Source organism: Homarus americanus, unplaced genomic scaffold (assembly GCF_018991925.1).
Source record: "Homarus americanus isolate GMGI-L3 unplaced genomic scaffold, GMGI_Hamer_2.0 scaffold22250, whole genome shotgun sequence".
In the NCBI taxonomy this organism is placed as follows: domain Eukaryota; kingdom Metazoa; phylum Arthropoda; class Malacostraca; order Decapoda; family Nephropidae; genus Homarus; species Homarus americanus.
In genome coordinates this window covers 12,616,190-12,688,278 of record NW_024741189.1, presented here as the reverse complement: position 1 = coordinate 12,688,278, position 72,089 = coordinate 12,616,190, and positions in this window count along the sequence as shown.

Below are 72,089 nucleotides of genomic sequence, written 5' to 3'. Positions count from 1 at the left end.
TCACCTTGTAAGATCTTCCTGAATAACTGTTGCCCTTATCTTGATAATTGTGTATTAAACAAATGATAGAAAGAAGAAATCAGATACGGTTAGTTTGTATCCATTTATTATCATTTTTATTTTGTCTTTAATGAAGTGAGATGTGAGATATCTAAATGGTTTTGTATGCATATGTTTATAATGTTAATCTGTGTTAAAGTTGGTGGTGGTGAGGGAATGATACTTGGGGCTGTTAAATGACATATAACTTATGTTAAAGGCTAGCTCAGCGGTGGTGTGTCGGGGTAAAGTCGGGGGTGGGTGTGTGTCAAAATGGGGTGGTGTGTCAGTGGGGGTAATGGGGTGTCAGTCGGGGTGTGGTGTGTGTCGGGGGGTGTTCCACTTACCTCTCACACCTGCCTTAAGGCCACCCTCCTGCACAAAGACTATAAAGCAAAAGGCAACATTTTTCGACAGCTTGCAAGTACACTTAACCATTTTACCTACTCAATGCAGAGGGTGTCACCATTGACTCTTGTGGTTTCAGTAAGTTCATCTAGCACCTAGTACAGTTATAATAGCAAGAACTTTTATGTAACATCTGTTTAGATAAACTCTAAGTTCAAAGAATGTGACGATGATATTAACAACACTCAACACTTAATGGTACTAACACAATTACACCTACAACAAGCATCAGCCATAGATGTTCCTCCTCCACTAACAAACTCAGACACTCCAGGCAGTAGTACAAATAGTCAGGATACTCTCGCTCACTGATTCATATACAACATTAGTCAATTTGTACAACTCCATGTTCAAAGGCACATCCATGTATCTAATGTAATGTAACAATGTTATGTAACTAATACAAATATAGTAGATTTATCTAAAGAGAAAGATACACGGGACAAAATATTCTGAGAATACAGACATTTAACCAACATATTTATCAAAATATCAATGATTCACCACTTACATCAGAGTGAGGAATAAATCTCAGCTGTAAGAAATATTAGATCTTCTCTCAAATTTCTAACTAAATTCCACCTTGTCCCTCACTTAACTTTTCATCAAACTCAAAACAGACAAAAACAGACAACTAACAGACACACGTACAGCCGTCAACAAACGCCCGAACACTACCAAGTAATTAACAATAAGTAACAAAATATTAGATTGTATAATTCCATACATGGTGAAAATGACTATTTCTCCCATTTAGCTTTAGTTGTTTTTGTATGTATTTTCTCATTAGTACAGTTGTTTCCAATACTACACAAAAAATCATGGCAGGAATCCATGTTTCATTCACCCCAGAGTGTGCTTGTCACTCATACCTCCTCGCCCGCCACCTACGTGTTCGTATGCTTTCATCCTGCCTGCTGCATATTCATTACCGACACACCCAGTGCTTCCTTGTGCTGCACTGTACGCATGTTCGCTCAGCTCACCGCGTCTACACCAAACACCACCAAAAGGATAATGACTACCTGCATTTATAGCTGTGTTTTGTTAAGATTGGGGTGCATCGTTATACAGGTACTTTGTGGGTTATCTGCCCGTACTGTTGTATTATATAATATTTACGTCGTCATGGTTATATTTTAGTGAACTACAACTGATAGATTTAAATATTCTTCTGCTGCATTTCGTATCTTGATGGTGTGTTGCCATAAACCAACATGGATGCGTTAGTGTATGGGATTAAAGTACTGTATAATGATGTTTGTGTTGCATATTGTTGTTTGTATTCGTATACTGTGTAATAAAAGCGTGTTGTAGCTTAAATATTTGTGTTCTGTTTCATTCTTATTTGGTGTCACGTTTTTCCATTTCTGTTTTAATTGATGAGTGTTGTGTTTGGTTGCTCTATGTTCTGTTATGTATATATTTTTACTATTTAATAAGACAAGACTTCATGTAATACTGTGCTTGAAAAGGTGTTATAATCACCCGGCTCATGGTGAAGAAGTAAGGGTCAATTGAAGATATAAATTCTCGCATAACAATTGATAGAATCCCTTAAGCAAAAGCCAAATAGGAATTATACATTAATATTCTCAGTGGTGGTCAACAAAAGTGGAGCCAAAACTAAAGAATCTGAGTTATGATACAGCTGAAGGACCCGCCATGTGTACACCAGGAACTTCGTCGAGTCTCTAAAAGTGATGACTCTAAATGACGACATGACAACCACTGGGCGGACGTAAGTTTTATTCACCTACAGTATATAGTCCTGGACATTTGTTATAAGGCAAACAGCACGCTTCTGTTAGTAACGAAAATTACATTATCAAAACATTGCAAATCATCGGTCTGTCTCGTAGTAATCTTCAACTATTCAGTAATATACTAAAGTTTCTTGTTGAAATTACTCAACATGGAAGACAATAATGTCAAAACAAAAAAAATTATTTTCTTCCATATTCCTGAAAACTGTTTTAAGATTAGTCCATTGAGTTGCTTATTTCACTCAACTTTCACGACTTTATCTTGAGAAACTTTGGTGAACAGACCTCGAGTACGAGTTGGTGGTGGTGCTGTGGCTTCTGTTAGTATTGTGAGAGATTGATAAGAAGAAACTTCGCTAACCCTATTGTGTGGTGCTCACCGTCTTCTCTCTCCACCCCAGTGGGCATATGTAGGTTCTGGCTCATCCTATTGAAAAGAAAAAAATTAACAAGAATATCACTTCCAAAAGATCACGTGTGTGGTGTGGTCTGGTGTGGTCTGATGTGGAACCATACGGAGAAACGGAGTAGGCAAATGTTATCCCAACGGCCTACTCTTCCTCGATATAGCTTGATTGCAGTTGTCAACTGTCACTAAGTTTAAAGTTTACCTCCCAATCGTAGTAAGAAGTGTAAGCAAGCTTTATGCTGTCTTAAATTTAAAGCAAATTATAGTGTGTGTGTGTGTGTGTGTGTGTGTGTGTGTGTGTGTGTGTGTGATTCTTATCAGAACATTGAAACATATAATGTATTTCGGCCTTTTATCCACCCTGAATTATATATATTTTCAAGAGTGAAAACTGAAACTTAGTCTTTTTAATACTGTTTTCTACTTTTTGTGGATATCATGAATATTAGGTCTACCTACCCGCTTACTTTTGATGTTTTTTTTTAACTTATATTTATCTACCACCTAAGTCCCTTATTTATGTTATTTCATGTAGTGTACAACATGGCATCATTACCTCTTCTTTTTATTTGAGGAACACCATTTTTCGTGAATAATTAAGTATATAAATATATAAGCAGACAATGGTCTTATTTCTGTCTTTGTATAAACCATAATCCGTAAATCATCGGTATGAGTTGGGCAAAAATACAATCATGTACAGTATATATATATGCAATGGATGCTAAGAATAAAAATGTATATGGCTTATGACAGGAGTCTACGCTAAAGAAAGGCTCGTTTTCTTGACAACAACACGTTTTCTATGATGACCTTAAATAGTTAGAATCAACGAGGTTTATTATTAGTTTAATATAAACCTCCTTGGTTAAAATGGTTATGGTAAAATTAAATTCGTTCTCTTAAAGCATGATGTACGATTTCTTTTAAAAAGAAACTTCTCAATAGATGGCGCAGTAATCAGTAACTGAACGTTAATTGAATTTAGTACAGGTTTCTCTATATATTCCTTCCTTGGTATTAACACATTATTGTGACGTCACCAGCAATCCATTTGCCTGAGTGACCCCGTGAAGGAAGGACGTGTCGTGACTGCCTGTTGTGTGGTGATTAATGTTTTAGTATTTTTATATTAAGTTATTTAAACACAAGCTTATGTCGCTACTGTTTTCTGTGGTGAGTAAATTGTTGGTATTTTTATTTTCATAATTAAGTTACATGTGTTGTTAGAGAGTTGGTCAACCACCGCTATGGTAGTTTGTCAACACAAGTGGATACTGAAAGTTTTATTCCGTCAAATGGAAATTTAGGTGAAGATGTATTATGAAAAGGTAAATACGAAGAAAAACTCCGTCACTGTATATATTATGTTGCCTTGGTATTAGTGCAGTTGTTTGATATGTTTATTGATAAAAAAAACGATACATCTCAAAGGGATGAAGTGACATAGTCATCCCCACCCCAGTCCAGGAATGTCCCTCTCAGGACTCACATAACTCCCTAATACAGATATCTTATATAATCAATTATAGTATGTAGTTATATTCTAGACGCAAAAATTCTATATTTCTTTAATATTTCATCTATTTTCCTATTTTTAAACATCCATTAAACATTATTTATCTGGGCATTTCTATATACATTAAGCAATGGGCATTCCAGTATATAATGTGGCAGGGTATGGGATCTGGATGTTCTACAAACTCTACATTCTTTATCCTGTTCACTTCTCTCAGCTCCAAGTTTCCAGTAATATTTATATCCTAATCTTAACCTCATATACTGTATAGTACACTCAATCTTTCCACCTACTCCCATCTTTCCCATATGTAAAATTTGTGTTCAAGAGAACATGATGGTAATGTGTCATTGTTTCACTTTTCTCATATATTTCATTCCTTTTTAAATTACCATCTATTGATTGTATTTTCCGCAATTTGCTCCTTAATTGTTTCAAAGTTTTAATATGTCGATCTCGGCCTTTTCCGCGGCTCTTTTTACTATTTATTATATACAGTATAGTGCTTCATTAAGACCAATCCCCACATGAGAAGGGACCCATACAAATCGAACACTATGATCTTTTTCCTTTATTGTATTTACTAATTTTCTATATGAACTAATAATGTGTTCAAAGACTGGACTCAAAGGGTAAAGTCATCATACTCAAGGTTTTAAATCATCATATTGAAAGGGATTAAGCTTTACTCGAGGGATTAGATGATCATACTCAAGGGATTAAATCATCATACTCAAAGGGTTAAATCATCATATTGAAAGGATTAAGTTATACTCGAGGGATTAAATCATCATACTCAAAGGGTTAAATCATCATATTGAAAGGATTAAGTTATACTCGAGGGATTAAATCATCATACTCAAAGGGTTAGATCATCATATTGAAAGGATTAAGTTATACTCGAGGGATTAAATCATCATACTCCCAGGGCTGTACTATAGTGGTGAACATTATACTGAAGGGTCATACTTACATCAACACAAAATAAGTAAACATAAGAACATATTTAAGTACAGTACATTATGTCTTTTATTTCAGCTATGGACTGTGGTATCCCTGATGAGGCTGAACGAGGGTCCCTTATGCTGTTGGGTGGGTGGATGGTAGGGAGAGTTGGGTCGGTTGGTGGGAGGGAGGGCTGGGTGGGATGCATTGTTGGGTGGGAGGAAGTGTGTATGGTTGGGAGGTAAGGTGTATTCATGGAAGTGAGTGTGTGTGTGTGTGTGGATGGGAAGTCCTCCTATCCACACACCCTTCCTCCCATCCACACACCCTTCCTCCCATCCACACACCCTTCCTCCCATCAACACACACTTCCTACCGTCAACACACACTTCCTCCCATCCACACACCCTTCCGCCCATCCACACACCCTTCCGCCCATCCACACACCCTTCGTCCCATCCACACACCCTTCGTCCCATCCACACACCACTTCCTACCGTCAACACACACAACCTCCCATCCACACACCCCTTCCTCCCCATCCACACACCACTTCCTACCGTCAACACACACTTCCCCCATCCAAACACCCCTTTCTTCCATCCACACACACCCTTTCTTCCATCCACACACACCCTCCTTCCATCCACACACCCCCTCCCTTCCATCCACACACACCCCTTCCTTCCATCCACACACAACCCCCTCCTTCATCCACACACACCCTTCCATCCACACACACACACCCTTCCTCCATTCACACACCCTTCCTCCCATCCACACACCACTTCCTACCGTCAACACACACCTCCGCCCATCCACACACACACCCCTTCCTCCCCATCCACACAGTACCACACCTACCGTCAACACACCACTTCCTACCTGTCGACACACCTCCATCCACACACCCTTTCTTCCATCCACACACACCCCCTTCCTTCCATCCACACACACCCCTCCCTTCCCTGCCACACACACCCTTCCTCATCCACATCCTTCCCACCCACACACTTCTTCCCATCCACACATCCCTCCTCGCATCCACACATCCTTCCCTCCCATCCACACACCCTTCCTCCCCGTCCTCACTAATTCCCTTCCTCCCATCCACACACCTCCCCTCCCCATCCACACACAATCTTCCTCCCATCCACATCCTTCTTCCTCCCATCCACACACCCTCTCCTCCCATCCAATATGTCTCTTCCCTCCCCACCCACACACACTTCCTCCCATCCACACACATCCTCCCCATCCACACACACCTCTCCCCATCCACACACATTCTTCCCCATCCACACAACCTTGCTCCCATACATGTACCCTACCTCCCACCCACACACCCAACCACCCACCCATACACCCAACCTCCCATCCACGCACCCTTCCTCCCATCCACACACCCTTCCGCCCATCCACACACCCTCCCCATCCACACACCCTTCCTCCCATCCACACACCCCCCGTCCATCCACACACACCATTCCTCCCATCCACACACCCTACCTCTTGTCCACACACCCTTCCTCCCATCCACACACCCTCCAGTCCATCCACACACCCTTCCTCTCATCCACACACCCTGAGGGTCTTTTTAAATCTTTCAGATTGTGTGGCTGTCTCAGGTGGGTAGCTGGCTGGCTCAGGTGGACAACTGACTGGCTCAGGTGAATGGTTGACTGGCTGAGGCGAACATGTGGCAGGACAAGAACCCCACCAAACAGGTAAAGTACTTGTGACAATATGTAATGTCTATATATCAGGTATTTATGAACATTGTCTAAAACTTTTTGTATTCCAGGTTTTTGTGACTGACTCTGAACCCACAACAAGGTGCTTCCTGGAGGTGGTAAAGGTAGTACAGGTAAAACTTATTTGTGTAATAGTTGTAGTAATGACCGCACCATAGTTAGAAGTAGATACACAGTAATAACTCCGCCTTGTTCAACCGAACATGCCGGTCCCCAGCCCGGATAAAGGAGGAGGGCTGCTGCAGTGTTGCATGATCACTTCATAAACTCTTCGTTTTCCGACCAATTTATTATACAAGGTACAGTAACTTATATTTTATCAAGACCATGTTTACTGTATTTTCCCAAAGACCACCAATGTAGTATTTTACCTTATTATAGATAGTTAGTATTGAAGAAATAAGATATTTACATAGATACTCACTTCCACTTAATATGATCATGTTTATATTGTAGATGGAATTCTCAAAAAATAAAAGGAATTGTATACTCAAAGTATTTTTTATTTTCATTTGTATTATGCACATTATATATACTATACATACACGTTACAGTATGAAATTTGATACAGGATTTACAAAAGTGGGTGGGTGAGGGAGGGAGTGGGGGTAGGTACGTGGGTGTGATATATTTGTTCGGTTTACACCGTCCAACACCCTTCTCACATCTGTCCCAGGCTAGAGTTTGGGCCCAGGACAGTGTTGAGAGACTCAGCCACTGTACTACCAACACCAACTACACTTTAGTGGGGGCAGGTAGGTAGGAGTGGGGGAAGTAGATTATCGACTTTTGGGGAAATATTACCTAATTTTGCGAAGTAGATTATCATAGAAAACGGGAAATTTGTATCATAAAAAATGGGAAATATCTACTTTCCGGGAAAGTAGATTATCGACTTTTCGGGGAAGTAGATTTTCGAATTTTGGGGGAAATATTACCGAATTTTGCCAAGTAGATTATCATAGAAAACGGGAAATTTGTATCATAAAAAATGGGAAATATCTACTTTCCGGGAAGGTTGGTTATCTACTTTCCCGAAAAGTAGATAGATTTTCTACTTTTCGGGAAAGTAGATTATCGACTTTTCGGGGGAGTAGATTTTCGAATTTTGGGGGAAATATTACCTAATTTTGCGAAGTAGATTATCATAGAAAACGGGAAATTTGTCTCATAAAAAATGGGAAATATCTACTTTCCGGGAAAGTTGGTTATCTACTTTCAGTAGATAGATTTTCTACTTTAAAATGAATTATCGACTTCGGAAATGGGTCACTACCAATTTAGAAATATTGCGAATTTTGCCAAGTAGATTATCACCAGAAAACGAAATTTGTGCTCATAAAAAAATGGGAAATATCTACTTTCCGGGAAAGTTGGTTCTTTCCCGAAAAGTAGATAGATTTTCTACTTTTAGAAAGTGATTATCGACTTTTGGGGAAGTAGATTTTCGGGTACGGAAATATTCCGAATTTTGCCAGTAGATTATCATAGAAACGGGAAATTTGTATCATAAAAAATGGAAATATCTACTTTCCGGGAAAGTTGGTTATCTACTTTCCCGAAAAGTAGATAGATTTTCTACTTTCGGGAAGTAGATTATCAACTTTTCGGGGAAGTAGATTTTTCCAGATTGGAAATATTACCGAATTTTGCCAAGTAGATTATCATAGAAAACGAAATTTGTATCCAAAGAAAATGGAAATATCTACTTTCCGGGAAAGTTGGTTATCTACTTTCGAAAAAGTAGATAATCTACTTTCGGGAAAGTAGATTATCAATTTTTGAGGAAGTAAATTATCGACTTTTGCGAAATATTTCCTAATTTTCCGAAGTAGATTATCATAGAAGACGAAATTTGTATCAGAAAATGGGAAATATCTACTTGCTGGGAAAGTTGGTTATCTACTTTCATAGAAAACGGGAAATTTGTATCAAAGAAAATGGGAAATATCTACTTTCCGGGAAAGTTGGTTATCTACTTTCCCAGTAGATAATCTACTTTTCAAAGTGATTATCGACTTTTGGGAAGTAGATTATCGACTTTTGGGCAAATATTACCTAATTTTGCGAAGTAGATTATCATAGAAGACGGAAATTTGTATCACGAAAATGAAATATCTACTTTCCGGAAAGTTGGTTATCTACTTTCGAAAGTAGATATTCCCATTTTCTGTTATACAAATTCCGTTTTCAATAATCTACTTCGAAAAATCAGATATTTCCCCAAAATCATCTACTTCCCGAAAAGTCGATAATCTACTTTCGAAGTGAAAATCTATCTACTTTTCGGGAAAGTAGATAACCAACTTTGAAGTGAATATTTCCATTTTTATAATACAAATTTCCTTTCTCGATAATCTACTTGGCAAAATTCATTAATATTTTCCCCCAAAATTCGAAAAATCACTTCCCCGAAAAGTCGATAATCTACTTTCCCGAAAGTAGAAAATCTATCTACTTTTCGGGAAAGTAGATAACAACTTTCCCGGAAGTAGATATTTCCCATTTTTATGATACAAATTTCCGGTTTTCTATGATAATCTACTTGGCAAATTCGGTAATATTTCCCAATCGAAAATCTACTTCCGAAAAGTCAATCTACTTTCCCGAAAAGGAAAATCATCTACTTTTCGGGAAAGTAGATAACAACTTTCGGAAAGTAAATATTCCCATTTTATGATACAAATTTCCCGTTTTCTATGATAATCTACTTGGCAAAATTCTAATATTTCTTTAAAGTTGAAAATCTACTTCCCGAAAAAGTAGATAACCAACTTTCCCGGAAAGTAGATATTTCCCATTTTTGATACAAATTTCCCGTTTTCTATGATAATCTACTCGCAAAATTCGGTAATATTTCAAAATTCGAAAATCTACTCTCGAAAGTCGATAATCTACTTTCCCGAAAAGTAGAAAATCTATCTACTTTCGGGAAAGTAGATAACCAACCTTTCGGAAAGTAGATAATTCCCATTTTATGACAAATTTCCCGTTTTCATGATAATCTACTTGCAAAATTTCCGGCTCCAGAAAATCTACTTCCCGAAAAGTCGATAATCTACTTTCGGAAAGTAAAATCTATTCACTTTTCGGAAAGTAGATAACCAACTTTCGGAAAGTAGATATTTCCCATTTTTTATGATACAAATTTCCGTTTGTGATAATCTACTTGGCAAAATTCGTATTTCCAAAATTCGAAAATCTACTTCCCGAAAAGTCGATAATCTACTTCGAAAGTAGAAACTATCTACTTTTCAAAGTAGATAACCAACTTTCGGAAAGTAGATATTTCCCATTTTTTTGATACAAATTTCCCGTTTCTATGATAATCTACTTGGCAAAATTCGTAATATTTCTGTGTTCGAAAAAATTCCCCGAAAAGTCGATAATCTACTTTCCCAAAAGTAGAATAATTATCTACTTTTCGAAAGTAGATAACCAACTTTCGGAAAGTAGATATTTCCCATTTTTATGATACAAATTTCCCGTTTTCTATGATTATCCACTTGGCAAAATTCGAATATTTCCAAAATTCGAAAATCTACTTCCCCGAAAAGTCGATAATCTACTTTAAGTAGAATCTATCTACTTTTTCGGGAAAGTAGATAACCAACTTTCCGGGTGAAGATATTTCCATTTTTTTATGAGATACAAATTTCTGTTTCTATGATAATTCATTTGGCAAAATTCGTAATATTTCCAAAATTCGAAAATCTACTTCCCCGAAAAGTCGATAATCTACTTTCCCGAAAAGTAGAAAATCTATCTACTTTTCGGGAAAGTAGAATCAACTTTCCCGGAAAGTAGATATTTCCCATTTTTATGATACAAATTTCCCGTTTTATGATAATCTACTTGGCAAAATTCAGTAATATTTCACCCAGAAAATCTACTCTCGAAAAGTCGATAATCTACTTTCCTTGGTAGAAAATCTATTTACTTTCGGGATAAACCAAACCTTCCGGAAAGTAGATATTTCCCATTTTTATGATACATCTTCGTTTTCTATGATAATCTACTTGGCAAAATTCGGTAATATTTCCCCTCAAAAATCTACTTCCCGAAAAAGTCGATAATCTACTTTCCCGAAAAGTAGAAAATCTATCTACTTTTCGGGAAAGTAGATAACCAACTTCCCGGAAAGATATTTCCCATTTTTTATGATACAAATTTCCGTTTTCTATGATAATCTACTTGGCAAAATTCGGTAATATTTCCCCAAAATTCGAAAATCTACTTCCCCGAAAAGTCGATAATCTACTTTCCAAGTGAAAAATCTATCTACTTTAGTAGATAACCAACTTTCGGAAAGTAGATATTTCCAATTTTTATGATACAAATTTCCCGTTTTGCGATAATCTACTTGGCAAAATTCGGTAATATTTCCCCAAAATTCGAAAATCTACTTCCCGAAAAGTCGATAATCTACTTCGAAATGAAAATCTCTGGGAAAGTAGTAACCAACTCGGAAAGTAGATATTTCCCTTTATGATACAAATTTCCCGTTTCTATGATAATCTACTTGGCAAAATTCAGGTATATTTAAAATTCGAAAATCTGCCCAAAAGTCGATAATCTACTTCCAAGTAGAAAATCTATCTACTTTTCGGGAAAGTAGATAACCAACTTTCGGAAAGTAGATATTTCCCATTTTATGATACAAATTTCCCGTTTTCTTGATAATCTACTTGGCAAAATTCAATATTTTCCCCAAATTCAATCTACTTCCCCGAAAAGTCGATAATCTACTTTCAGTAAATCTATCTACTTTTCGGAGAAATAGATAACAACTTCCGGAAAGTGATATTTCCCATTTTGTCAAAATTCGGTAATATTTCCCCAAATTCGAAAATCTACTTCCCCGAAAAGTCGATAATCTACTTTCCCAATAGAAAATATCTACTTTTCGGGAAGAATAGATAACTCAACTTTCGGAAAGTAGATATTTCCCATTTTTATGATACAAATTCCGTTTTCTATGATAATCTACTTCGCAAAATTCAGAATCCCCAAAACAACACCCCAAACAAACAATATTTCCCCAAAAGTCGATAATCTACTTCCCCCACTCCTACCTACCTGCCCCCACTAAAGTGTAGTTGGTGTTGGTAGTACAGTGGCTGAGTCTCTCAACACTGTCCTGGGCCCAAACTCTAGCCTGGGACAGATGTGAGAAGGGTGTTGGACGGTGTAAACCGAACAAATATATCACACCCACGTACCTACCCCCACTCCCTCCCTCACCCACCCACTTTTGTAAATCCTGTATCAAATTTCATACTGTAACGTGTATGTATAGTATATATAATGTGCATAATACAAATGAAAATAAAAAATACTTTGAGTATACAATTCCTTTTATTTTTTGAGAATTCCATCTACAATATAAACATGATCATATTAAGTGGAAGTGAGTATCTATGTAAATATCTTATTTCTTCAATACTAACTATCTATAATAAGGTAAAATACTACATTGGTGGTCTTTGGGAAAATACAGTAAACATGGTCTTGATAAAATATAAGTTACTGTACCTTGTATAATAAATTGGTCGGAAAACGAAGAGTTTATGAAGTGATCATGCAACACTGCAGCAGCCCTCCTCCTTTATCCGGGCTGGGGACCGGCATGTTCGGTTGAACAAGGCGGAGTTATTACTGTGTATCTACTTCTAACTATGGTGCGGTCATTACTACAACTATTACACAAATAAGTTTTACCTGTACTACCTTTACCACCTCCAGGAAGCACCTTGTTGTGGGTTCAGAGTCAGTCACAAAAACCTGGAATACAAAAAGTTTTAGACAATGTTCATAAATACCTGATATATAGACATTACATATTGTCACAAGTACTTTACCTGTTTGGTGGGGTTCTTGTCCTGCCACATGTTCGCCTCAGCCAGTCAACCATTCACCTGAGCCAGTCAGTTGTCCACCTGAGCCAGCCAGCTACCCACCTGAGACAGCCACACAATCTGAAAGATTTAAAAAGACCCTCAGGGTGTGTGGATGAGAGGAAGGGTGTGTGGATGGACTGGAGGGTGTGTGGATGGGAGGAAGGGTGTGTGGACAAGAGGTAGGGTGTGTGGATGGGAGGAATGGTGTGTGTGGATGGACGGGGGGTGTGTGGATGGGAGGAAGGGTGTGTGGATGGGGAGGGTGTGTGGATGGGCGGAAGGGTGTGTGGATGGGAGGAAGGGTGCGTGGATGGGAGGTTGGGTGTATGGGTGGGTGGTTGGGTGTGTGGGTGGGAGGTAGGGTACATGTATGGGAGCAGACAGATGGGAGGAAGAATGTGGGATGGAGGGGAAGAGGTGATAGGAGACGGTGTGGATGGGAGGAAGTGTGTGTGGGGTGGGAGGAAGGGTGTGTGGGATGGGGAGGAAGGGGTAGATGGAGGAAGGATGTGGATGGGAGGAAGGGTGTGGATGGGAGTGGAGGTGTAGATGGGAGGAAGGGTGGACGGGAGGAAGGGTGGTGGATGGGAGGAAGGATGTGGATGCGGAGGAAGGATGTGTGGATGGAAGAAGTGTGTGGTGGAAGAAGGACGTGTGATGAGGAAGGTGTGTGTGGCAGGAAGGAGGGGTGTGTGGATGGAAGGGTGTGTGGATGGAAGAAAGGGTGTGTGGATGGGAGGAAGTGTGTGTCACGACGGTGATGGTGTGTTGACGGTAGGAAGTGGTGGGGGATGGGGAGAAGGGTGTGATTAAGTGGAAGTAAAGGATTTGTAGGGAGTGGTGTGTGGAGATGAGTGAAGGTGTGAATGGAAGGAAGGGTGTGTGTGTGGATGGAAGAAAGTGGTGTGGGGATGGAAGGAGGTGTGTGGATGGAAGGAAGGTGTGTGGTGGATGGAAGGAGGGTGTGTGTGGATGGAAGGAAGGGTGTGTGTGGATGGAAGAAAGGGTGTGTGTGTGGATGGAAGAAAGGGTGTTTGGATGGGAGGAAGTGTGTGTTGACGGTAGGAAGTGGTGTGGATGGGAGGAAGGTGTGTGGATGGGAGGTTGTGTGTGTTGACGGTAGGAAGTGGTGTGTGGATGGGACGAAGGGTGTGTGGATGGGACGAAGGGTGTGTGGATGGGCGGAAGGGTGTGTGGATGGGCGGAAGGGTGTGTGGATGGGAGGAAGTGTGTGTTGACGGTAGGAAGTGTGTGTTGATGGGAGGAAGGGTGTGTGGATGGGAGGAAGGGTGTGTGGATGGGAGGAAGGGTGTGTGGATAGGAGGACTTCCCATCCACACACACACACACACTCACTTCCATGAATACACCTTACCTCCCAACCATACACACTTCCTCCCACCCAACAATGCATCCCACCCAGCCCTCCCTCCCACCAACCGACCCAACTCTCCCTACCATCCACCCACCCAACAGCATAAGGGACCCTCGTTCAGCCTCATCAGGGATACCACAGTCCATAGCTGAAATAAAAGACATAATGTACTGTACTTAAATATGTTCTTATGTTTACTTATTTTGTGTTGATGTAAGTATGACCCTTCAGTATAATGTTCACCACTATAGTACAGCCCTGGGAGTATGATGATTTAATCCCTCGAGTATAACTTAATCCTTTCAATATGATGATCTAACCCTTTGAGTATGATGATTTAATCCCTCGAGTATAACTTAATCCTTTCAATATGATGATTTAACCCTTTGAGTATGATGATTTAATCCCTCGAGTATAACTTAATCCTTTCAATATGATGATTTAACCCTTTGAGTATGATGATTTAATCCCTTGAGTATGATCATCTAATCCCTCGAGTAAAGCTTAATCCCTTTCAATATGATGATTTAAAACCTTGAGTATGATGACTTTACCCTTTGAGTCCAGTCTTTGAACACATTATTAGTTCATATAGAAAATTAGTAAATACAATAAAGGAAAAAGATCATAGTGTTCGATTTGTATGGGTCCCTTCTCATGTGGGGATTGGTCTTAATGAAGCACTATACTGTATATAATAAATAGTAAAAAGAGCCGCGGAAAAGGCCGAGATCGACATATTAAAACTTTGAAACAATTAAGGAGCAAATTGCGGAAAATACAATCAATAGATGGTAATTTAAAAAGGAATGAAATATATGAGAAAAGTGAAACAATGACACATTACCATCATGTTCTCTTGAACACAAATTTTACATATGGGAAAGATGGGAGTAGGTGGAAAGATTGAGTGTACTATACAGTATATGAGGTTAAGATTAGGATATAAATATTACTGGAAACTTGGAGCTGAGAGAAGTGAACAGGATAAAGAATGTAGAGTTTGTAGAACATCCAGATCCCATACCCTGCCACATTATATACTGGAATGCCCATTGCTTAATGTATATAGAAATGCCCAGATAAATAATGTTTAATGGATGTTTAAAAATAGGAAAATAGATGAAATATTAAAGAAATATAGAATTTTTGCGTCTAGAATATAACTACATACTATAATTGATTATATAAGATATCTGTATTAGGGAGTTATGTGAGTCCTGAGAGGGACATTCCTGGACTGGGGTGGGGATGACTATGTCACTTCATCCCTTTGAGATGTATCGTTTTTTTTATCAATAAACATATCAAACAACTGCACTAATACCAAGGCAACATAATATATACAGTGACGGAGTTTTTCTTCGTATTTACCTTTTCATAATACATCTTCACCTAAATTTCCATTTGACGGAATAAAACTTTCAGTATCCACTTGTGTTGACAAACTACCATAGCGGTGGTTGACCAACTCTCTAACAACACATGTAACTTAATTATGAAAATAAAAATACCAACAATTTACTCACCACAGAAAACAGTAGCGACATAAGCTTGTGTTTAAATAACTTAATATAAAAATACTAAAACATTAATCACCACACAACAGGCAGTCACGACACGTCCTTCCTTCACGGGGTCACTCAGGCAAATGGATTGCTGGTGACGTCACAATAATGTGTTAATACCAAGGAAGGAATATATAGAGAAACCTGTACTAAATTCAATTAACGTTCAGTTACTGATTACTGCGCCATCTATTGAGAAGTTTCTTTTTAAAAGAAATCGTACATCATGCTTTAAGAGAACGAATTTAATTTTACCATAACCATTTTAACCAAGGAGGTTTATATTAAACTAATAATAAACCTCGTTGATTCTAACTATTTAAGGTCATCATAGAAAACGTGTTGTTGTCAAGAAAACGAGCCTTTCTTTAGCGTAGACTCCTGTCATAAGCCATATACATTTTTATTCTTAGCATCCATTGCATATATATACTGTACATGATTGTATTTTTGCCCAACTCATACCGATGATTTACGGATTATGGTTTATACAAAGACAGAAATAAGACCATTGTCTGCTTATATATTTATATACTTAATTATTCACGAAAAATGGTGTTCCTCAAATAAAAAGAAGAGGTAATGATGCCATGTTGTACACTACATGAAATAACATAAATAAGGGACTTAGGTGGTAGATAAATATAAGTTAAAAAAACATCAAAAGTAAGCGGGTAGGTAGACCTAATATTCATGATATCCACAAAAAGTAGAAAACAGTATTAAAAAGACTAAGTTTCAGTTTTCACTCTTGAAAATATATATAATTCAGGGTGGATAAAAGGCCGAAATACATTATATGTTTCAATGTTCTGATAAGAATCACACACACACACACACACACACACACACACACACACACACACACTATAATTTGCTTTAAATTTAAGACAGCATAAAGCTTGCTTACACTTCTTACTACGATTGGGAGGTAAACTTTAAACTTAGTGACAGTTGACAACTGCAATCAAGCTATATCGAGGAAGAGTAGGCCGTTGGGATAACATTTGCCTACTCCGTTTCTCCGTATGGTTCCACATCAGACCACACCAGACCACACCAGACCACACCACACACGTGATCTTTTGGAAGTGATATTCTTGTTAATTTTTTCTTTTCAATAGGATGAGCCAGAACCTACATATGCCCACTGGGGTGGAGAGAGAAGACGGTGAGCACCACACAATAGGGTTAGCGAAGTTTCTTCTTATCAATCTCTCACAATACTAACAGAAGCCACAGCACCACCACCAACTCGTACTCGAGGTCTGTTCACCAAAGTTTCTCAAGATAAAGTCGTGAAAGTTGAGTGAAATAAGCAACTCAATGGACTAATCTTAAAACAGTTTTCAGGAATATGGAAGAAAATAATTTTTTTTGTTTTGACATTATTGTCTTCCATGTTGAGTAATTTCAACAAGAAACTTTAGTATATTACTGAATAGTTGAAGATTACTACGAGACAGACCGATGATTTGCAATGTTTTGATAATGTAATTTTCGTTACTAACAGAAGCGTGCTGTTTGCCTTATAACAAATGTCCAGGACTATATACTGTAGGTGAATAAAACTTACGTCCGCCCAGTGGTTGTCATGTCGTCATTTAGAGTCATCACTTTTAGAGACTCGACGAAGTTCCTGGTGTACACATGGCGGGTCCTTCAGCTGTATCATAACTCAGATTCTTTAGTTTTGGCTCCACTTTTGTTGACCACCACTGAGAATATTAATGTATAATTCCTATTTGGCTTTTGCTTAAGGGATTCTATCAATTGTTATGCGAGAATTTATATCTTCAATTGACCCTTACTTCTTCACCATGAGCCGGGTGATTATAACACCTTTTCAAGCACAGTATTACATGAAGTCTTGTCTTATTAAATAGTAAAAATATATACATAACAGAACATAGAGCAACCAAACACAACACTCATCAATTAAAACAGAAATGGAAAAACGTGACACCAAATAAGAATGAAACAGAACACAAATATTTAAGCTACAACACGCTTTTATTACACAGTATACGAATACAAACAACAATATGCAACACAAACATCATTATACAGTACTTTAATCCCATACACTAACGCATCCATGTTGGTTTATGGCAACACACCATCAAGATACGAAATGCAGCAGAAGAATATTTAAATCTATCAGTTGTAGTTCACTAAAATATAACCATGACGACGTAAATATTATATAATACAACAGTACGGGCAGATAACCCACAAAGTACCTGTATAACGATGCACCCCAATCTTAACAAAACACAGCTATAAATGCAGGTAGTCATTATCCAACACACAACAAAGACACTGTAACACAAACACAAGAAAACAATCACCAGTGCACAACATTGTAACATAAGAAAAACACTTAGTTAGACACGAACAGCAGAGCAACATGCAGTACAGTGCAGCACAAGGAAGCACCGGAGTGTGTCAGCTAATGCAATATGCAGCAGGCAGGATAAAGCATACAGAACACGTAGGTAGCGGGCGAGGAGCGGCGAGTGACAAGCACACTCTGGGGTGAATATGAAACATGGATTCCTGCCATGATTTTTGTGTAGCACTGAAACAACTGTACACAATAAGAAAATACACACAAAAAACAACTAAAAAGAAATGGGAGAAATAGTCATTTTTCACCATGTATGGAACTATTACTCTAATCTATTATTTTTGTTACTTTATTGTTAATTACTAGGTAGTGTACTGGGCATTTGTTGACGGCTGTACGTGTGTCTGTTAGTTTGTCTGTGTCTCTGCCTGTTTTAGACTTCAGTACAAAAGGTCCAAAGTGAGGGACAAGGTGGAATTTAGTTAGAAATTTGAGAGAAGATCTAATGACATAACTGTGGCTCGCCTACAGCACCGATATATTCCTCGCACTCCTGATGTACAGAATCTAGACCATTGATGTATTTTTGATAAATGAATGAAGTGATGAAATGTCTCAGAGTCTCAAGAATATTTTGTCCCGTGTATCTTCCTCTTTAGATAAATCACCACTATATTTTGTATTAGTTACATTACATTACATTACATTACATTAGATACACGGATATGCCTTCTGAACATGGAGTTGCACAAATTATTCATCACGCTAATATGTTGTATATGAATCTAGCAAGACGAGAGTATCCTGACTATTCGTACTCACTGCCTGGAGTGTCCGCCTGGCGTTAGTGGAGAGGAGATACTGCGCTTCACCTCTGAGACACGGCTGATGCTTGTTGTAGGTGTAATTGTGTTAAGTACCATTAAGTGTTGAGTGTTGTTAATATCATCGTCACATTCCTTGAGAACTTAGAAGTTTACCTAAAAGCAGATGTTACATAAAAGCCCTTGCTACTTATAACTGTACTAGGTGCTAGATGAACTTACAAACCACACAAGAGTCAATGGTGACACCCTCTGCATTGAGTAGGTAAAATGGTTAAGTGTACTTACAAAGCTGTCGAAAAATGTTGCCTTTTGCTTTATAGTCTTTGTGTGGGGAGGGTGAGAAGCGCTCTTAAGGTAAACATAGTAGCAGGTGTGAGGTAAGTGGAACACCCCCCCTGACACACACCACACCCCTGACACACCACACTTCGACACCCCCCTGACACACACACCACACCCCCCGACACACACCACCCTGACACACACCACCCCCCTGACACACACCACCCCCCCTGACACACACACCTCTGACACACACACACTGACACACTGACACACACCACACTGACACACACCACACCCCCTGACACACCTGACACACCCCCCCTGACACACACACCACACCCCCCTGACACACACCACCCCCCTGACACACACCCCTGACACACACCACACCCCCCTGACACACACCCCCTGACACACCACACCCCCCCTGACACACACCACCCCCTGACACACACCACCTCTGACACACACACACCACACCCCCCCCTGACACACACACACCCCCCTGACACACACCACTTCTGACACACACCACCCCCTGACACACACACCACCCTGACACACACCCCCCTGACACACACCACACCTGACACACACACTACACTTCTGACACACACACCGCTGAGCTAGCCTTTAACATAAGATTTACATATGTCATTGTGGCCCCAAGTATCATTCCCTCACCACCACCAACTTTAACACAGACTAACATTATAAACATATACCATACAAAACCATTTAAAGATATCATCCCACATCTCACTTCATTAAAGACAAAGTAAAAAATGAAATAATAAATGAGATAAAACTAACCGTATCTGATTTCTCGCGTTCTATCATTTTGTTTCTCCAATACTACACAATTATCAAGATAAGAACCCAACTTAGTTATTCAGAGGCGTTAGTACAGAGTCTTATAAGGTGGCAGTGAGAGGTGAGGTAGGGTGCAACTTGTCTTCTCCTCAGAGTGCTATTGCAGGAATAATTTAACATTCTACTCTATGAGCTCTTCTTAGTGCTTATATCGTCAGCATTTATCTTACGTGATACCTTCCCTTCTCCCTCTTATTGGACTAGCTGGCCAAGCCTTACAATCTAGCCGCCTAGTGTGTGTGTGTGTGTCTTTCCATATTTTTCACTCATTGTCTGTGTTTCTTCATCCAGGTCCCTTTCTCCTCTTATTTTTCATTTTGTATCTCTTTCTTTTATTTTTTTAATTCTCTCTCTCGTCTACCCTACACCCTTTCTCTCTATTCCTCTCTTGCTTATATCACTTTTCTCCCTCTGTTTCTCTTTCGTCTATATTTCTCTCTGTTTATCTCTTCACCCCCTCTCTCTCGTTCACTCCCCACCCCCTTTAACACTCACTCTGCTGTGGCTGTCATCACCCCCTTACCTCTGTCAACGAAACGAAACATGACCACCTGTCTCATACTAACAAGAGACACTGGCCTACTGTCTATTACTTGTCCAGCTCATCAACAAGGGGTGGGGAGGAGGTGTGGGGAGGGGGAGGGGGGTTGTTGAAGTCTGTTCGTCGCCTCGAGGAACTTGATTGACTTGCCAAACTTAGTGGGTTACGGCTTTAACTCCGTAAGCTTCAGTACACACCGGTAGGATAAAGCCAGCTCTGTGGAGAAGCCAGATACTCATAGATTAATCCAAGGGTGTAAATTCTGTCAGTTACTCGTAGGGAAACCAGTGGGATAAATTAAACTCTGCTTTTACGTGGATAAGCCAGTGACATTGTGATGAACCGTTTTAGTGATGTCATCGATGGCTATATTACGTCAAAACGGGCTATGATTTTTCGGGATTTACCTGACGTTTGAGTGCGTGTATGTCACCAGTTCTTATTATAGGAAGCATTTTATCAGTGATTGGTTATGAACCCAAAGAAATTTATATATGTGCCCTGATGAAGACTTACATCAAACCAGACACAGTTATATACAGACACGAATACACTGACACGTAGAAGAAAATAAGTGAAAAGAGTTGGAAAATATATAAAATGAATTAATTATAATGAAAAAAACTTAATATATGATTTCAATAATAGCGAGGAAGGAGATAAGGAAGCGGCAACTAGAAGGATGTGTAGTTGTAGGAGTTAATGAATGCAGTGATTAGTTCTTACGTTGTGTTCAGTAGCAGAGAAAAGACTAAGAGTACTGAAGTCTATTTACTCAAAGGATTGTTTAAAGTTAGAGATATCTGAATGAGAATGATGGACATAGGCAGATAAAAGTTTGAGAGGTTAATGAATCAAAGTGTGAGCCAGAACTTCCAAAAGAAGTTAGAGAAGTTAAGGAAGGGAGAAATGTTCCGGAGGCACTCAGAGAATACATTAGCAGAGGCGACCACAGTGAAATGGTCAAGAGAGGAGCAGAGGGTAGGCATAGCAGCGTACTTCAATAGCGACGAAAATAAACTGGTATGGAAACAAAACGAAATTAATGGAAAGAAAAACAACAAAATACTCAGGCACAACAGAACGATTTCAAAAGGAGAATAAATATTTATGTTAAGAATTATGTACATGTTGATAAATTAACAAACAACTTACAAATGAACAGGGAATCGGTTAAGATATTTTCAGGAGGTGACTGGAGTGGAGAAAAGTGAAGAAAAAAAGTTATATAAAGACAATGAAATGTAGGTTCTTGTTAATTAATTATGTTATTCGTCCTGGTTTAGTTTAAGTAGCTTCTCACGCCTCATATAAAAAAGGAGGTTAGGTCATTAACATTATCCAAACATCTAAAACTCTACAGAACTCCTATATTTCTGCTTGGTGTCGCGTTTCCTTTAACCTTACTGTATAAGTCACCCTGACCTCAACACACACATACACACACAGAGGAAAACTTTCACTTAAGAATTATTATAAGTGAAATATTTAGTGACTCGGCAGTGAGACTGAAGGGAGAGGACCCAGGAAATTAGCGAGGACAACTAAACTGATATTTGTTGTCTCCTGAAGGTAGAAAAATATTGAAGCTTGACCCTCAAATTGAAGGCATCAAATATTGGGAGAGACATCTTGGGCAGGAAGGAGGTAGGAAGTGTGGAGGTGTTATTTGGGTAATGGAGAGGAAGAAGGAGCGGGTAAAAGATGAAGTAGCAAATTATCGTCAATAAAAAGGAAAATAAAAGGAAAATGACTTGTGTAACTCTGCCACCACAACCACTACAACCACCACTACTACCACTACCACCACAACCACCATAACCACCACACCACCACACCACAACCACCACACACCACCACCACCTACCACCACAACCACCACAACCACCTACAACTACCACCACAACACACCATAACCACCACAACCACCACAACCACCACAACCACACCACTACCACCACAACCACCACAACCACCATAACCACCACAACCTTCTTCAACTATTTATCTTTTAATATCCTTGATGTTCTCCTCACACACACACACACACACCACTTTTGTTTTGTTTATATTTTCCCTCGTTTATCCTTTTACTTGATATATTAGGTATTTCTTTCTCCTATGCTATCTCTTCTTTACCACTAGTTATCTGATCGCCTGAAGAAAGATATGGGATGATGCATTTACTCGACTTGAAAACCAACAGTGTATATGCTAATGGATGTGTTACAGTCATGGAAATTTCAAGAGGTTGAATTTCCATAAGTAAGGCGAATGTTTCATCTCCAGGCAGGGAGTGGTGGGGGGTTGGTGTTGTGTTTTCGTCTTCTTTATGTTTCTCTCTCGTCATTATCTTACATTCCTCCTCCTCCTCTTCCTTCATCTGTTCTTAATTATTCCTTCTCCCTCCTCTTTTTCCTGCTTATCCTCGACTAGTCCACCCTTCTTCCCCTTCCTCCTCCTCTTTTTCCTCCTCGTCCTTCTTCATCTCCTTCTCCTCTTCCTCCTCCTACATCCCAGACTCGTTTCCCTGCCACTTCTCTACTTTTCTTTTCCATCTCCTTCTTATCATCCTCTCCTTGTTTATTCTTCTCCCCCTCCTCCTCGTCCTCCTTCCTCCTCCATCATCCCGGACACCTCTCTCTCTCTCCCTCTCTACTCCTCCTCCTCCTGCTTGACAAACACCTGGGTGGAAATAACACTAAGAAAGGCTTATGGAAGAGTCAGGATTATGTAAATGAATTAGGATATCACAAGTGTGGCCACGTCGTTACTTATCTGCTAGCGCCCACCCGTCCATTACACAACCTCTTATCATGCAGATTACACCCATTTTTTACCTTAATCTCCAAAAGTTACAGTTTGCCGACCCTAATTCTGCATTTTTTTCATTCATATTTGGGGGAAATTCCCTCTGTACCACATCGAGTAAGGTGATAAAACAAGAAAAAATTAAGAGTTCACGTAAATACTTGATTCATTTCTTTATGGTTCGTTTTTCCCGCTTCCTTCTTTTGAAGATTTGAGTGATGTAAGTGATAGAAGTGATAGAAGAATGAAGTGTTGTCATGGTTTGTTTGTACATTTTTTGTTGATAAAATTGTCTTTAGGAGGAAATAATCATTATGATTTGAGTGTTCATTTATGACTTTACGGAGATAGTGTACTGTATAGATGGAGCGATACAAGAATAGTGAACCGTTATCAGTATATGTATAGTGTTCCGTCATATCCAGGGAATAGCCTCGCGTCCCAGCAGGATTTTGCTGTTACGAAATCAAAACACGGATTTATGAGGTTACAGTATATATTGGTTTTTAATTCTTTCAAATCTTTTCCCGTTATGATCCATTTTTGTATGCAGTCACAACTAAAAACACACACACACACACACATACACACACACACACACACCTTAGCCTCCCTACTGTTTGATATCAATAGTTCCGGTACACGACATAACGAAACGGAAAGGTTATAACGAAGCTATCGAATGTTTTCCACGGGGAACTTGGTAAATCCCATAAGTTCTTCTGCTCTTTCGGTAAATATATTGAAATTTTGTGCGCCTCAAAACTTTATTAGTATTAGATATAGGAAATCATGCACTTTAATTTTCCTGGTGAAGAGAAACGTTCAGGACTCTCAGAGACAGATAAAAAAACGTATTTCATAATTTCACGAGTTTCCAATGATTTCAGAACTCGTACTTGAACTAGTTCTTGGTGTCGTCTACCACGTCCACAGTCACCTGATCAGTGGCATTATTGTCGTCTGTGTAGGTCTGTGGAGATGAACCAGGATCTCTTGTGTTTACATTACATATTTACACATCTCATATTTAAACACCTTTGACGAAAATAAATGATAAGGTTCTCAGGATTTTCTTCAGGTTTCCCCCACTGTCATCCCGGTCATCACCCCATGACCCTGACAGATAAGGTTTGACTCTCTGACATTGATCGCAATCCTGTACTAGACATTAATATCGTCGGCCAGAGTACAGCGGGTAGAGGAGGTAAATTTTCAGTGAGGTGTTGCCTCTCGTAAAGAAGAACCGTCTCCGGACTTGGTACTTAATGGCCAGAGTTTGTGAAAGGTAAGAGCCAGCAGACAAACATCCACGGGGCAATTCACTAAATCCCTTCAGTTTGGATTGACACAGCAAGTAAACAGCACAGTTAAAGAAGTGCGAATTCGATAAATAATACTTCATATAAAACTATTTTCTCCTGAAAATAGAAAAAATAAAAACGATCATTTGGTTTATGTGTTTGGAGAGAGATGAAGAAGGAAGAGGCGTTGAATATACAGTGTTTAGTAGGAAAAATGGAGGTAGTAATGCGTCAGGTTAGCCCTTCCTCTCCCTGTTAATGTCATTTAATTTGTCTCTCTCCTGCAGCCACTGTGGTGAGGTGTTGCTCTGGATGAAACCAACAGTTTACTAGTATATGGATTTATGTTTATCTGTCCGTCATTTGATAAGATTGTCTTGTAAATTTTTTTTTAGTTTTCTATTACACTCGTTTTCTTGGTCTTCCTCTTTTTCTCTTACATTCTCCCTTTTCTTCTTATTATGGTGGAATAACTGTCTGTCTGACTTTCTATCTCTCTCTTCGCTCTCTCTATATATAACTATCTATCTATTCCCAAGGGTTACAGTTCACCTTCTAGTTTCTACTGACCTGGAAATTTTCTTATTGTGTACGAAAAGGTAATTAAATAATGTACACGGAGGAAATAATCTTATTCTTCAATCAAAGGTCAACTCTTGTGTGATTAATGTACGCAGTAGCTTATAGAGAACCTTTTAGGGAACACTATTTGGGATTTTAAAGACTTAAATCATTACCAGATCCAAAGAAGTGAAAAGGTAGTGTAAACCATTCTATAATAAATACACAGTGGCAGCCGTCCAGGGAGATCCCGACTGGATTCCAAGTGATAAGAAAATACCCCAAGAATTTTCAAGTAAAACTGACTGGAAGGGTAGACGAGACGGGAGGAATTTCACAAGATTCGTTTTTCTTTTGGCCAAGACTTTCACGTTTAATAAAATGTTTCCTTTCCTTTCCTCGAGTCTTTTCCTTCCTTTCCTAGTATCTCTTCAGTTTCCCCCACAACATTTCTCCCTTCCCCTTTCTCATATAAACCTCATTTTTCCCTCAATATACTCGTCCTTCCCCATTTTCACAATACTCCCTATTTTTCCGAAGACCCTTTTCTTCTTTTCTCAATACACCCCTCCCTTCTCCTCCCCCCAATACCCCCCTTTTCTTCCCAATATACCTCTTTATTTCCCCTCGTACCCCCCCACCTTTCCCAAGACCTTTACTCCCTCCTCCCGCTCATCTTTAAAAGAACTTCGAAAATTTGCTCCAGTCTGTTTTTCTTCGGTGAAAGTTCGAACGAGAGTGGAAGAATTGTCCACAAATTTGGGGAGCTCTTCTTGGCATTTCCGAACACACAGGTTGTCACCACAAGACATTGAGGGAGAGAGAACGTGAGGGTAGAGAAGGAAGAGAGAGAGGATAAGATGGTAAAATATATGAATAAAGAAAGGAAAATCAAGCGATGAACAGAGAATAAAGAGATGTGGGCTGAAGAATGAGATGCTGGGAAGAGTGTAAAGAAGGAGGAGGAGGAGGAGGAGGAGGAGGAGGAGGAGGAGGGGGTGGACGAGGAGGTGGAAAAGTTAGGTAGAAAAAAAGAATGAAACATTGCGCTGGGAAGGCAGTTTAGTAGAGCTTGAACATACAGGTGATAAACAGGAGGAGGAGAGAGGAGGAGACTGGAAGACAGGGAATACAGGTGTGGAGGATCGTTCAAGGTGAGTGAGGGTGAGAGTGAGGTGAGGAAAATATGAGAGAGAGGGTGAAGGAGGGTGAGGGAATGTAACAAGCCAGGGTTGTGGGATAGGACAAGGGTAGGAGGTAGGGGCAGGCTTGGGTCAGGGGCTGCAAAGGGCAAGACTATAGAGGGCAAGGGTGTTGGGTAGGAATAAGACGGAGGCGGGGGGTAGGAGGGAGGATGCTACAAGGAGCAGGATAGAGGCAGGATATACGAGCCGTATTAACAGGATCGCCTGAGATTACGGCCAGGGAGCCTGCGCCAGCCGTCCTCGATAACATATCTACTGTACAGAAGCCGGTCTACAGCGCCCTAGACCTGCCCGTGTACTTGTTATCATGGTGATTCTGTTAGCCTTCTTATGGTGCTGTTGTGGTGTCAGTGTTATTGTTGTGGTGTTAGTGGTGTTGTGGTGTTAGTGCTGTTGTGGTGTTAGTGGTGCTGTGGTGATAGTGGTGTTGTGGTGTTAGTGGTGTTGTGGTGTTAGTGGTGTTGTGGTGTTAGTGGTGTTGTGGTGTTAGTGGTGGTGTTGTGGTGTTAGTGGTGTTGTGGTGTTAGTGGTGTTGTGGTGTTAGTGGTGTTGTGGTGTTAGTGGTGTTGTGGTGTTAGTGGTGCTGTGTTGGTGTAGTGGTGTTGTGGTGTTAGTGGTGCTGTGTGTGTTGGTGGTGTTGTGGTGTTAGTGGTGCTGTGGTGTTAGTGGTGCTGTGGTGTTAGTGGTGTTGTGGTGTTAGTGTTGTTGTGGTGTTAGTGGTGTTGTGGTGTTGAGTGCTGTGGTGTTAGTGGTGTTGTGGTGTTAGTGGTGCTGTGGTGTTAGTGGTGTTGTGGTGTTAGTGGTGTTGTGGTGTTAGTGGTGCTGTGGTGTTAGTGGTGTTGTGGTGTTAGTGGTGCTGTGGTGTTAGTGGTGTTGTGGTGTTAGTGGTGTTGTGGTGTTAGTGGTGCTGTGGTGTTAGTGGTGTTGTGGTGTTAGTGGTGCTGTGGTGTTAGTGGTGTTGTGGTGTTAGTGGTGCTGTGGTGTTAATGTTGGTGTTGTTAATTTGTTGAGTGTGAATCAAGGTGAGAAGGAGAGTTAGTGAGAGGGAGGGTGAGAGGGAGGGTGAGAGAGTGTGAGAGGAGGGTGAGAGGGAGGGTGAGAAGGAGTGTGAGAGGGAGTGTGAGAGGGACGGTGAGAGGAGTGTGAGAGGGAGGGTGAGAGGGAGCGTGAGAGGGACGGTGAGAGGGAGGGTGAGAGGGAGTGTGAGAGGGAGTGTGAGAGGGAGGGTGAGAGGGAGGGTGAGAGAGTGTGAGAGGGAGTGTGAGAGGGAGCGTGGGGATGGTGAGGGGTGTGAGAGGGAGGGTGAGAGGGAGGGTGAGAGGGAGTGTGAGAGGGAGCGTGAGGGGGAGGGTGAGAGGTAACGTGAGAGGGAGGGAGAACCGACACCACATTTGTTTATGCAGGAGATAATTGTTGACGCCGAGTTCGATCTTGTTTATGGACAAAGTTCCTTTATTTTACGACCAGTTTCTGACTTAGGGTAAAAGTTATCTATTTATAGTTAAAACTGTTTATTGAAGAGAAATGTCCGGGCGAACTTAATTCCTTCCTTGGAATAAAAGAAACAAAAGTATTTGGTTGTAGAGGAAACATTTGTTTACTTGTTTATTGTAGTTGTTAGTGTTTGATTGTCTTTGTAGTTTCTATTATTCGTTATTGGATTGCTTGCTCTTCCTCTCCCTCTACGTCTGTCTCTTTATTTATTCTCTCTCTATCTCTCTATCTCTCTGTATTGATAGGAAAGTGAATAGGAGAGAGAGAGGTGAGCAAATACAAGTGGTAGATTACAGTATATATTGTGTCCACTGTTCTCTCTCTCTCTCTCTCTCTCTCTCTCTCTCTCTCTCTCTCTCTCTCTCTCTCGTGATAGGTAAGGCCATCAAATGAAGAGTCGGAGAAAATAGGGAAATGACAGATGAAAACAAAAGAGGAGAGATATTGTAGGGGAAAATGAAGTATTATGGGGAAAAATTTACTGTATCGTGGGGAAAAATTAAGTTTTGTGAGGGAAAAATGATGTATTGTGGGGAAAAAGAGGAAGTGAAAGGAAAATGAGGAGAACATTTTAAGCAAAGGATGAAAGAGAGGGCGAGTGTTGATGTTCGGGTTAAGGAGGAATAAAAATTATCCAAGTGAGAGCTGGGTTAGGGTAGGTACGGTACCGGAGGTGGATGGGAATACCTCAGAAATGTTATGGAAAGCAAGTGAAAGAAAAGGTGAAATGATGGATGATGAGAATGGATAGGTAATGTACGAAAGAGAGAGAAGAATAGGTTGAGAAGAAGAGGGGGAGGACGAAGAGGGGAAGGTGGGAGGGAGAAGGGAGAGGAGAGGAGATGGAGGGGAGAAATCCATATAACATTCACTCATAATTGGCAACATTTATTAGCTATACAAATGTTTTTCTTCTGATTGAGTCGTGGTTGTTCATTAGTTTTATGAGTTGTGGTGACAATATGATCCTCGTTCTTGCGATAAATCACCTTTACTGCTCTTCTTAATCAACGTTCTTTGTGTGTGTGTGTGTGTGTGTGTGTGTGTGTGTGTGTGTGTGTGTGTGTGTAGATAATATTCAACAAGGGGATTCGTTACCTGTCTAATATCAGGTATCATTAGGTATTACTTTGGTGTTTTCTGGTATTAGATTGATGTTTGAGGCGATGATGGTGGGGTTATTGTCTCGTGGTCTATTAATCCTCCTTCACCATCCTCCTCATTAGGCGGAGGGAGAACTTTATTATGATGCCCTCTGCTGTTGACGAGTGAAATGAAATATATATGAAGTCTTATTAGATTTTCAAAGGTTTAGAAATCAACTGTTCCTATTATGTTGACTTTGTTGGTTTTCTCATAGCGTTTGTGTCTTGTCCTCCAGAGTCACAAACACGTACAGTATATAATGATTATATGGATGAATTTAATGGTAATATCATAGAACTAATGTTCACCACAATCACAAAGTCTTCCTCAATGAAGGACTCGAATGAATACCCAAAGGAAGGTTTTAAATATGAGTCTACAGGATAACTATGTGGTGTTGGTTAATTAAAATCAGTTTAGGGAAATCGAAGGAGGAGACAAAATGGGTTGGGGTGCCTTTTGGGAATTAAGTTTTATAGTCATTAGAATTGAGTTCCTTTGTTGAAACTTGACCGACCACTATACTGAGGTAAGCAATGAAGCAGCCTGGATGCATGATATGGAAATGTAGGGCAAAAAGAGACACACAAAAACACTAGACAGTAAAAAGAAGTTCGTAGAAAGATATATGGCAGGAATAACATGTGAAGAGAGTGAAATAAATGGATGGGTTAGGCCTGACACCAAAGTAAGAAGTAGCAGAGGACAGGAAATGGTAGTGGAAGGACCTTGTTACCGGAGGACAAGACCAACAGTGATCTTTGGATAACACGAGTTAACAATACACCTGGAAAGAGCTGACGGCAGGGTGGATGGCTGGATGGATAGCTGGATAACATTAAAAAACTATCTAATGGTTTAATGGGCAGGAAAAGTTCAAGATAGAAGATATAATATTGAGTTCAGATTTTGTTTCAGTATCGCCTCACCGTAAGCGATTCCCTTTAAAGCAAGCGCCGGTGTACTCGTCTCTTGGCTCGAGTTATGGAGAGGCGGGAGGTGCGTGTGGAAATATCGTCCCTCTCCCTACCAATGTAAAACTTTTTTCTCTTTTTGAAAGGAAATGGAAGATTTAATTACCTCCACACCCTAACATACAATGGTGCTCGGCTTATTGTTTTTTTATATTTTGCCTTTGTTCTTTTATATGTACCTTTATGTTCAACGGTAGATTTAATAATGTAAATATATATACTGTATATATATATATATATATATATATATATATATATATATATATATATATATATATATATATATATATATATATATATATATATAATGACCTGAAGAGTAACTATAAGATCGTATAGAACATTCAATCATAACGAGGATGTGTTAAATGCCTGAAGCAGATCGCTGTAAATCAACGAGGTGGTCCCGTGAACATCTTTTGCCTGGGTGTTATGGATGGGGATATTTTAAGTTATCATGAGAGACGGAACACGGGAGACGGAACACACGAGAGACGGACCTCACGAGAGACGGAACACACGAAGACAGACACGAGAACGACCCAGAAGACAGAACACGAGACGGAACACACGAGAGACGAACACGAAGACAGAACACGAAGACGAACACAAGAGAACACGAAACACACGAAGACAGAACACGGAGACAGAACACACGAAGACGGACCACGAAGACGGACCTCACGAGAGACGGAAGGACGAACACACGAGAGACGGACCTCACGAGACGGACCACACGAAGACGGAACACACGAGAGACGGAACACACGAGAAGAGAACGAAACAGACGGACCTCGAGAGACGAACACGAGACGGAACACACGAGAGACGGACCACACGAGAGACGGACCACACGAGAGACGGACCTCACGAGAGACGGACCACACGAGAGACACTTGTCAATTTAGGGTTCAAGTCTGTAGTTAAGTGAAGACAGTACTGGAGTCGTGCGTGGCGTACTGTCCTCTGTACACTACCAGGATGATCTAATTGCTGAACTTTGGGAACGAGAGCCAAGTACAACAACTTGGGAGAATCAGCATGCGTGTGTGTGTGTGTGTGTGTGTGTGGAGTTTGATAGCTTGTAGAACTGTATTCCGTATTAACAATCCACTGAGTCAACAGAACTGAAAGGGAATTATAAGAAGTTCTGATGATAGAAGACGTACAGTAACTCAACGGAAATATACAGAATATAACTCGTGGAGATCAAGGGAAGTAAGTTAAGTGTGAGACTCGTGTTAGCTTAACCAGAAGGAAGCTCAAAAGTTAGGTAAGATTTCTTGGATCGTAATGAGCCATCAAGTGAGTTTTTCTGGAAAGTCTAAAACGGTGACGTAAAGGGTTGGTGTCACTCAGAACGTGGTCAGGGACACGAGAAAGCTTGACTTGTGTGTGTGTGTGTGTGAAACCACTAACCTCTTCTTCATTTGTTTTCTCTCCCTCATTCCCTTCCTCCTCTTTCTCGCTGCCTCTCTCTCCTCCCAGTAAGAAAGGCACTGACAGTCGAGAAATCAATGAACGCAATCTCCTTTTTACGTTGTAGAAAGAGTGAAAAAACACAACTGGATGAGCTGCGTCCGTTCCCAGAAATAAATGAATTCGCTGTAAATTTTTTTTTTCAGAGAGAACTGCAAAACCGACACACAGGTGGGAATGGTTGTGGGTCCGTCACGGTCTGCTTGATGAACCGAGAAATATTTGGTGATAAAGCTTAATTCTGTTGTGTTTTGTGTTTACTGTATACCTTTGTAGATCATCCCACCGTATATAGACATAAGGTTTCAGCCATAGATGCTTACAGACCTCAGTAATACAGGCTTATAATACTCCATATTGTCACACTAACTTAAAGCTATCGACTGTATACATAATAAGAGTAAGGGATTTCTACAAAGAATTTCGCTGCAGATCAATAATAAGATTCCTTGTACACTAAAACACTAGTCTCTGTTATCACACTTTATTTCTCAAACCTTTGATACTTTCTGTAGAGTTTCTGGAATTTAAGGAGTTTTCCGTATTTATGTGTGACCGATAAACGTATTCTGTATGGTTTCTCTACTCCTGTCACTGTCATGTTGGGTGGATGACGAGTCAGACGAGACAAGATCATAACACTGTAATTAATGTAGTTTTTTATTGTATGAGTGAATAACAGAGCCGGAGTAATCGATAAATTGCATGTTTTTTTTTTAATGGTGTTCCAGCCTCGTATCTTTTGACTGTTTGGGTTTTTCAATAAACGTTTGCAGCTTCCGGGAGTCACGATATAATTTCAGTGACGTGTGTGTGGGAGTTTGAGTGTGTGTGTGTGTGTGTGTGTGTGTGTGTGTGTGTGTGTGTGTGTGTGTGTGTGTGTGTGTGTGTGTGTGTGTGTGTGTGTGTGTGTGTCTGTGATGTGTGTGTGTGTGTGTGTGTGTGTGTGTGTGTGTGTGTGTGTGTGATGTGTGTGTGTGTGTGTGTGTGTGTGTGTGTGTGTGTGTGTGTGTGTGTGTGTGTGTGTGTGTGTGTGTGTGATGTGTGTGTGTGTGTGTGTGTGTGTGTGTGTGTGTGTGTGTGTGTGTGTGTGTGTGTGTGTGATGTGATGTGTGATGTGTGATGTGTGTTGTGTGTGTGATGTGTGTGTGTGTGTGGAGCGTGTCCCAGCGTACATTTTGTTCCGACTGGAAAAATGCATACAATTAAATTTCCTTTCAGATATCAATTTCAACTGAAGTATTGTCCGTATAAATTAAAAGAGATTCAACAGGTATCCGCTCTTTTGTAATGAAGAAAAAATTAATTTATTTTTTATTTTGCTGAGACACCAAAAAAAAAAAAAAACATTCTGCAAACGAAAAATAACGAAAAAAATACACTGATGTTAATTGTCATGTTATTAATCTAGTTATTTAGAGTGATTTATGGGACAGGTGCCGCCTTAGTATTGTTGAATATCCCACCTGAGGTCCTGCGCTATTCTCACTGACAGGCAATATATATATATATATATATATATATATATATATATATATATATATATATATATATATATATATATATATATATATATATATATATATATATATATATATATATATATATATATACTGTATATTACTCTATTTATCATTATCCTTATATATTTTGTTTCATCTTCCTATTAAATATTCCCTTTGTCTTAACCTCGCATACCTGTATACTCCGCTCACCTGTTCAACACCTAATACCTGTCGCACCTGTACCCTTGACCCTGAATGCAGTAGGACGATGGTTACTCTTGCCTACGAGAAACTAATGGACCGCTTTTGTCATTAGTATGGGATCTAGCCATAGCGTGGGTCTTCCGAGTCTCTTTTACGTGTTGACATCATGGTAAGAAGTTATCCATCGGTATCTAGACACAGCCGCCACACAGCACGAAGCGGAGGAGGAGGAGGAGGTGAAGATGGTGGAAGAGGAGGAGGAGGAAGAGGTGGTGGAGGAAGAGGTGGAGGAAGAGGAGGAGGAAGAGAACACCTGGACGTCAGGACACCATTAGCCTCAGTAGTCAATGTTGCTGCCTCAATTGACTGATTAATCCCGCTCCAGACGTTGACTGCCCAGATCAGCAATATTCTCCGCGTGTTGCACTGTTGCTTACGCTCCTCCAAACTCCCGTTAACTTCATTAACTGACGCTCCGTGCACAGCTCTCTGACATTCGCCTCGAATATAATGACAACTGATAAAGAAAGCTGAACCCTTACCGGGATTCATGTCGGTGATAATCAAGAAGCAACAAGAATTATAAAATTTAAGAATGCCACGAGTTCTTACATACAGCAGGGTCTTAGAAGGAATGTTTATCTTAAAAAATATATAATAAAGCTACGTATATGTATGTTTTTCACGTAGAATGGAAACAGTGAAGCATTCAGTGGGCAAATGAATAAAGCCAAACTAACACAACACATGTGACTACTGTTGTAGTTCTGCTTTAACAGGAAGTATTACCACGCGCTGTATACAAGCTCGGCCAGCGTGTCGAGCACTAATCGAAGAATTCCCGAATTTTGGCTTCTACTGTTATGGTCAGGTCACCCGATGGTAGATGTACAGTACATTAATTACTGTAACCCATCACATTGTCTCATTTTTTTCTGTCTGGAAAGCTTGATAAACTTTAACCTTTTAATTTTTGATAAGACTTGAATATCACGTCAACAAAACCCCGGTAAAATCTGGAAGGATTGGCAAAAAAAAAAAAAGAGGGAACCCGATAACGTACCAAGTGAAGGGTCGTGGCCTCCAACACTCCCACTTAGGTTGATTGATTGAAACTCGGCACAACCACATGACCTCATCTTCTTTCACTGGCTAGACTTAACTATTTATATTTCTGATAGAATATGTAACAACTCCTTCACCATTTTATTGGCATTTACAAGTTATTATCGTTAGGGTCCCTCAGCCTTGTCGTTACTGGGAAAACAAAACTAGCCAAGCGTATATCATCTCTTTAACACAAACTTCTCCCCACTTCCCGATATTAACTTAACCCTCTCAACCATACAAACTCTCCTTCACTCCCTTACACAGACTGACACCTCAATGCCATACACACTCCTTCTCACTCCCTTACACCACCAAGCTACCTCCTCTCCTCCTTTTAAATCACTCCCCACCCTATCTCTCACACACCCCACTTAACCATACAAACTGTTCCCCATTCCCATAAACTAACTAATGCATTCAGCCACACGAAGTCCTCTCCCATTTCCTATATTCAGTCTTTCCTCTCTACCATACAGATTGCTGGCCACTTCATCATTCACACTACCTAATACTCAACCATCCTTATACCTCTCATCATTATCTCATTAACTGACCTTCTCCACCATACAAGCACCTCTCCACGCACTTACACCCATTCACCCATCTAGACACTACAGAAACTTCCCACTCAGATTCCCCCCACTCTATCACTACCAGGGACACCATCCCATACTCTTCTCTCACGACTAATTAATTCTCTTGATCTCATGGGAACTTTTCGCCTCACGTCTAATGTACATAGCATCGTCCCTCTCTCTTTCTAAATTTCCTCTTCTCCCATATACAGACATCTTTCTCCCTCTCATCCCTATTTCAGACTCCCACAGCCTCCATCAAGAGTTTTTTTTCCTCCCAGGCAATTGTGTCCCCCTTCTTCTCTGTAATAAACTGTTTTTTCCCCAATGCAAACGTATCTAGCCCCAATGTTATAAGTCTCTCTCTCTCTCTCTCCTCCCCACTTCGTCCCCATCTGAGCTCCCTTTCTCCCCATATAAGCTCCCCATTCCCTCATGATAACTCAGGCTCTCAGGTCGCTCTTTAAAGTGACAGCTGCCTTCCAGCCCTTCACCAAGCTACCATCCACCCCTACAACACCCCAATACCCCCATCCACCCCTACAACACCCCAATACCCCCATCCACCCCCTACAACACCCCAATACCCCCCCTTTCTCCCCTACCCTATTGCCCCTTTACCTCTACGGGTATTTGGTTTCTCTCTCACAAAATGGCTTTCCTAAATTCATGCAATATTCTCGACAAAAATGTTCATTCTCAAACCCACCGTCAGGAATTCTATTTGGGGGTTGCCTGGGGGACGTTGTGTATGAAGGCTTCTATAGTGAACAGTCCCTTCTGGGTGTTTGGAAGTCAGACTTTTACTCAGCACATCTGCTGCTGCCAGTGCTCAACATTATGGGAGTGAGATATCTTGCTTGAAACCTTGGCTGTCAGTATAGAAAACCCTTATTGTCATTGTTAAATATCTTAATTGTCTGTACTCCGTAATTTAGCTGTTGGTGATCAGTGCCTTAGCTGTCAAATTCTTAGGGGTTTGGCTACCACTACAGTGTATTTATTTATGTTTAAATTCCTCTGATTCGATAGTGTGTGTGTGTGTGTGTGTGTGTGTGTGTGTGTGTGTGTGTGTGTGTGGGCTGATATTAAGTACAAACACACTCACTCATCTCTCATACAGGCTTCATAGTCCAATAAATACCAAAAGGTTACGACCGGGTGGAATTGAACCCCCCAGAGCCCATCATCCAGGCGGCCACATAGTGTTGGATACCTCTCTCGACTGTAAACTTGTGAGATAGACATACTTAGACATAGATGCTAATAAACCATAACTTCCTTGCCATCAACCACTAGTAATTGTCTCTTTATAACGTATTTGACGACAAGACTTTAAATCTTTCTTGGATGATATATATAAGATTTTAAAACGATAACTGTAGTAATAAGTATACATAAAAAAGGATAGTATTAATAAATATATTAAAAGCCACGACAAACTATTACAGTGTTCTCCTAACACAGGGGTAAAATTGTTCTAACACACACACACACACACACACACACACACACACACACACACACACACACACACACACACTTGTGGATTGAGGAATGATGCAAATTTGGAGCTATAAATCCTCGTGTTCAGCCGTCATAAGATTAAAAATTTCACCGTTGCTGATGTTGTGTGGGTGTCTAACTCTCCGTTACCTTACTTCCATCTTCTCCTCCTCCCTCCACCTACACAGGAGGGAGGAGGGAGGGCGGGGCAAGGAGAGGTGGAGACTAGCTGACGGGCCAATATCTCCACCTAGTTCTTATCCTACTACAGGCCATTGAGTAGCGGTAATAGGAGTCTGCTTGAAGAATAGTGACGGCTGCGTTGGAGTAATTCTTATGGTAAAATGTAGTAGTTGAATAAGGGTGCGCCACGTCCGTAGACTTTCTATTGATGTAGCTATCGCGCGAGCCTGCTGTCCCTCCCCCTCTCTCCCTTTGTTTACTATTGGATCAGCTGACGCAATTTGTCCATGGCTTACCCGCGACCACCACTTAGTGTCACTGTGCTCACATGATTTTTTTTTATTGCTATTCATCTGTTAAGGTTCTTCGTGCTGTTTTTAGGTCACCAGTACGTAATACAGTCAACAGTAGAGGTAGTTGGGTTTCGTAACAATGCACGCACGCACGCACACGCACACGCAGACACATACACACACACACACACAAACACACACACACAGATACACACACACACACACACACACACAGACACACACACACACCAGCATGAAGAAAGAGAGAAAAGTTGTCCAGGAAAAAAAAAGTTCAGTAAACGATAAAGTTTCCTGTTTGTTGTAGGAGGAAAACTTTGTGAGGTGGACTTCATCCTCGATAGTAAAAAAAAGAGATGAAATAAAAATGCAATAAAAAAAAGAAAGGGACAGAAAATACTACTACTAATAAAAAATATACTACATGATTTATGCGGGAATTATAATAAGAATATAACAACCAGTAATAGAGAGAGAGAGAGAGAGAGAGAGAGAGAGAGGCATTCCGATAAATAAACTAGTACTAGAATGTAAACAAAACAAATATCTTCATCCAGTTCAAGCATAAATATTTCCTCTAAACGTCTCTGAGGATCTATGGAGTTTCTGACTTACTCTTAAGGCTGCTGGGGCCCCATACCCTTGAGTTTCTTGTGAGATGCTATAATTTGATTTCCAACGTAAGCCTCCAGTATTTTTATTATTTTTTTTTGTGTTGCCGTCGGGTAACAACGTCTAGTACTCTGGCCCCTGAATCCTTAAGGTTCTATTGTTGATGTACTTGTAGCGGAGGACATTAAAGTGGTTAATCTGCCCTGTACTCGTTAATGAGGACATGGAAGCAGTTTATCTGGACTGTACTCGTTAACTGAGGACGTGGGAGTGTTTTATCTGGCTTGTACTCGTTAACGGAGGACATGGAAGCAGTTTATCTGGCCTGTACTCGTTAACTGAAGACATGAGAGTGGTTTATTTGGCCTAAATAGCCTGCAACACCAATATGTGGATAAAAAATGATAAAACAAAAATGTACTAACGCTCTGTACCAGTTAGTGATGGGGGGAATATTTAACGGGTGAGCCTCTGAGGATTCATAGACCTGATATGCCATTCTTGATTACTTCCATTATCCCCAACACTGATAACCCCCACTGAAATGGATTCTATCATTAGTATATACAAACATCATTATCTATTATGACCACATTATGTATAGATTATGGCTGGAAATATACCATTGATATATTTTATCCCTTTATTATGCTCTACAGTGGTATTAGACCTAAAAACTATGAATAAACTAAATGTTGTATCATCATTTAGTTGTATAGTGATTCTATTTTTAACTACACCAGCAACTGTGTGTGTTATTAGCTATTAGTGAACGATTTTATGCTTGACGAAAGAGTTTGTCAGGTGACGGGCTGCATATAGCTAAATTATGCTGTGTCATCGTTTCCATAGACCTACGTGTATTTGTCATTGATGGAGAATGTGTTTTATTAATCTGTTTTATAAATACAGATTAAAAATGTTTTTCAAATCGATTCTCATTTTATAAGACATAATTTTGTTGATTCAGGTATACTATTTAGGTATTATTATACACCTGCTGACCGCCTTACCACACACATCATGCCATACAATTTACAAAAGAACGAGTTAAAACTGTCTCATTACCCTAGTGAGGAGGAGGCAGGAGGCCGCAGATTATTATCAAAGTTTCACGCGTTGAATTTCACCTCAAACTCCTACTAAACAAGATACTTGGACATCTCTACTTGACTCCATTAATTAATAACGCTATAATGAAGTAAACAGAGTCGAAATGTATTGATTCCGTAAAGTGAAGCTTTATTTTTTATGGTCATTTAAAAGTGTAATAATCTGAGGACCCTGGTAGAGGTAGTTTCCAAGCATCCTCTCTCAACGTTTCTCATTAACACTTCTCTATGTCAGTGGAATTCGTACTCAGATTGTGTATTTGTCAAGATGTCGTCATTCTCTCACTCTCTGATTCACGCTTCAGTTATATCGAGCTCACGTCTTACCTCTCTGCGCCTAAATCATTCTTCTTCCACTTTTCAGATCCATCTCAACCTAAGTTTCTCTGTCTTCTGTTTCTTTCACTACCAACCCGATATTCTGCAAGTCCTCCCCCACGCCACGCCACGCCACGCCACGCCACGCCGCGACACGCCACGCCACGCCACGCCACGCCACGCCACGCCACGCCACGTCACGCCACGCCACGCCACACCACGCCACGCCACGCCACGCCAACCCCATGCACGCCCAAGCATAGTCACTTCATCCCAACTTGTGTCTTCCGCATGATCTCTCCCTATTGGTCGACTCATTCCAGGTTCTTTTGATCGCCCTCCCCGTCTCTCGTCGCACAACACGGCCAAATCATTAAAGAAGCTCTAATACATACAAGAAGATTCCTACTTTTTAGATTCTTGTTTAATCCGTTTATAAGACTCAAGGAAATGCCGAATGCTATTACTGTTTTTATTATGTACTTATATAAAAATGTAACTTATTATTTCCAACTTGTAGTGTCTGTCTCTCGTTCTATTACTTAATGGGAGGCACTTATGTAACAATAGTGATATCAGTATATTAATGAAACACTTTTTTCCAAATGGTTACAAAACTGATGATATTTTAAAGGTTCCAGTTGAGATTTTTTAAGCATATTAAAAATATTCAATAAAAGAAAATTTATTTATAGTAACAGTTATGCTTGAATGTTATTTTCTCACATCTTGTTTTATTGTGAATCATCTTTCTCTTCTCTAAAGTAACCGTCATGTCTTAACCTCTAGAGCAGAGTCATTAAGATAAATAAGCAAATTTCGGACAATATCATCTATTGCCTTGTTCGTTTTATGTGTATGGTACGGTAACAGATTGATCGAGATGTCCTTTTGAACAACAATTACCGGGAGACACAATTACTAAATATTCTAAAAATTTCGTTATATAAATCAAATGCCAAAAAAAATTAAATCTTATGTTTCAAGCCAATAGGTATTGCCGTGGCGTAGGTGAAACGATCCACTAGATAGTTCCGCCTACAAAACCAACAGCCAACCACATCTCTTGATATTGACACACCTCCACGCTCCACCCACTAGTATTTAATCCAACTGCGACTCTTGTTGAGACGTTAATGAATTTAGTATTACTTCCCTTCTGTCAAAGCGTCAGTTTATAGTGTATAAATGATGCTGCACAGGTCGTGATATTTTTGTCTCTATTGTTGTCGAGATGGAATAAGCGATATAAAACTACGCGGTAACATTTGACCTGTAAAGCAAGAGGAGTGGTGTCATTCAGTCCATCAACACGGAGAGAGATGTGTTGTCATGGTGACGTGTGGTGCAAGGGGGTGGGTGGGGGAAGCGGGGGCGAAGTCAAGAGCACCTGAACTCTATGGCAACCAGGGAAGGTGTGCCAGGGCAGGTGACCTATCTTTAGTGTTGTAAAATAAATGACATTATGATGCAAGGAAATGGAGAGATTTTCTGAATATATGCAAACATACAGTACCATTATACTCACTGATCGTACACGGTATTGTTCACCACCCACAGCATTGTTCACCACCCACAGCATTGTTCACCACCCACAGCATTGTTCACCACCCACAGCACTGTTCATCACCCACGGTATTGTTCATCACTTTTGCTATAGAAATTATATAAACCTATTTGAAGCATTGTTCCTATTTTAACTATTTTAACTAGACAATTCAATGCAATTATCCCCTAATCAGTAAAATAACAATACGGTATATCCATTAATGTAAATTTAGTTATCAAAAGACAACAGTTGTCAGTGAGTCAGTTGACTTGGGCGGGTGAGTTTACTGAGTGTTTAATGATAGTCTGTTAAAGTACACACACACACACACACACACACACACACACACACACACACACACACACACACACACAAACATGCTCAGAAAAGCCTAACCGCATTACACATTCAGAAAAAAACAGACATTCCAATACACATTTACAAAAATACACACAACTATATAAAGCAAACACATACACACAGACTCTCTCTGTCTCTTACACATACAAACGCATCCACACAGACACAGACATATATATATACCTACACAGATCAAGAGCATCTCTGACTCAAAATTCCTTGGACACTGAATATCAAATTGAATTTAAAAATACTGCACAACCCATTTTTATCGGGGCTCCGTCGGATGGAAAAAAGACAGTTTTTTTTATATAGGAAAAAACTCCGTATTTTTTGGTTCTTTTTCACTGAAGCTGTTAGGAATATACACCTCCTAAAATGTTTTCTTGTTGTGTAGTCAATATTTTGCTCCGTACCACAACACGACCACAGTACGACCTCTAGAGGGCACCACCACGACACGACTTTCGGCGGTACTACCACAAAACAACCGATTGAGAACGACCACAACGCTTGTTACACATTGAGTAGTGATGTAAAGGCTATATTTTTCACATAAATGTAGTGTTGTAAAAATATAACTAGAAAAAATAATATGTAGACTGAAGAAAAAAACAAACAAAACACCAACAGGCAAGGTTATTATATATCACGCAAATATACACTTTCCAACACTTATTTGTATTTCAGATTCTTCTATTTCACCTGTAGATCAATTTCCGCGATATTCATTAATCAACAGAAAATGACATGCAGATTAAAACTGAATATCAATGTTACATAAAACTCAATATCCTGTAATTTGTTTCGATATAATATAGGAAACAAAAAAAAGGTTGTGAAATAGCTGAGTGGGTTGTAAAGTCTTGATATAAAGGTGATATGTTGATATATTTAAGGGTTAAGTCACTGTACTCAAAGGGTTAAGTCACTGTACTCAAGCGGTTAAGTCACTGTACTCAAAGGGTTAAGTCACTGTACTCAAGCGGTTAAGTCACTGTACTCAAAGGGTTAAGTCACTGTACTCAAGCGGTTAAGTCATCGTAATCAAGGGGTTAAGTCATCACAGTTATGGGTTTCAGTCATCATATTCAAGGGGTTAAGGCATCGTATACCAAGTGCACAAGCCCCCAAAGTCCTCCCAGCAGACAAGCACTTAGCCCTCAAAGCAGACAAGCATTCAAGCCCTCCCAGCAGACAAGCATTTAAGTTCTCAAAGCAGACAAGCCTTCAAGCCCACCCAGCAAACAGGCCCTTAAGCCCTCAAAGCAGACAAGCATTCAAGCCCTCCCAGCAGACAAGCATTTAAGTTCTCAAAGCAGACAAGCCCTTAAGCTCTCCCAGCAGACAAGCATTTAAGCCCTCCAAGCAACCAAATTATCTGGGAATTCGCATCTTCATCTCCTATTATTCACTCTCTCTCTCTCTCCTTATATGCAATTCTCTCGTTTTTCTTTATTTTCATCTCTCTTTAACTCTCTTCCCCTAATTCCCCTCAAGACGCTATCCATTCTCCTCCTTATTGCTTCCTACTCATCTCTCTCCATTCTTTCCGTAGTAGTTTGTTCTCTCTTATTCCCCCTTTACCATAATCATCACTCCCACTCACCCAGTTCCCTCCTTCCTGCACTCTCATCTTCCTCCTCCTCCTCCTCCTCCTCACATTCTGGTTTCTTTCTCTCTTCCTTAGGTAACCCTTCTTCCCGTTCATTCATATATTTCTCCTCCTTCCTGTTATCCAGCTGTTTTCTTCAATTTCATTCTCTCCAGTTCTGCTTCACACACACACACACACACACACACACACACACACACACACACACACAACTCTCACCGCACCAGCTCTCCCCACACACCCTTCCCACTCTCACACACTCTTCAAACAGCCTCTCCCAAGATGCTCTCATCCCTCTCCCTAGTTACACCTCCCTCTCAGCAAGACTAAATTAAATTTGTTATGTTGGCATTCGCTTCAAAACACATTTCTTTAGTTTCCCGACACATCTGTACATGGCATCAGCATAGAAAGGAATCGATTTTATTGTCTCTATTCATGGCTCCCAGAATGTCCGTAAATGTCGAGAGATATTATATTTTCTGGTGTTATTTAAGAGGTAAAAGACATTGTTGTTTCGGTTGGATCAGGATAGCAGCTCTTGTTACATGGTTACCGTCAAATTTAAATCCTTAGATAAATCCTGGTATTATGCATTTCCCTTTTGTTACTTGTCCTGCTATCTAACTACGAATGAAAATAAGTTGAAAAATAAAAATAAATAATCTCAAACAATGCAATTTTATGATTCATGATCAGCGTATCGGTCTTATCCTGACAAGTTACCCCCTGACACAAGGAAAGACCGAGATAAACAGTTGGACACAAACGCACACCTACATTACTAAGAATTGCGGTACGTTTAACACTGGGAGTCTGAAAATTGACATAACTTTGTGTGTACATACGTGAATACTGGCCATCAGTGTGTACGTGACTTGAAAATACTCGTATATAAAAGAGCGTGTGCACATATGGTAAAAAAATGTAACTGTTAGTACGTGACGTGATTATTAACGTAAATTTGTGTGCACGTTATTTGCAAAAGTGATATAAATTGTTATGACACTGCGTTCGTAAATTGCAACGAGAGATTACACTGTTTGTAACTCAACGAGACATTACACTGTGTTCGTAACTTGCAACGAGAGATTACACAGTGTTCGTAACTTACAGCGAAGAATAGCGGCGGCATGAACACAGCGAGGACTCCACCCTACCATCCACTAACACCCAGGCATCGTACTGTGAACATATTTGCTGTTTTTCATTGTTTTTTTTAACTGGAAGCGCATATACGTTTTACCATCACTCTGTCGATGTTCCTACAGTTAAAACAGAATGTGAGTGGAAATCAATGCCAAAAAAAGAATAAAAAATGAAAAGAATTGAACAAAAACCACACAAATCGTCGTCACTATATGATTTATTGACTTAATTGCAGCGAAAACGAGATGAATTAAAATTATCTGGAGTGCATTAAATTCAAAGTGGATTACACCCGTTTAGATGAAATGTAGGAAAAGTAATTAAGACATAATTAAGAGAAGAGAAAGATAGGAGGGGGAAGTCCAAATGAATGACGTAATGTTACAACCGATCACCTTCGTTCACCTCCCCACCAGGAACATTTCGTCAGTCATCTCTTACAGCCTTTGTTCCTCGCTTAAAATTTATGACAAAAGATAAAGTTATGATATCCAAATATTAACGACTTGCAGCTAGAGACTAAATTATGTTACTATTGGTATTTCAGCCTTATTGTCTTCAATTTCTGATATCGTTAACCAGTTTGTATAGCAGAGGTTAACGTTACGCCTGAATATTAACGACTTAGAGGATACCTAACCTAACCTAACCTATCCCAGCCTTTGCCTTCTCCTGCCCCCCCCTGCCTTTTATTTTTACCTTTAATGTATCTCTATAACTCCTCTGTAGTTGTTTTGTAGAAAAAAAAAAATCCTTCAGACACAAACTAAGTTCGTTACGTATAAGAGTGTATACTAATGACTCCCGAGATCCACTGCGTCACTTGAGGGGTGTCAGGGGTGCTCAGGTTCTCATCTGATACAACTGATGCAAGACAAGGCGGGCAGAGATGGCGCTACAGACTACACCTTCATCTTCAGTACACATCCCACTCCTGACCCTTCTCACAGTTCAACACATCCCTCTCCCCACTCCTTCTGACAGTCCAACACATCCCTCTTTCCGCTCTTTCTTAAAATATCTCTCCTACTCTTTCTCAAGGCTCTCTCACATTAAAGTTTTCTTCTCTCTCACATTCGTCTCTCTGTTTTCCCTCACGCTCATCTCCTCAGTAACTCAAATACGCGCCGTAATTACCAGGCCACATAGACAGTGATTTTCTTACCGAGTCATCCAAGACGGTGACACCATAACAACATGAACTAATGGACATCACCAGCAACATTCTCCAGGGTTATTGGTTTACACATTAAAACTAAATCTGAATTAAACACAAAACATTAAAAAACACTTAATACACATAATGCTACTATGAGTTATGTGTAGAGTGAGGTTGATGGTAAATCATTTTCAGTGCAACAGTTGGTTTAGATATCGTGTAGGATGGTCGGTGGCCCAGTGAGAGGATGAAGCTCTTCCGGTAGAGTCCCCAGGTGCTCCACGGTATGAAGAGCTACTACACTTGGCCCAGTGTTGACTCATAAAGGTTCTCATGATGTAGGAGTTAACTTCACGGAACAGTTTGAATAAAAAGTCAAAATTACAGTGATTCTAACGAGATATGTTAAGACTAGGTGATATTATGGTCCAGGTTGTTTGTCCAAAGATCCAGTAATTTAAGTCATTCCCATCCGTGCATTTTTACATTCTCACTTACGAGATATATTCCTCTCCTACGAGCCTTCGTGAATACAGACCCATAATGGTAAACTTCAAGTCTTAGCACCGCGTCCAGTTAACAGCACCTGTCGTCTCCCTCCACCCACCGCCACACTCTTATGGGACACACACACACACACACACACACACACACACACACACACACACACAAAACAGCATATCCTCCCACTATTCCTTCATCTCTCCCTCCCATTTACCTCTCCTCCACACATCTTAGAATAATAGCTCAGCAAACAAACGAAAGTGTAAAGATATCAAATTGTGTCCCGAGGCAGACGTGTGTGGTATTCCAACAAGTCACATGAAACTGATATAAAACTACACCAAGGCGGCTAGGTGGTGCGATACGTCCTCGTTAACAGAGGCAGAAAGCCCTGCCACCTACACCTTAACCCCCTCCAACTCCAACACAACTTCTCCACCCACCCCTCCTTCCCCTTGACTTGACTTGACGTCTGTAGATAAGGTAGAGCGCTATTGCTTGTAATGCTGAGTGGGAGAACTGGGATTAGGATTGGAAGTACTCCAAAACCCTCACCAACACACCTTCTCCACCCCACCACCCCCCCAAACTCCAACACCCTCACCAACACCTCCTCCACCCTCTCTCCCGACCCCTCCCTTTCTACCCCCTCAGCTAAAGTTACGGGAATAAATATAAAACAGAAATTTCTCCCACTAGTGTCGTTACATTCTGTGCAAAAATAATGGGCGGGGCGTTATGAATACAGAAGCAAGACTCAGGGAGGTTGGAGAGGCGGGGTGAGATGACGCCCTCGTGGTTTAATTGGGTCCATGGTCGCCTCTCTCTGGCCCGCCCCAGGTCTTCACCCTCCTCTGTTAATTTCAAGAATGAAAGACTTTAAGGCCAGACACGTATTCCACGACATGTGTATGACGAGGACGTATTTAATGTAACGTTTATATATATTTTTTTATGTCTATTTGTTCACAATTGTGATGGATATGCTTGTTAAGGGTAGTACAGATAATATAAGCAGATCGTGTGGTTTCAATGCATTCCACAGCCTTCACTTTCCTAAATTTAAAGTTAGGTGCTGTACCTATTTAACACTGGCTGGCAAAAGAATTTCTCGGGATCGAACGAGCGATCCTTAGGACAGGAGGTGAGCTTTTCAGCGTAAAACAAAGTATTGAACTCGAAGTGTTTAACAGTATCATAGGACGCTACTAAGCAAACTCCCGAGTATCCAGAATAAGGCGCCAACAACCCTTTATACTGTGTGGGAAATGTTCATAATCAAAACAAACAGACCAGGAGGAGGAGAGAACGAAAAAGTATCTTGGGATGAAAGAATGAGAACAAGTGGACCTCCCTGTTCTCAAGTCACTGCTAAAATTGAAAAACTTCTTAAAGTGAGATTTATGTATCCTAAAGAGGCTCAAATCTTCCCCGGGGATAGAGGGGGTCGGAACGTAAACTTGGTCGAATAATCCCTCCAGATACTAAGCGATTTCTGAAGACATGAGAATGTGTTCGCCTTGGTGTTTGCATAATTAGATTCTACACATCTGTATTTGGGGATTTTTTTTTGTAGTTTATTTGTCTCATAACATACACCAAAGATCTCGCTGACGCTCTATTAAAGGGCTCACGTCAGTACTTTAGTCCTTATACTAATCTCTTGTACTTTTAATTTGAGTAAGAAAATGAGTTGTTTCCTTCCTTGTCCATATGGGCTGCTCTTAACATAGTAAATTTTAATTCATTTTCGTAAAAGTTCCAATTCCCGTACAATTTTCATATAGAAATGATCCCGTTACATGAATCCACACTAGAATTCACATTGATTTGGAAGTAAAAAACATTGTGATTCCTCTTTTGTGAGCAACACCAGCAGCCTCCTACACATGTTCTACGCGATTCTCTCTCCCTTTTATTCTCTCACCTAAAATTAAGAAATTTGAAAGCGCTCAAACACAAGGGAATATTCACGACTGACAACAGTTAACCCATCTGAAAGTCAAAGTGAGGTTCGTAGACGTAATGGCCTATTAGGGACAGCTTGGATTAAACATCCTCAGCACTAAGCCACCAGTACACAAGGCACTCTACAGCCTCTTAGTCCCCCTTTGTACCTCTGGGTCGACCAAGGGAGCTCCACTTAGTACCTGGCAGCGGGATTCGAACTAATGATCATTAGTTCAGGAGGCGAGTTACGATATCGAATCATAAAAGACATAGAGGATGCATATACTAAGCAAATTAACCTAACGAAATCAAAATAAATCCACTTTAGAAATCCAACCTAAGCTAACCTGACCTTACGAGTACTTAACCTAACCTATATTAACCTTTCTTTACTTTAACCAACAGGACCAATACTCTCTGATTTCGTAACTAGTGATCGCCTTTCCTGGTATTTCATACAAAGATTATCCATTTATGCATAAATATAATACATGCAAATAACATTAGTCGTGGGATTTACATGAAATATTTTTGATGCTTGCTTTACGTGATATATTAAGTCTTACATTAGTTTTAGTTACACTGTCAGTTTTCCTTTGTTTTGGACTTTGTGAATAGCATCACAAAACAATCCAGAATGTAGAGTAAATTGCTTCTACACCTCTGGCCAACTACACTGCAGCTGTATAATAGTTAACACTTTAATTAAATTTGGGTTATGAACATATTTCAACGCAAATTAATTACCCGATGTCCTTCACTGTGACGGGCTGCGTGACGCTGCCCTCACTCAATGTAACGCTTATTGACTGTGTGTGCCGTGTGTGTTGCTCCCGCTACACTTCATGTGACTCACATGACGAGTTCTGTGTCGTGCATTATGTATTCCTTACGGTACACCGCGTCATTTCGTATATGGGAGCGACTCACAGTTGCAAATAATGACGTCATTAGTTTGGGAACTGTGGGCAACAAGTACGACCTAAACAAACAGCGGAACACCTGAGATTGTTTATTCTTGTTTACATCATCTGGTGTCTAGTAGTTCTCAGTGGGTGAAGCCTTCCTAATGACGAAGGGGTTTGGTCTACCATTTATTATGGTCTAAGCCCAGGGTTCTGACCCGGAGGTCCTGGGGCCACCGAGGAGGTACATGAAGCCTGATCAGGGGGAACAGGAGATACAGTTCGAGGAACCAAATGTATAATGAGCGTGTACAGATTATGCCATATGTACCATTTTTTATGATGTACGTAGATTAAATAAGTAAAAATAAAAATGATTGAGGCCAAAAGTACAATGACCAAAGATGGTTCTAAACTATCATTTGACACAAGGTGAGGATGATGTGTGTGACTCATGCGACACACTGTGAGGGTTATATGTCACTGTGTGATTCATGCGACACACTGTGAGGGTCATGTGGTACTGTGTGATTCATGTGTGACACTGTCAGTCTGGGTCACCCACGTTTTATAATTTACGCCTTTAGAAATATGGATGGCCGCCTCCAGCTGAGCACTGAACATGGCTGGACAATTTATTTATTCCATATTCCTGCAACGAAAACTAAAAAAACACACACACACACACACACACACACACACACACACACACACACACACACACACACACACACACACACACACACACACACACACACACACACACACACACACGGGAAGCCATTATGGTCACAACTGTCAATAATAAATAATATTTTTTGTCTGTGTCGCGGTGTCCGTGGAGGATACAGAATAAGACAATTCACACGTTAATGATTCTCATCTGCATATAAATATTCTCCAAGAGTCTCCTGTTGTGGCGCTCTATCACCTTATTATCTCACTTTAATTACCAAGGACAATACATACGTGAATTATATACATTAAGCAAGTGATATATACCGGGTAAGCTTGTGTGTGTTCATTCCAAAAACAAATTCGAGTTTTGGTTTGGAAATATTTCAGTTTTATGAATCCATCGTGGTGTATGGTACTCGCTGAAGTAAAAACTCCCTGTCAACTACGGTGAATTTTGCCAGGCGACCCACATTCAATATCTGTAACAAACGTACGAGTTTATTCAATTTGGAAGTGCCAATAAATGCTTTATAACTCCCCGAAATCGGCTGTGAATTGGTATTGGATAGTTCTTTAACTCGTAAAACTTAAATCTGGAATACCCGCCTTGCCTAGACACTGTGGGGTGATGGCCAATAAAAAGGAAATATCGGGGACCGGACAGGAAGGGCCGCTTAAATCTTCTCTATGTCGCTTTTGCTGAAGATTACCACCGGATGACGGCCTGTGGCCCTACATGGCCACCTGCCACCACTAGGCCAGGGATGGGGTGAACCCTGACTCAGGCTTGTGACAGCAATAAGCTAACATTTCATACATTCTACTTCGTAAATTATTGATATTTTGATTGAGAATTTGATTTTGAATATCAATTTGTGATTTTTGTTCAATACAACTTTGACGTGACAGGTGACGACTATCACTACGGCAGACTTGCTAAGATGTCTACCCCTTCTCCTTTTTTGTGGGTGAGGGGAGAGGGAGGCGAAGTTGCCATGGAATAATCTTGCTGGTGTAGGCACTGATGAAGCTCCAGCCATACTGAAATCTCGGTCTGGCTTTATAACACATCAGGCAAAAGAATCTTGATGTGGTTGGAAGCCATTGTGTTATTATCCAAAGAGAGGCCCAGAGCCACCATGGCCAGTAGGATCATTATCGTGAACCACGTCAAGAAGAAATTTTGGAGCTAACAAACGAACTCGACAGTGAAAAGTGAATCTCCCGGACTGAACCTTTCCGAGTTCTATAATACCCAAAGATCGGCCACTGTGCCTTTATATGTTAACATTTTCATCTCTGCTGGTAATGAAAACGAGAGAACGAAACAAATTGGAAACTGAAGTAGATTTCCGATGTACTCGTGAGTGTTCCAACGCCTTGCTACACCATCCAATCTGAATTGTAAATGATGATGGATGTAAATGGCCATAAACCACTTATACATCTTATTCATATTCAATTTGAGACGCTGGTGAAACAAAATTATCTGATTAAAAATGTTTTCCCCCTTAACTCGAGTCTATTTCTGTATTTAGTCTGGGTAGGTGTGATGGTACTGCTTCAGGTGGGTGTGAAAGTTGGTGGGGTGAGAATCCATCTAAACTAAAGGTAATGTCATACAGCTTACACCAGTCTCTCCAGTAAACAACTACCTCATAATTCTTTACTCAGCACGTTCCTCTCCTACTCATTCCTCCATTCATCTTTTCTAGGGAGAGTCATTGGTCATTCTCACTCTAGAATATATTTACGTCTTCTAATTCTTTTTATTCCCCTGAAGTGTTTTAGTTACCCGCCAGAGTAAGTGTTGTCCCCTCTCTTATTCCTCTTTCATTGACATCCACCACTTAACAAGGTCTTCTCATCTTCCTAAACACATTATCACATCCTCACCCATTCTTCTATTGTCTATAACATACAACTCGGGGGTTTTATCTATAAGAATATTGTGATTATAAACATTCCTCTAATTTCTTCCCCCCTGCCCCCCGTTTTCCTCTTACTTTCTTCTTACCTTCATCCTTTTCCCTCACCTCCTATTCCAATCCTCCTCGCGGTTTCTCTAATTACTTGAACCCCCGTTACTCGTTCAATTTAACTTCCTAGTCTTCTCACAGTTTTATCTATATATTCTTTTTCTCCCTGCTTGTTAGTATCACGTCTTAGCCTTTCCTTCTATGTTGTCCTGTTATATACATATAGTCCCCTTCACTAGTTCGTTTACAGGGGCTCGTCATATAAACATTCCAAAAGTCATTTATCTTTTAGACATTTGTTTTAATATTTTTTTAAGTTGATTCCATACTATGCTTACTATTGCGAGTTACCTTCTGTTGAATGTAAACAAACAAAGCGCTGCCACACTGGACAAAACCTGGAGAGCCCCTGTAAACGCACTAGTGAAGGGGACTGTACCTTACCTAAATCAATTACAACATCACTTTCGAAAAAAAGAGATCTCGTTTATGCAAGATTTAACTAACTGTGAAACTAATAATATGATCTTATTTTTTCCACGGTATCAATCCTATGACTTAACTTATTTTTTTCCTTTAATCTCGTTGTACTAGCAGTCGTTCTTATAATATTTTCCTATTAGTAAAGACCATAGTTTATCGTTTGGTATTTCATGATGGTGCCCACGTCGAAACACAATGAAAAATATGTTTGTTTTTCTTTTTTATTAATTTCGTTTGCATTTTGATTCATAAAGTCAATGTTTTTATTATACCAAAATGAAAAAAAACCTGCGAGAGATTTACGATTTACTTAAGTCTCTAAATTAGGAAAACAGTGCTATAGAGTTACCACATCAGCACCATAACAGCATTCTAGCGTCACAACAGTACCATAACAGCATAATACATCACAAACGCACCATAAATGCATCATAAATCACAAAGGTAAAATAATAGCACCATAGCGCCACCATACCGCCACCACAACAGCACCATAACAGCACTACATCAACACCACAAGAGTACAGTGACAGTATGGAACAACAACAGAGACGCCAGCACCATAATAGCACCATAACAGCACTGCAGCATCACCACAACAGCACCATAACAGCACTGCAGCATCACCACAACAGCACCATAACAGCACTGCAGCATCATCACAACAGCACCATAACAGCTCTATAGCATCACTACATCAGCACCATAACAGCACCATAGAGGCACCATAACAGTAGGGCAACAACGCCATGGAGACGTCTAGCAACAACGATTTCCAATACCATTTGAGATTTGAGGAAGAGTTGTCAGGCGACTTAACCTCAGCATAAATCCAGTGAAGTGTGGCAACTTGACCAGGCGTAGAGTGAACACGACACATAGCAGTGGACACATGGTAGTGGACACAGCAGCGAACACATGGTAGTGGACACGTGATAGTTGACACATGGTAGTGGACACATAGTTCTAGTAAATATACAAGACATGGATCTCACCTGACAAACTATCGCTATTTTCTTAAGTAAAAACAAAGGTAACACGAATAGGTAAGGCGAGAGATGATCGTCCTGTGGAACACCTTCGAGGAAGTTAAATAATACGTGTTTACCCAAGAAGGATTTAGCATCACCACTGAAACGATATCTGATGAATTGAAGGAAACGCGAGAAATAGCTGTATAATGTGTAAATACTTTCTTTGTCTTATCTAAATTACCCTTAATTAATTCCTCTTGTTATTAGAATTACATAAATAACTCATAAACGATCCTGCTATTACTGAAGAACACTGAAGGATCACGTTCTGAATACTTTCACAATATTCTCAGAACTCCTCCAGGTTCTCTCTTCTTGCTCTCTCTCTTGTTTCTCTTATCTCAAGTATTTTTTTTCTGATAAACGTAAATCACAAAAGTCTCACTAGAACCTACATCAGTTTTGTCTAATAATGTATTCAGTATTTCCACCAAATTTTCTAGATACTGTCAAGACGTCTCCTCTAACCTTATTTATGACCTCAATGTATACACTCGCTTCAGAAAGTATCTTGACGGAAGGGACCGATGAATTTCAAAATGAACACTGAGACTCCTGTTGTATCGGTAGGGTTGTCAAAATCCTTCATTCGTTGTGTCATATTGTCTCACACATAATCGTTTATGATGCTTTTTGTACACCTAAATAACACTAAACGATATATTAAATTTAGGCCACAAAAAACTTAAAAGAAAATTGCAAAATATTCAATCTGGTTTTATTTTTAACAACATTACACAAATTCATTTTACTGTTATATAATGTATAGTTTCGATGCTGTTAAGTGTCGACCTTTGTTTAATTGGATTTTAACGTGATATGTTATCTGTTGTAGAGTTCTTGGTTAAGTTCACATAATCAAACACACAACATTCACCCTCCCTCCCCACATTCACCCTCCCCAGATTCACCCTCCCTCCCCCCCACACACACACCCTCCCACACCCCCTCATCCTCCCTCCCCACATTCACCCTTCCTCCCCACACATACTCTCCCTCCCCCCCCCACACACACCCTTCCACACCCCCTCATCCTCCCTCCCCCACACACACCCTCCCTCCCTCTCTCTCCTCCAGTAGACTCACAACACCTAACATATGAAGGTTGTACACCCTGTGATTCATGTCCCTTCAGCCTCCCACCCTACTTACCATTGTTTAGTTCTTAACATGGCGCTCATATTCTCTCCCGGCGTCGTGGGTGCCATGGAGCGGGTGTTGTGTGGGTATCTGGGAGAGGATCAGGCAGCACACCGAGCTCAATGGGTCACAAATCTTCGCTATCGAGGTACGGACGAAGGCTTTATGCAAATTAGCCATCTCCATGTGCGTTTGATGTGTGGGTGTCGACGAGCGTTAAGGGATAATGAGATCACACCGGCTGATTGGTTGTCCTAATCGTCGATCCTCGTGGCACCAGTGTCATGTGGGCCGTGGCACCAGTGTCATATAGGCCTAGGCACCAGTGTCATGTAGGCCTTGGGACCAGCGTCAGGAGCTGTAATACTTGTGCCATCAGCTGAAGCACCTGTGTCGTCAACAAGTTTCATCATGCTGTAACTCACCTACACGCTGCCCTACATATTGTTACCTTGTTCAAACTTACCACCAATTCCATCGTCCTCCCCATAATATCTGTAAACACCCCATGTACTCTACCACCTTCCTTGCATACTGTGTAATGTACCTTACACACTGTACTACCTCAACCAAGCACTATGTGAAGAACCTTTACATCATATTATCATGTACACATACTGTACTGTATCTCCTCACCTACATACTGTGTAAACTATTCACAATCTCTATCATCTTAGTCATATTTTGTACCCATATAACCTCCTACAACCCTTCCTCACTCACCACTACACCTCATAACACTATGTGACCTCCACACACCTCGACTACCACGGTGCAAGGGTTAGTATGCATGGAGGTGGTGGGCAGGGCCGGAGGATGAACCCAACCCCAGGCCTTAGCGTGACCTCGACCGGCACACCCACACAACCACGATTTATGGCCGATATATACCACTTTCACCCAGATAATACCCTGATATGTTTCATTCCTACCGTCCAGGGTGTCGTCGAGGGCTTGAGCATACTCGGAATATGCGCCGCTACACCCACTGCTGGCATGGATGCAAGAGAATTATTTATCGCCGTACTTTGTTTATGTTAAAATTTCACGTTCATGACAGTCTTGCACTCCGCACTACATAATAAACTACTAAATATCTTGAATTTTATATTAACCTATCACTAATATATATATATATTGTAACTCCTCCCCAGAATTGCCATTATGCGTAAATTATCTATGATCACATTACAAATGATTTTCGTGAATGTAATCCCAGTCTAGGATTAACCAGAGTCGCCATTAGTTTACCCGAGGACGGAGTTCAGAGATTAAGTGAGAAGAGATAAATGCTTGGCTGGAGGAGGAAGGAGGAGGAGAAGAGGAGAGGGTAAGAGGAGGAGGACGGGAAGAGAGAGAGAGAAGAAAAGGCGGTGAAGAAGGGGAGATGGAGGGAAACTGTGGCAAATAAGAGGAAAGTTTGGGAGGAGAAAAGGGGCCGACAGGTGAGGTATAAAGACAGACAGACAGACAGACGAAGGGCTCTCCTGTCTAAGCTACAGTTCGGCTACTCTTACCCGCATCACTTAGCTAACTTTTTAAAAGCTACAAAAAGTCTGGTGTGTGGATTCCGAGATTTTTTTTTCCTGTTGCTTACCATTTCTTTTTTCTCTACCCTTTCACTTTCTCCTTTTTCTTATCTCTAATACATGCTTACTCTTACACACGTCATCTACTCTCCTTTCTCCCCTTTCTCCTTTTTTTTCGCTATTATCAACTCTTCACTATTCTCACGTTCTTATTTTAATGACTGACCCAAATAACACTAAAATACAAAGGAAAAATTGTACAAGACCTATTGCTGAGTCACATTACACAATACACAATACACAACACATTTACACAGCGGAAACTCATTACATCACTCGTCACTCAATATTCTACTCAAAGCTCAGGTATTTGGGTAATTAACTAAGGTGTTATGAGGATTAATTACAGGTAAATAGGACAAAAATCGTCACGAATTTAGATAATTAATTTGTAGACATGAAAAAATATCAGAAAATATTCATCATCTTATGTAACTTATTAAAATAAATCGTGATATATAAATTATATTAGAAACTGTTCATCTAATTATGTAAGTAAATACTGATTACGTTATGAAAATAATCAAAAATCGATATATCAATGTTACGAAAATCAATAAAGGCTTCTTAATCCCATATGTTATCAATGACCAAGAGGTTATTTATCAAACCATATAAATGACAACAATAACATCATGAAAACAAAAAAATTAATGTTGTATAAATTGTTTGTTTTGTTGGCGATCAGACCGAGACCTCAAAGGTATTGTTGCATTTGTAGTGAAGTGATACTCGCAGGGTTGGCTATGTATGTGTGGTCACAATAAAGGGGTAATGGAGCTTTGATGGGTGTAATGATAGTGTATTGGCTTGTAATTATTAGTATAGTGGCCGTGGTGTAAATACCAGGTGTGGAATTACAATAGTCTGATGGTTGCATTAATAGCTTGTAAGTTTGTAATCATCTGTACTAGTAGACTGGTTGTATCATGTAATTCAGATAACGACAAGATTCTTCCTCACCTCTTATACTCAGAATACCATAATTTCTCCTAATTTCTCACTTTCCTACTCAGTTTTCTTCAGACTCCTTCCACCTGGAGTAAATTAAATGTAAAGTCTAGTCTATAAGTTCCTGACACTGGTATTAGTTCTATATAATTCTTGATAAATCTGAAGCAACTCAACCAAATGCTTCTCTTGGCGAAACACCATCGACCACACCCTCTCTGACCACATCCATATTGACCACACCTACATAGAGCAAGATGCCACTTAACCACACCCCTACAGTCACATCTACAGTATCTCTACTACACCTACTTTAGTCAGACGCCCCTCGACCACCAGGTGATCCTCCAGCACGTACGTACGGGGACTCCTGGCCACACATGCCATTGTAGACGTGATGGTCTCTGAGGAACATCTCTAATTAGTATTATCCTAATGTTAAAAAGAGCAAGAGAGGGGGACGAATTTTCTTCCTTTCAAAAGTGGTGTAAAAGAACTTGTGTTTTTTATTATCTACAGTCGTTGGTTTCTTTCATTATTTTCTTCTTCAAAACTAGATATTATGTTGAAGAAAAATGAAGGATGTGTGTGTGTGTGTGTGTGTGTGTGTGTGTGTGTGTTTAGGAGACGATGCAGGGGGGCAAACTATCTACTGACCCATGTGTAAGGTGTTGTCCTCGATGATGTGGGGTAACCCGGTAGTGAGTGTGACAATCAGGCAACAAATTGGCCGGGATGTACAGTATTTACCAAAGCACTTGAAACACCATTCCAACATCTTCTCTCGGTTCTCATAATGCAGGGGGAAGAATCGGCTCCCCGTAATTATTAATATCCGATCGGCGTCTCTCATGATAGCGGCCATAAGCGGGATAAATGTCTTTGCTCAGGATTCATGTCTTTAGCAATAACACCGCCGCCACCCTCCACCAGGAACACCATCCACACTCCTCTCCTCTCTTCTCCCGTTGTCCTTCTCCTCTCCCTTCCGTCTCTTCTCCCCCTCTCTCTCCTCTCCTATCCCCTTTCGTCTCCTCTCCCCCTTCCCTCTCCTCTCCCCCTTCCCTTTCCTCCTCCTTCCTTCTCTTCTCCCTCTCTCTCTCTCTCCCCTCTCTCTCCTCTCTTCTCCCCTCTCTCTCCTCTCCTCTCCCCCTCTCTCTCTCCCCCAACACACATAATTCTTCATCTTGTGTCGTCGATAAATTATTGAAATATGGAATTTTCACCTTCATATTGCTAGTCTGAAATATTGTCCTTTACTGAATAGTTTCCTGTCATGTTATAAACTGTATAGTCTTTTGGTAATCTGAAATATACAGTATTTACACGAGGTAACTTTAGTATTATCTTTACACTGTCAGGGAATACATACTTTTTGCCTATTATTATAGTGTTAATGTTTGTATTTAATATATTATATAGTACGACTTGTCACTAAAATCTACAGAGCTTGGTACTTGGTCACTCTACGATCATATCACTTTGTGTGGACCAGTTTGTCCACCTAGACAAGATCTTACTACTTGGTGAGGTTTATTATGAGTAAGACAAAAATGATTCTCAACCCAAAGAATACAAAGACGCCATTTGTGTATTATCTACTTTCATACATGTTTATTATTACTATTTATTTATTGTTAATTCGTACTCGTATTTATTATGTTATATTTTATCTTTCGGTACATAGTAAGTGCTAGTTGAATTACCCAGGTAGAGGGACAGGCGATAGGGCACAACAATCCCAGAGGCCATCCGGACCTCCCTACCATATTTCAGTTCTATCTTCAAGCTTGGGGAAATGCTTGAGGAACAGAGAGACAGACAGACTGACAGACAGACAGGCAGACAGACGGACAGACAAATGTATTTTATATACGTATATATAATTCAACTAATGTATAACTCTGACAGGCATGACAGCTGCCCGTTGACATCAGCACCGAAATTAAAAGTATCCAGACACCGAGGTATTTTCCCCGCTGGTAATAGCGGCTCTCAAGTTCTCGACACGAGCAAATACTTCAGACAATAAAATCTGGAGAGCCGCTTCAGTGAGCTGGAGCTGCACCACCCACCTAATTTACTACTTACTTATACTTATGTTACTTACGAAGGTGTTGGCTCTGTGTGTCTAGATGTATAAGCCTTGTGGGTTAAGTCATATAATCTATTGACAATACTCGTACAAATTATGGCTATTCCTATATCTCATAAGTCATAATAAATAAATAGATAAATTAATAATTACATAGATAAATACATTCGTCAGTATATGTTATCAACAACATTGAAGCCTATTTAATTAAACTAAGTCAGTTTATTCAAGCAAAACTTCACGAGTTGAATTGTGTGGAGGAGAGTTGCCATTGTTCAGAGGCGGAACATATGAAAAATGTAGCAGGAGACGCGCGAGTTGTTCTGCCTGGCGTGATTTATGAGGGTCCGGCTTGGGGAAGTCTTAAGATGAAAGATTCAGGCACACGAAGAAAGGCTGAGGCTGCTGGTGAAAGAAATGGAATAATAACTTGTCGTCGATTCTTTAATAAACGGCCACTTTAAGTTTTGGTAATGAGGAAGACTTTTGTTTTGTTTTGGGAGTCTTTATGGGTATACACACCTGCTATCCTGCCACTCACACACACACACACACACACACACACACATGCTATCCTGCCACACACACTCACACACACACACACCTGCTATCCCGCCACACACACACACACACACAGCTCCAATCCTGCCACACACACTCACACACACACACATGGTATCCCGCCACACACACACACACACACACCTCCAATCCTGCCACACACACAAAAAAAAGAAGAAAAAAAAAGAAGTAAAGTTAAAAAGCTTTTGCCTGACATTTGAGGAACAAATTCTGACCTTTCAAACTTTCTGTGAATATTTTAAAGAATTAAATGTCTGAGAAATGTTTCCTTTCTTTTTTGCAGTTAAATTAATTATCTTTTTTTCGCAGACAATGAGACGTTTTTATTTGTTAAGACCAAATAACGGCTGCACAGTACAATGTTTCACCCAGGCCAACTTGTTTACAAACTACAAACACTGACAAGCAAAATGAGAGTACTAGTGATAATCGCTTGGTTAGGTTAGGTTAGGTTGAGGCAGATTAAAACTGGGGTCTATTAAGAATATGGCTATTGAGACTAAGATTAGGAACCAATTCTGAGCTATTCATTGTTGTATTTGATTCTCCTATTGATCCTGATTCTCGGGTCTTCGTGAGACTACCAAGCTGGACTAGTCTTCTCTTACACCATATCCGACTTTGGTATGGAATTACCCGGGTTTGCCTGGGTGGAGGGGGAGGGGGGAGAGGATAGTGCACGACCTTACCCAGGGCCACCCGCACATCCCTACCAAATCTCAACTATCTCAACTCAAAGTATATATATGTAGTAAACTGAACGAGTCTATGTTGATCTATCTATTATCTCTTAACACACGGAGTTGATTCTTGACGTGTTATAGGGAGGACGGAGGAACATGACAGAGCCAGATCTGAGAAGTCAACCCCCTTGCCCTTATGAAGGACTAGAGGAAAGAAAAGTTCCGCGGGAAAAAATATTTAAATCGAATCATGTAAAACGATCATCTTATTTCTTGTGTGAGGAGTTTATGATTTTATTTTAATATTCTCTATTAATTTCGTGTTAGTTTCTGTTATTTTCGTGTTATTCTTATTTTTACTGTCACTAAAAAAAATATCCATCAAGAGTGAATAAAAACTGTTGTCAATTATCCCAGGTATTACGATGTTAAATCCTATCAACAGTCTTTCCAGATTTTTCAACATAATGTCTACACTGAATCCTGAGGTGAAATGCTCGAGTCCTCCAGCCCACAGCTTGGCACTAATCCCGTCGTCCTCGCGAGACCAGGTCCTGACGGCAGGTTTACTGACGATCTCTCACTAATTATTGCTGCTCTTGTACCCGACCCTCCACAAGTCCTGTATTATGGGAAGTTCCTCGTCTTGTGTGCATGTGTTTACTCGAATGCATTAAGTGTCTGATCTTGCTCGTCTACTTATTAAAGTGTTTGACCTCGTTCTTTTTACTTAAACTTATACTTATACGCTTGATCTTGCTCTGCTCCACACGTATAGGCCTCAGTCGTTTGCTTCTACACACTTAATGGTATGACTGAGTACGTGTATATGCTTTGCTTTGCTTTCAAGTGTATGGATAAGTTTCTGTATATTATTTCCCATTCTCAGTATTGCAGCACTTAGCCCTTCGTTAAGCTAATTTCCTTCCTTGAGTTTAAAATTATTTCTTTGTGTCCTGATACTTAGCGTGTTGGCCGTGCACTCTCTGTCCCACTAGAGCTTGAGCGTCTCTTTGCGTTAGTCACTTTCTTCATTACCAATATTAAGGCCTTTTCCCCCCAAATCTGTAGGATAATCACTGCTAAAAATTTCCCCAGCCACCTGCACTTCTTCACACTCTCTATCGTTAGTATTCGTGCACCAGCTTGATGTTATCCGTAGGCGAACACTTACGGTGGCAATCACTTGGCTGGGAATGTTTATTACTGGTGGAGCAGCCGGTGGTGTCCCCCAGCTTCCTGCCTGATGCTCGCAGCTGCCGCCACCCTCGTCAAATTACAGAGCTTAATCATTACAAAACGGATTATTTTATTATGTTAATTTTTAGTTGATAATAATCCACTACCACTAATACATAGCATAATAACCACTACCACTATTACTACACCTAGCATGGTCTAATGACAGCAAAGAACGAAGTTCATTAATACGGCAGAGTAAGTGAAACATGGGTAGCAAACACCGGAGACTTCTTCACCAAAGGTGACAGCAACAGTTGTTAGTGGTGCGGGTTACAACAGTGTAATGAATTCGTAGCGTGTGGTAGGATGTGGTAGGCCCTGTTAGTGTGTGATGTAGGAGCTGGTTAGTGTACCCTATTACCCCAACACTCCCTGACTTAAGTTGAGCCATAATCACGAGACACATTAATCGGTTAATTAAATGACTTTAAGTTCAAAGTTTGGCGAGGATCTTGGTGGTGTATATAACCAACTCGTAGGATAATTATACATACCAATATCTGTTACTTGGTGTGTTCCTGTTACTTCCTCCCTGTGTAAGCTAAGACTATCTCACATTGACTGCGTATTCCATCTGTGACCCAATATACTACGTACTGTAGAATGGTTTAAACAATATATTTCTGTTTAGAGAGAGAGAGAGAGAGAGAGAGAGAGAGAGAGAGAGAGAGAGAGAGAGTGTGTGTGTGTGTGTGAGTGTGAAAACTAATCATGTTAACCTTGAAAATTAATTGCTTTGATCTTGATAATTAAGGCCACTATTAATCTTTAGAATATTGTGTACCAGGAGAAAAAAATCCTTTGTAGGTGTTATATAAAGAGCAACTTATATTGACTTTTACCTGATATTTTGCAAGGGTCTTATTCCTCGCCTCATTTCTTATGCATTGCTAACTAAGTAATTTTTACGTGTTGGGTATTTGGTTAGTGGCGGAGGGTAAAAAGTCGAGAGATATATATAATTATTATTATTTTTTTAATACTCTGCCATGAACACAGAATTATACGTGAGAATTTAGTTTATTTTTTTTATAAGGTAGAGACAGACATCAGAGAGTAATGCTTTTAAGTTCTCAACACACCTATAGCTAGTCACTGTAGACCTCGCACTAACTCATCCACAGCAAACCAACAGAATCTGGATATTTAACGCCCACCTCCCAGTAGTGTTCTGAATTATTTTTTTTTTACCCCAATGGCTTCACCCTACACTCTCATATAACAAAATCACGTCATCAATACAAGAGTTTTACATCATTCAGTACAGGTAGAAGGAACAACAGGTCATCATGATCGTGGTAATAAAGTGCAATACGCCTGCAAATAAATCTTAGTGGGAACGAGAGAAGAAAATGTATTTAGATTGTGAACTGAACTGAATAGTAAAGTGTAGCAGCGAGGAATTCTTCCGCCTGATTGATTGTTCCTCCCTGAAACGTGAAACTCACGATCTGATAATATGTAAATGCTCCCCTTCACTAAAATGACTTACGTTTTATATATTTTCCTTATACTGTACCTTTATATGTATCGTGTGTGTGTGTGTGTGTGTGTGTGTGTGTGTGTGTGTGTGTGTGTGTGTGTGTGTGTGTGTGTTGGGGTTCAGCTGACAGACAAGGATCGAGATGCTGGCAGGATGTGGGGCAAACAAAGTGAGCGCTTGATACTGCAGTTTCACAACGAGGGATTTAAGATGACAGAGTCTTGAGAACATCGTCCTCCCGCTCCGGCCGGGCTGGGAATGAGAAAGGCGATAAAGTGTAGCTAAGGAAAGAGACGGCGCTGGTCTGTCTCTCTCTCTTCCCTGTATGGCCAGCACTAGTCAAAACCACCTCACACTCCAGCCTGCAGCGAAACGTTTAGGAATTCAGGTAAACTACTGACGACGAGCGTCTACAGTGGTGCTCCTTTACTGTACTCACAAAATTATCTTGATTAATTTGATATGAAGCCCCAATGACAAACCTGGGAAGGCCGTCATGGCGTCACTACTGGTATGAGAAGCCTTGACGTAATAATGTGCGGGTTATCTGATGCCTGGGTGACGATTAAGAATTATAATGAGTCTTAACCTAACCTAACCTAAAATAACCTAACATAATGTAACCTCACTCAAGCTTTAAGTTGTACACACACACGTCATCAATTCAACACAAACAACATCCTTGAGGAAGATGAAGCTAAACAAGATACAACTCCAAAGAAGAGATGAATAATTCCTACACTCTTCAATACCTCCTTTATGCTTACGTCACTCACCCACACACTCACTCATTCTATCCCCTTCACCTTCCTCTTCAGCCTCACGTTCCTCCTCTTCCCTTCTTATCTCACCACACCCACGTTCTCTTTCTCACCGTTCCCACATTCACCATCTCAAAAACTTCCTCCTCTTTTCAGATCAATTTTCGTGTTTTTTCTTCACTTTATTGTCGTTATTTCTCTCCCTTTTTTGTGCAGGTCATTTCTAGGTGTGTGTGTGTGTGTGTGTGTGTGTGTGTGTGTGTGTGTGTGTGTGTGTGTGTGTGTGTGTGTGTGTGTGTGTGTGTGTGTGTACGTGTGTGTGTGTGTGCGTAAGAATAACTAAATTCTACGTCTGTATCGGGGAATAATTTACGGCTAAGGCATTCAGAAGGTCAGGTCCTGCCATCTCGCTGTACCTAACTTGGTCATCACCTCACCCGATTCGCCTCTGACCTTACCATGATAAATGAGTTAATGCTACAATTTATGTGTTGACTAGTACGCTCGCCATAATGGAGAAGGACTTAAGATGCGAGGGCGTGTTAGCATAATGGACTCAAACGTTTCCACACCTTATTTCCCTCCTGAGTTCAATACGATATTCAAATATGAGATTATGCCCCGCCAGACATGATGGAGCTTAACAAGGCCCCACATTTCCTACATTGTTAGCATAAGATTATCATTTTCCACTCTATACTGTTGAGGGGTCTGGGATTTAAACAAGAGACTCTGCTGGAAAGTTGACTGTTTAATTACGAGCTTGTTTGGGTGGCCGCTAAGGTGTTTTTCTCCCATAAAGATTCACATTTAAGTTAAGAAAGGTCATTGGAAAGAAGAGCAGTGACAAGGAGCGTGAGTGAGAGTGAAATGTTCCAATAATATTTAGGTCTCAGAGGCTGATTGATAGACAAATGCAGAAGGATAGAAAGATAGATGATGATAAAGAAAGAATGAGAGAGTGATTGCTAGTAGACGTATAAAATCCACAAAGAAAGCAACACTAAACTGGACTAATTCATGTGATTTTGGTTCCCTCAATGATGTGTTGTATAGACGACTGGAGGGAAGTGGCAAAACGTTATTAGATTACCTTGTTGGTTGAGAGAAGCCCTAACCTAACCTAACCTAACCACATATCTGTCATCTGAGTTCAAGAGGCTGTGATAAACAAACATCTCTCAGACCGTAAGAAATTGATCTGACTATCGCGGTGTTGTATCTGATCTATGGAGACAGTTTTACATTTCGTCTCCTCATACTGTGGCTTTGTCATATTGCTCATATTGTGTTCGTGTTCACGCTCTTCATAAGTGCGTGTCCGTTCTCCCCGTGACCGTGTAAATGTTCCTCTTACTGTGAGAATACCATAGTGTGTCTGAGTCCATTCTTCTTGCCGGTATATACAATCCACGCGAATTTTTGCCCCAGGAAATGATTTCTGAACTCAATTTTCACACACTTGCCCGCCGCCAAGGATGCGCCAGGTCTCGACTAAGATGTGTGGCTAAAAATGATTTAATGTATTTATCTATGTATCAAACTCTCGGACATAATTCGTAATTGCATATTGCAGAACAGATTTTTAATAGTCGGGTGAAAGAGGTGGAAGACATATATTTTATTTTATTTTTATTTTTTCGTTTTGCTTCGCTTGAATTCAGACGTCTTCCCCTTCTCTCCTGGTAGAGCCAAATCCTCTTTTTCTCGGTGCGAGCCATGACATTAAGCTGAACAAGGGACCCCGGATTTTGAAATTTCTTCCCTGTGACGAGATTTTATTTTATTTTTATTTTTTCGTTTTGCTTCGCTTGAATTCAGACGTCTTCCCCTTCTCTCCTGGTAGAGCCAAATCCTCTTTTTCTCGGTGCGAGCCATGACATTAAGCTCAACAAGGGACCCCGGATTTTGAAATTTCTTCCCTGTGACGAGATAAAGGTAAACATTTCATTGATAGGAGAAGCACGAAGAGCTTCTTGGAACTGTATTTATCGTGATACAAAATAGTGTCATTGTGTCTTTTAAATACACACACACACACACACACACACACACATACACACACACACAGCCCTTAATTAGCATGTAAACCACATCGCCGGTGACCAGACTGTTTTGCCACCCCTTCAAAACTTTTCGGCTCAAGAAAAACACTTCAGAACCAAACTTAACTAAAATTTTACCTTCCGTGTTAGTAGCTCACCCAACCTTGTCTCACCAGCATTTTGACAGACCTTTAAATTTTCCGAATCACCTGATGATTAGCCCCCCCCCCTTTGAAAATTGTCACTGGTGATTTTATTAAAGTACCACTTAAGTTAACCGCTAAATAGTTGTAACCTGTAAAAAAGTTGTGAGACAGTTTAATGAAAGAAAATCCGAATAATTGAAAACTAGGCAGGAAACAGCTTTTGAAAGTATTATAAATTGTAACCGTGGAGACTAGGTTTAATTGATCATACTGGAGGGGAACCATTACACTCAGATCTCCTTGACCTCACTTATGTCGATGGATTTTTATGTCATTCAGTAAAGATATTGTTCGATAGTTGCTAGCTCACGGATCTTTGAATACGTTTCCTATTGGATATAATCATGTGAATGACCAATTTTCTCCTTTTAACGACCGGTAACACTTCCAAAATAATTCGTCAGTTATTGTAGTCCCAAACGCCAACATATGACTGAGTAAACTATGGAACTACCACAAAAATAATGACAATGAAATACAACTGAAGATAAAACATATGACAAACGAAAGTACTGAATATTTTGACCGTAACTTACTGTTGAAGAAGGCGATAAGTTACGGTCCAAATATACAGTGCAGTACCTTGGTTTTTGTGCGTTTTAGCTTCACAACCAAATATAACATTCATGTACAAAACTGCACCATCTCGAAGTCTGCATTTGATTGATACGCTCAAAACTAACGAAATTTGTCAGTTTATAATAAAAGTGTATCAAAAACTTTTACTTATCGTGGATTTTTTTATTATTACTCACCTTAAACGTCGTATCTCTGCACACGGGACAGTTCTGTATCTTTACTCTTCCCAAGACACCAGCCTCCGTCCGCTGTGAGATAGACGGAAGGATGTACTCTCAATATTGTCATGCAAACTTACAATAATTCAACACGTATGTACACAATGACAGTATTCAAGAAACATAGTGCAGGTATACAGTCAATGTGCGCACTTTAGACCATGAGAGTTCTTGTACAGTGTCACTCACAGACCTCTAGCACACACTGGCCTCACCTCGTCAAATTGAAGTGTGTTTTCCTCGGCCCAGTTGGACAGCCAAACTACAACAGTCCGGTTATTCAAACACTAATAGACGATACGCCTTCTAACATAGTTTGAGATGTTCAGTTTATTGATTAGGATCTCTTATACATCATTTAGAGATCAATATTATATTTATACCAGTTTCATTGGTGAATTATGACACGTATAAAAGAAATTAATTTATCATTCAATATTTAGTAACTGCTGTTAGGTTAGGTTAGGTATTCGCCAACTCGTAATTAGTTGCTGTAAATTTCTCTTTACATTGGACAGGTATATTGGATGTATTATGTCATTTTATGTTTGTTGGGATTATTATAAATTTATATTCAAAAGACATACAAATTCATACCTGTTTACATAAAGTGAGAAGACGATCATAGAACAGAGAGACAGAAACAGCAACATGACGCAACGTGGATAACCATCAGCGCAGAAGAGAGAGAGAGTATGGCAGGGAGGTGAGAGTAAGAGTGGCCCAGGATGAGGAGGAGGAGGAGGAGATGGGGGGTCACAGTAGAGGGATCTCAAGAGAGGATGAGAGGTGGGGTGGGGGTGGGGAGCTTCAGTAAGGACACCGCTCCTTCTAACATTATCAGCGAGTGTCGTGTGATTCATGGCGGGGATTTGCCACTTTTTATGAGGGATGGAGCCGGGGTGGAGGGATATCCCGGCCCGCCCCGCTGTAAAGAGAAGGGGACCAGTGGGATTTATCTTTATGGCCATGTATCATCTAAGATTCCACCCCGCTGTCATAGAGATCGCTGGGAGGGTGAGGGAGGGTGAAACAGAAGGAGGAGGAGGAGGAGGAGGAGGATGAAGAAAGGGGTGAAGGAGGAATAGGGTAAAGGAGGAATAGGGATAGAGGCGGGAAGATGAAGGAGGGGAGAAGGCCTGGTGAAAGGGGAGTGTGTGTGGCCCCCCCCTCCCTCCCTCCACTTGAATAGATTCTACCCAGAGGAGTAAATAATGTGTGAGGAGGAGAGTCAAGTGGGAATAGTTGTATGAAGGTGAACGAGGAAAAGGAGGAGGAGGAGAAGGAGGAGGAAGAACAATACATGAGGGAAGGTAAAACAAGTAAGCACAAAGTCCAGACGTTTACAGAGGTTCATAGTTCATGATGTATTGTCAAAGTTTACACGGTATTTCACCCCTTTACTAACATATATCTGGCCACGTCAGGTGAGGCGGACATTCAGGTGGTGGGGGGACGGGAAGAGGGAGAGGAAGTGGGTAGGGGGAGGGTGGAAGGGGGAGGGGGAGAGAGGGGGTGAGTCAAAGGCAACAAGTTAAAAACCACAAGACCGTCATCTGTGAATAAGGAATCCTCGAGTACCTGACCCCCTCCCTCAAGCCAACGACACAAATGGATCTACCAATAGTCAAGTTAATAAAGCACCAAGTAGGAGAAAAAAAATTAATTTACAGTATTTTTCTTGAGACCATTTATGTTATTTTGTCACCTAACTGATACTAAGTGAAGTTATTTAGTTAATGTGTGTGTGTGTGTGTGTGTGTGTGTGTCTCAAAAGAAAACGCTTATTGTACATTGTCTGCTTTCTTTACATTTTGGCCGCCAAGTCAGTCCGCGTCACCAAAATCCCGTGTCACTTTGATCATGCCAGATACGAGAGAGGATTTTCTTTGGAACCTCTACTGATCCTTGACCATCACAAGTCTTTGTCATCCACCAAGTTTAGGACAACAAGTGGACAATATTAAGCTTATTGATGCTGATGAGTCGAGCCGTGTAAGTATTTCTGGGATATTGTGCATTGTTTGTGTATCTACTGAGCAACGGAGTAAACAAGTCCTGTCTTGGTCAGTAACATAACACAGTGCCATACATTTTACTGTAAAAGAGAACACGTTGTTACTGTGTTTATTCTTTGATAAGGGTAGGAGGCGAATCCATTTGGTGTAGAAGACAAATGGCCACTTAATTATTTATTTTTGGGTAAGGGCGGAGGGGCCAGTCCATTTAGTGTAGCAGAGAGCACTTGGTTACTTGGTTTATTTTGGGATAAAGTCAGGAAGCCAATCTATTTAGTGTAAAAGAGAACACGTTATCATCTGGTATAAATTAATGGTCCTTTAACATTGTTTGAGATGCCATGACACCAGGTTGTCTCCCAGGAGGACTGTGGGTGAAGAGGTCCTCCCCAGCCGAGTATCACCGGGGCTGCTGTACCATTTAGGCTTAGGCACCTCAGATTTCGTTTATATCTACTTGAGGGTAGTTGGGCACCATTCCATCTCTTGTGGTCATCGTGGGTCGTCGTTCTATCTTCTTTATGGTAGTTAGTTTGTTGTTGTTGTCTGCTGTACGAAGCTCTACGTGACAGTTTTTCTCGACAGATTTATCATCTTATTCAGTTTAGAGTTGAAGGTCTTTATGGTTTGTTGATATTTCAAGGGGTAGGTATTTTGTTCAAAAACAAATTTAGAGTCATCGTCCCAAAAGTTTTCATATTTGTATCATTTTCCTTTATTATTACTTCTCCGTTTTTCCTTTTACGTCAAGACGAAATCCAGGTATCATTTGCCAACGGACGAAAACTTCCTTGAGACCATTCCTCGCCTTGCTTCAGCACTTTACCACTTACATCACTTTCATATCACTTTCATCCTGATCGTAAAAACGATCAGCATCACCATCATCGTCAGTATCATCTCCCGAGGTCATCACCATTATCATTACCACAATATTTTCCCCCTCTGGTGGGTGTGGGTTGTGTCTGGCGGGCCTCGGCCGCTGCCTCGTAAACACCATTTACTCTGATGGTCGGTGATCAACGCTGCAAATTCCAAGACTTTTTGTCGAGCTTCCTGCAGTTTTCACTTGCGTTGAATTCGTCCTTTTTCCTCAGAACACCTGAGCGATTAATTTCGGAAAACTTTTTCTTTATTTTATTTATTATATATTTATGTTTCTCTTAACATTTTCTTCATATATTTTTTATAGATAATAGTATTTAATTTATTTTAAACACATATTTACATCCAGGTTTTACTATAATGTGCGTCACGACAGTCTTGTGAAATCATCCCAGCAGCGACCCGGTCCGGTGACCCAGGCAGGCCAGGGAGATATAAATGACAGGGAACGGCAGCAGCTGGCCATACTTATACCTCCACTTACAGTTCTTTATCTCACTCTCCTTATCTTATAAGATGAAATGTTGCTTACAAGTGCACCAGCCACAGTTAATCTTGGCTTCCTTGACTGTCTCTATTTGTCTGTCTATCTATCTATCTATCTATCTATCGATCTATCTATCTATCTATCTATCTATCTATTTATTTATCTATCTATCTATCTATCTATCTATCTTCTCAACTCTTTCAACAATACAATTTGAGATCATGGAATCTTAATACTTGTATCCTAGACTAAGTATTAAAACAAAGAGAAACAGAAATCGCACATTTGACTTTTAACTGGAAGACGTTTATTTAAGTACTCCTTATTAACTCCCTCTAAGAACGGATGAAAACAGAAACACTGAAAACTTAAGAGGAAAAAATTTCAGGTTGTATTGTTATTCTGTATTACATTCTTGAGATACCGAATTTTTCCCCATGGTTCCTCTGATCAGTGTGGAGGAGGAACAGTGTGTGTGTGTGTGTGTGTGTGTGTGTGTGTGTGTGTGTGTGTGCTTAAGACAACAACAGTATTACAACTACAACAATATGAACAATAAACACAACAATACACATGATAAAGACGGTGACAATAAACATACAACCTGGAAAACACACACACAAAACTACATATTTGCTAAGTCGTTGGCAAAGCGAAGCTGGGAATGTGAGAGAATGAAAAAAAACTTAGTCAATGCAGCGATGTAAAGCCGGAGTCACAGGCCCCAGGAGTGTTTATACAAGGCTAGGGAACAGCATATGAGGACTCGTCAGTGTAAAGTGTAAGTAGTACTCGTAGTGTAAGTAGTACTCGTATAGTGTAAGTAGTACTCGTTTAGTGTAAATAGTACTCGTAGTGTAAGTAGTACTCGTATAGTGTAAGTAGTACTCGTATAGTGTAAGTAGTACTCGTATAGTGTAAGTAGTACTCGTATAGTGTAAGTAGTACTCGTATAGTATAAGTAGTACTCGTATAGTGTAAGTAGTACTCGTATAGTGTAAGTAGTACTCGTATAGTATAAGTAGTACCCGTATAGTGTAAGTAGTAATCGTTGTGTAAGTAGTACTCTCAGGAACCAACTTGAAGAACAGAGATAATTAAGGTGTAAAAAACAAACCCCTAATCTAACCTAACCTAACTTAACCTAATAATAGTAATCAAAGCACGATTTAAGCTATATTGACGCTAAGGTTATAATACTATCTAAAAACAAAATTGCTTCTTTAGCCAGGCAATATAATGAGAGAATTTAGACCTATTCTCAACTGAGTGTTAAACCAAAACTCAAATTAAGTGCTGGGACAGGTAACCAGGATATGTGTGTATGTGTGTGTGTGTGTGTGTGTGTGTGTGTGTGTGTGTTTCTTCCTCATCTTTTTCACCCAAGAGAGATTCAATTAAATGTAATGGTCACGCTGCCTCAATCAAATTAAGCCTGGATGATAAATTTTCACTATATTGTCTACGTTTCAATTATATAAACGCCTTTTCAATATGAATATGAGAGAGAGAGAGAGAGAGAGAGAGAGAGAGAGAGAGAGAGAGAGAGAGATGAGGAAATGAATTTTTGTGGGATTTTTTTTTTACGGCCAATATTAATAACAGAGGAGCAACACACGCCACGAATTAAGGGAGCCGGGGCTAAGCTGTTAGTGAGGGGATAATGAGGGTATGAGAGACGGCGTGATGGTAACGAGGGAACCAGATGTTGCCTCGATTCGGGTCCTGCGTATATTCTTACCTTACGCTATCTATCTTTCTATCTATCTCTTCCTTATGTATTTCTCTTACTCTTTATTTGTCTTTCTCTCCCCTTCTTCCACCACCCCCCCCCTCCTCCCCACACTCAGAGTTCGTATAAAGTCAGATGAGTGTTTATTTTTGCCGTCTCAAGAGCAGCATTATACTCCCTCTCCTTACAGATACTCCAGAGAATAACAAGAACGTGACAAGAGGGAAAATGAATACGAAAGATAATGGAAGATACACCATTTGGTCATTATTAATATATGGAACTTAAAGCTGATTGATCTGAAGGATGGTGTAGGACTTCCCGGTAAAACGTCCTCCAATATTCAGGAGTTGGTCTTGATACACAATACAACTTGAAAGATATATTATTTTTAAACTGTATACATGCCTTTGAGGGATCGAGGTTGTGGTGGCAATACTTTGACTCTCGGCCTTTGTGGTGTTGAATGAGTCATGTGGTTTTATTGTACTGTTTTGTTGGATTGTATTTGACTGAAAAGATCTAAAATGATTTCTATGTTATACGGAAACATTTCTTGTGAACAGTGTAACTTTTAAGTGTCTGTGGAGTTGTGGGTTTACCAGGAGGGTTTTGTTTGCTTATGGTACAAAGACTGAGGTGTGAGGTCTATTAATAACCACATAGGGGTGAGATCTGTATTATGCAAGGGTATTATGCAAATATTAAATGACATGGTTATTTAAACACTTCCATGACGTCAATCAACACAGGTGAAGGAACTCAATTGAAGTTATTGGTATAGCAACAAATTCAATATAATACGAAGAAACGTTTGTACCAGAACAATCATTTAGATCTCAAACATTTGCAGTCAATGTTTACAATCTTAAGAGGATTTTATAAATCAGGAACGACAAAGGTTAAGTTGTTTTAGATTTAGAAGGACTTTTGATGCCTCTGTTATGATGGGCAACGCGTCAAATTACCTAACTAGCAAGAATTGTAGAGACAAACAGAAAAATATAATCTCTCGGATCACGTTTGTAGTTTTTCAGTTTAGTCGCAGAGAATAAGTGT